The sequence below is a fragment of the Nicotiana sylvestris genome, chromosome 11, assembly GCF_000393655.2.
Source record: "Nicotiana sylvestris chromosome 11, ASM39365v2, whole genome shotgun sequence".
NCBI lineage: Eukaryota > Viridiplantae > Streptophyta > Magnoliopsida > Solanales > Solanaceae > Nicotiana > Nicotiana sylvestris.
Window position 1 is genome coordinate 6679919 of NC_091067.1, and position 72089 is coordinate 6752007.

The following is a 72089-nucleotide window of genomic DNA, read 5'->3' on the forward strand; positions in this document are numbered from 1 at the left end:
GACCAAGATCGCCCAAAATTTTTTCGGCCCATAAAAATAACCTAAGGAACAATAGTTATTGCCTTGCCATGAATGTTTCTCCTTTTTTTGGCGTTGTAGGTCGTAAATCTTTAATTTTGCCCGATTCTCAAATTTTTGTGTGCAATTGCCCATGATTTCTGCAAGGGTTTGGGCGAATGGACCCGCATGATCTAAAATTTTGCCACACCATTAGAAATGACCTAAAGAACAATAAACATCGCCTCACCATGAACGTTCCCCATTTTTTTGCGTTTTAGGACCATAAAGCGGGAATTCCGCCTAAATGAATGTCACGACCCTAAACCCAGACCCGGTCGTGATGTCGCCTCTCGTGAAGACAAGGCCAGCCGACGCACTCCCAATTCATTTTAAGCAATTAAAAATAATACAAATTAAGTCTTTAACATAATAATAATCCCAAAATAAGGTGAAACAGTACAATTGTGGAATAGACATAGCCCGACATCGGGGTGTCACCAGTCATGAGCATCTACTAACCTATTTGAAACAGAAAGAGTCTACATAGTCTATTATAGAACTAAAACAGGAGAAAATAAGACAGAGGGAGAAATACTGGGTTGCGAACGCCGAGCAGCTACCTAGTAAATCTCTGAATCTGCTGGAAGCTCTCAACCCTCTGTCACACCTCCTTTTTCGCCCGCGCTGCCTCAAAGGGGTGCGGAAGGGAGTTTTTTCCAATTAAAGGACAATCGAAACGGGATTTATTATTTAAGAATCAGAGTCGCCACTTGGGAGATTTATGGTGTCCCAAGTCACCGGTTTTAATCCCGAATCGAGGAAAATATTGACTCTGTTTAACAGTCTGCGCGCCAGAAATCCGGATAAGGAATTCTGTTAACCAAGGAGAAGGTTTTAGGCATTCCCGAGTTCCGTGATTCTAGCACGGTCGCTCAACTGTCATATTCGGCTTGATTATCTGATATCATACATGTTGAACATATGTGCGAATTTTAACTTTTAACCACTTTTATCATTATTATTATTTTTATCGAGAATTGCAACATCGTGAAAATATATCTCGAACCACGTCACAGTCAATGCACCCGTGGTCGTCGACACACTTCGACTCCATTGAGATTTGGATTTGGGTCACATAAATGTGCACCCGAGTTTAGGAAAATAACATTATTAAATAAGCGCCTAAAGACTAACACGTTGTTATTATTTTGGGTAGGGCCGTAGAATTTTCTAAATGGCCCGTCCCGGAATCTAAGTATTTTAAAACAAATAATTATTGAGGGCCCCGCAATTTTGTATTTATTTTGGCGAAGCACGCCTCATTTATTTTAAGGATATCCTAAAGTGACTACATTTCTATTAAATTCGTCTCTAAAATAAAAGAGAAAAAATCCTAATTAATTACATGCTTTTAAAAAAAGCGTAACATATTAAATGCTAGATTAAGACAAATGTTAACGGAAAGGAATATTACTAAAATTGAAATTATAAATAAAATACGGAATCGACAAATAATATATTCAAAAGAAACTAATTATCCTATAACTAAATTAAACTCGCATTGTTAGATGACTTGAACCGTTGGAATTAATTATTTACAACTATTTGAAACTAGAATCAATCTTAATTACTAATGCATATTCGAAAGTTTATTAAATTTAAACATTAACTCGTCTTGTTTGAACTCAAATCATGCCATAATGCCTAATTCGCGAAATTAATTTAAATTCATGCTTTAACTAAATTTAGCTACATGTTCATGATTAACCTAATGTTGACAATATTAAAACCTTCATAGCTAGTGAACTTAATCAGTTTTGCCAAGCCGATTCACTAAAGACCAACTTATGTTATTTTCCTCTTATTCCAATTATTAAACAGTTTGACAGTAATGAGCTTGCTTAAATATATACTGCCTAATAATCAAGTTAATGCAAAGTATTATTTAATACATCACTACAAGATGCCTAGTTATGCAGAGCGACAGAAATTTACAGAATAATAATACATGAAATAGCCTAAACACAATTAGTAAAAGAAACAAAGAAAAAGCCAAATTAAAACTTCAAAGTTCCATTCTTCATATGTAGTCATGCTTTCACATTTCAGCTTACAATATGCCAAAGTTACAGTTGTGTACCTGGTATTACCAATACAAGAAAAAGAAGGTCAGCAAAGTAGTAATGTAACACAACAGCCCGCAACCAGTAACAAACAGCAACGAGAAACCAGTGACAGATTTTAAAATCAAACAAAATCCAGCAATAACCAGTGAAGTAGTAGCAAATAACTAGCCAAACTCAAGAACAAATCAAATGAAAATCTAGAAACACCAACAACAATCAACGGGCAGAAACAAAGTGAATCTTTTTTAGATTGAAAGACCAGTTAATGTTTAACCCTTAAATTCTGACCCCTCTGTATATCCAGTGTATGCAGAGTGTATATCGGGTGTATACTACTCTCTCTTTCGAATTTCCTTCCAAATTTTTCCTCAATATTCAGCCATTTTTTTCTTATTTTTCTTCTTCTCTCTCGAATTCCCCCTTCCAATTCAGAAAACCTCCCCCCATTTATTTACAAACTTAAAGCATTTTAAACTAAAATCCCACTATCTTCTACCCATCACCCTTTAACTTCCCACTACCTAATGTTTTGTCCCCCACTATATTAACAATGTATTAATTCCCACTAACACATATCTTTCCCTTATTTAAATCACTTATTGCCCCACTACCGCATGTTTTTTCCCCCACTATATTAAACAATGTATTAATTCTCCACCATTATGTCTTGTCCCCCACTACGTATTATTTTAATATTATTTAAACATTATTTAATGCTTAGTGGACAGAGCACTCATTAATTATTTTTAAGACTCCTTTAAAATCCCGAAAATGCCCTTGAAAATACTACAATTTACCATTCTACCCCTGAAAATACTGCAATTTACCATTCTACCCCCATCAGCTGTAACCAATTCACCTAATCAATCTAACCAAAATACAGCAGCTATAACCAATTTCTAATCAAATTTCGTCAACAAATTTAAGCTAGAAACTCAATATTTTTGACTGAACAATATTTTTAACAACAAACATACTCTCAGATTCAATAACAGTAACAAATTGAACATAACAAACAAGTAGATTCAAATCTCTTAACTCCATAATCAATTGGACTTCAAATTAAATCTAACAACATTACCGCCACCAATTTCTATATTAAACTAAACAAGAACATAAAACCAACTGAAGAAATAATCAAAAATGATAAACAACAAACAAGAAAAGAATCAAACATATACTGATTTCAAATATGAGAATATCAAACAAAATACGGACATAAATGAAACTTAAACCAACTAACCGGAAATGAACAACGACGAACTCGAACGGAAACAAATCTGCCCCGTTTCCAGCTTCTTCTTTTTTTGTAATTTATTACTTCTAAAAATTAAGTCGAGTTGATCAGTTCTCACCTGGCCATCATGACTTTGACAAACTCCTCATAGTTGATCTGGCCATCACCATCCACATCAGCTTCACAAATCATCTCATCAACTTCTTCATCAGTAAGCTTCTCGCCTAGGTTTGTCATGATATGGCGCAGCTCAGCTGCAGAAATAAATCCGTTCTGATCCTTGTCGAACACTCTGAAAGCTTCCTTGAGCTCCTCCTCAGAATCAGTGTCTTTCATCTTGCGAGCCATCAGGTTAAGGAACTCCGAGAAATCAATGGTTCCATTTCCATCAGCATCTACTTCATTGATCATGTCTTGAAGCTCAACCTCAATTGGATTTTGTCCCAACGACCGCATCACTGTCCCAAGCTCCTTAGTGGTGATGCAACCATCTCCATCCTTATCGAAAAGGCTGAAAGCTTCTTTGAATTCAGAGATCTGATCATCTGTGAGCTGATCTGCCATTTCTTCTTCTTTTAGGATTTCAAAGGGAAGTTTGCAAAGTGGAAAATGAGAGAAAAATGGGACAAAGATGATTGAGAAGAAAAATGAATAAGTGCGTGTGTGTGTGTTGAGGTGAAGCAGCAACAGTGGCTGCTGGAGCTCGACGGGAGGGCAGCAACAATGGTGGTTTGGGTGGTGTTCATGGCTGGACAATGGTTAACGCTTCTGCATGGTGGACGACCTCGACGATGAGATGGAGCCGCTGCTGGTGGACGATGAGGCAGTGTGACTGGTTGATGCAGCAGCGCTGGAGGGGTCGTTTGGAGGGTGGTCGCCGGAGGTGAGGTGAATCAGATGCAGAAGGGAAGCCATGGGAGTCGGTTGGTTTCGAGAGGGACATGGTCGTGGGCTGCTGGACGTGGAGGAGCTAGCTGCTCTGACGAAGACGAAGCAGAAAAAAGGCAGCCATGGGAGCTTGAGGTGGAGGACGTTGATGAAGAAGATGAAGGAGCAACAGGTGAAGCTTGGGGGTCGACGCAGCTCGTCAATGGCGGACAGGGGGGGTCGACTAGTTTTTGGACTGGTTTGTTTGGCCGAAGAAGATGAAGAGAGGGGGGGTCGTGTGGTTAGATGGGGTGTGTTTAGGGTTTTTTAGGTAACAAAACAAAAAATGAGAGAAAGAGTGAGGGGGGGGGTGCTCGTGTGGTCAGATGGGGAGGGGGCAGTTGGGCTTAGGTCAAGGGTTTTGGGTTGGGTAGAGGTGTTTTGGGCCTAGGTTCAAAATTGAAGAAGAGGTCCAATTCCGATTTTCTTTATATTTTTTGCTCTCTTTTCTTTTACTTTCTAATTAATAAAACTAAAATTATAAATTAAGTTATAAACTAAATTAACTTATCAAAAATACTAATTAATTCCGAGCAACAATTATCATACATAATTAAACATCAATTAAAGCAAAATTGCACAATTTGACATTGAATGCTAAAAATGCAAACGATGCATATTTTTGTAATTTTCATCCTTGTAAAACAAACTTAATTACTTCTAATTGTAGAATTATATCCTAAATGCAACTGCGGCATATTTTGTATTTTTTATTAATTTACAAATAAACATGCATGGAAAAATACAAATAATTATCCAAAAATCCTCAAAATTGCACACAAATGGAAAATTTTTTTATTTTAAATTTTTGGGAGTAATTCTCATATAGGGCAAAAATCACGTGCTTACAGCTGCCCCTCTTTGTCCGGAAACACGAAGAGTTTTTCGTGCAAAGATAAAGTGAGCGATTTTTGCCCATCCGAGTACTCCGTGTGAAGCATTTTTTGAAAAAGATTTAACCGAATCTTTGCTTCAAAGATTTCCTACATATCCCTGGCTAAAAGGGAATCAGGTTAATGTAGTTCGGGAAGTTTTGGTAGCTGGAACTACCATGGGACTGCTTTTTGCTGTTACTGCTGTTGCATGCTGTTTTTACTGCTTGCTGACCTCCTTATTACACCATGCTGAAAGAAAACAAGAAGCTAGACTAGACCATAGTCTATGAATTACAAAATCTTATCTTGATCATGCTCTTGTGTCTCTTGTTTCTTTGATGTCTTGGCGACTCCTCTGGCATTTCTTTACTTCTGATTTGTCTTGTATTCTCCCTTGACTGCCGATCTCGAACTGCTTATGTCCTTCTCGGGAGCTTCGCATTATTTTCCATCGAGTCTTGGACTTCCTTCCTCTGCTGGGGATTCATGTTGTTTCCTGCTGGGGATTTCGGCTATATTCCTCTGCTTTACTGACTTGAAATGTATTCCTCTGTTATATGGGCGGGCTCCCAACTTCTTCAACTTAAATGTAAAGACTAAAATGTATTCCTCTGTTATATTGGCGGGCTCCCAACTTCAAAACTTTGAAAATAAATCGTCATTCTGTTCTTCAGGGGGGCTCCTGACCTCAATAACAACTTTGAAAATAAATCGCCATTCTGTTCTTCAGGGGGGCTCCTGACCTCGACAACAACTTTAAAAATAAATCGCCATTCCTTTCTTCAGGCGGGCGAGATTTCAACAACTTCGAAAAATAAATCGTCATTTTATTCTTCAGGGGGGCTCCTGACCTCGACAACAACTTTAAAAATAAATTGTCATTCTGTTCTTAAGGGGGGATCCTGACCTCAATAACAACTTCAAAAATAAATCGCCATTCTGTTCTTCAGGGGGGCTCCTGACCTCAACAACAACTGAACATTGATAATCTTAAGAAAACTAAAAAAAATGACTCCCTTTTTTTTCAAATTCAAACTTCTTCTTTTTCTTCAAATTATCCTAGGAGAAAATTCATCGGACTAGATTTTGATCCTAGGAGAAGATTCATCCGATTAAGACTTTGTTATATTATCTTGGGAGAAAAATTCCATCGGACCAAAATTTCTATCTTAGGAGAAAAATTCATCGGACTAAGATTTGATATCTTAGGAGAAAATTTTATCGGACTAAGATTTTGACTCTAGGAGATAAATCGTCAAACTAGGTCCATTTTGTTGTGATCTTAGGAGAAAGATTCATCGGACTAAAATTTCTATCTTAGGAGAAAAATTCATCGGACTAAGATTTTGACTCTAGGAGAAAAATTCATCGGACTAAGATTTTGACTCTAGGAGATAAATCGTCAAACTAGGTCCATTTTGTTGTGATCTTAGGAGAAAGATTTATCGGACTAAGATTTGATATCTTAGGAGAAAATTTCATCGGACTAAAATTTCTATCTTAGGAGAAAAATTCATCGGACTAAGATTTCTATCTTAGGAGAAAAATTCATCGGACTAAGATTTGATCGGGAGGGAAATCCATCAGACTAGGACTTTTTATCCTTAGAGAAAAATGTAAAGATCAAAGATTTGAGAAACTTACCTTTGTAACTTGTGCTGCTTTGTTCCTGTTTCAACTCTCAAACAAAGAAACATTTATCAGTTTTAAAATGGTGGCCGATTTGTGGACTTGCTGGGGATGATTTCCTCCTTTCAAAGCTGGTGTTGTCTTCCCACGAGCCTGCTGGGGATAATGATGTTGGGGAATTACTTACTTGCTTACTGGGGATAATACCACTGGGGGAGTCTCCTTTCTTCCCCTCCTTCAATTTTTTTTTTATTTTCTCTCAACACTGCTGGGGATAAAAGTGTTATCTTCTTGGGATAACGTTGTTGAAGATAACGCTGCTGGGGAATTTTATCCCTTTAAATCGATGCTTCATTCTTCTGGAAGCTGCTGGGGATGATAATGACTTTTGCTTTTTCTAAACACCAGTTTCATCTCTTTGTTCTGTCCGCTGGGGATACAACTCTTTTTATTAAAACTCGTTATTTTCTTTCTTTCAACACTACTAGGGATAACACCGGTTCAAAACCCACTTCCCATAAGACTGGTATTATCTTTCTTCCTCCCCATATGGATACATAACTTCCAGAAAATTTTCAAAATGAAAAGAAAATTTTCTGCCCCAGCTTGATAATCTTTTTTATGGCATGCATTTCCGCCATCAATGCCATTTCCTTTAAGATTCGACTGTGGTGGTTGGTTGTGATACTCCTACTGGGGATGGTTTTTCTCTTTCTCCTTCCCTGCTCTGCGTTCCAAAAAACTTGCTGGGGATGATATTATTTGCTGGGGATGATCCCTTTCTGCTGGGGATATCCCTCTTCTTTTGTGGCATAGCTCGGAAACTGGCATTTCCCCGACCTTTTAGTCTCATATGAATTTCCCAAATCATGCTCATTGCTCTCCGCGTTGTTCTTTCTTGATTTGTCCACGGGCCTTGGCCTTGAGGTTTATAACCTTTGATTTCGGCGAGGATATCCCTCTTGACACTCGTCAATCCTTTTGTCAATTCCCTCTTGCTGGGGATATCTTTCTTGACACTGGCCTCGCGCTTGTTCCTTACTGACTATACCACTTGGATGTACTAGTTAGATCTCGTCTTGCATAATTGGAAAGCTGATGGTAGATTTTGAAGTCATTTCTCATTTGTTATGACCAAACAGACTCTATTGGGGAATTTTTCTATGAAAGGAGAAAGATAAAAAGGAACAGAATAAAAGACAAAGGAAAGAGATGACTCTCTAATGAGGAAACTATAAAATAAAAACCTATCAAATGCGGATACCAACTCTAATGGTCATGACATGCACATATGGCCTGTCCTCCGTCGTTAATCGCCTTTCATAACCTTCGTCTGGTGATTTCCATCTGATTCTCATTCTTTATTCGACTCGTAGTGCCTGAAGGGTTTTCACTGTCAAGCCTCTCTCATTTTGGTTTTTCTCTCAGCTTTCATCGCCTTATGGTGCCCGTGAAGATTTTCACCGATAAGACTCTCTCATGTGTATTACTTTCCAGCTGGGGATTGGGGTGTTACCGCTAGACTCTCTCATATTTCTTTTCTGCTGGGATCGAAGTCTTTTCTGCTGGAGATCAGAGTGTTCACCGGTAAGACTCTCTTATTTGTCTAACTTGTCATTTTTTGAAGACTGATTAGAAGGTCTTTTTTTGGACTATAATGTAGGATTTTGGATAGGGCTAGAAAGAAAGGGTATTAGCGGCTCAAAAACGAATCAATTTTGGTTCAAAATTTACAACCTTCGGAACCAGATTTCTTTACATCAAACACAACTTCTGCCCCAGTTTCTTGCTTGAGGATTTTTATTTTTGTTATACTATGTTACACTATGCACACTATGCACACTATGACCGAGCCGTGAGGCGCCTACGTATCCTCTTTGTGGAATCAGGTCAAACGTAGTTCCCAATTCCTTTGTTTTCTTCTGACTTTCTTTTGTTTTTGTTATCATTTTTTTTCTCTTTTGTTGTTGTTTTTGTTGCTTTCTTTTCTTTTTTTTTTCTTTTTCTTTTTTTTCTTCCACGTTTGTGTTTCTAACCTTTGCTACTGATTCCGAACGAGGGGTATGAAAGAAAATAAATAAGGCTCAAAAGGGGTAACGAAGGATAAAGTGTTTAGGTAGCAGAACAAAATGCCTTCGTCATTCCAATCTTCAAAACATGCCAAGTGCAAACAACACAATTAAACAAAGATTTGTAGCCTTTTCTGATGGTGCTGGACTTGACAATTATATTCACACATTTGCTTTTTCATTTGTCATCTTTAAAGCACCGTTGGGCAACACTCTCACTCTCATTATCATGAACGACCCTCATGTCAATTTGGCGACTTGCCTTTAACGGTTTTCTTTATGTTTTACTTGCCCCAGTTCCACATGACTCGAGCTCCGAATAATCTCAAACCGTCCTTATTTCCTTTAAATGTTCCGATCACCTCTCCATGGTTTTATGATTAACTTTTAAGATTAGGCCCAAACTGTGTGCACATGTCATGTCACTAGAATCGGCGCTGAACAAGGACAAAACAAAAGGATAAAAGAACTAAACAAAGAATATGACTGGAAATAATAAAAGATCGGATTTTGCATTAGACTAACGGTGAAATGGTTTGAATCAAAACAAACAAAAACAAACCAGAATAAAATCCCGAAACAACCTGGACAAAACTAAACAAACCGCTATGACAAAATGGAAAGATAAGAAAGTTTCACACAAGACAATATCCGGATTACAACCCTAAGAATAATTCGGACAACGAAAATGACAACAAAATAAGCCACCAAAAGCTTCTCTCTTTCTAACCAAGGAACGGAGCGTCCTCCCACTTATCAAAATTGGCATTTTAGCCACTGAGCTTCGCATCAATATTGCCAAGACCATTACCAACTTCAATATCATCAACCTCAGTCAACAAGTTCCCAATAGGATTCGAGTGCTCCCTGTCATCAGGCCTCTTCCCCACAAAGTGTTCATCATGATGTGCAGGTAAAGGATTCTGCTCGATATTCTGGGTGTCACTATCTTGGATCACAATAAGATTTTCCTGGATCATCCTTTCTATTTCTCTTTTCAAATCCCGACAACTTTCAACATTGTGCCCCTGGGCATTAGAATGGTATTCACACCTTTAGAAGGGTCAAAGCTTCTTGCACGTGGGTCCACATGATTTGGAGGAATAGATGCAATCATGTCATGATGCTTTAACCTCTCAAATAAGCTTTCATAGGACTCTCCTATTGGTGTAAAATTATCTTTCAACCTTAGTTCCCCTTTATACCTCTGGCTTAGATGTGGGTTATAGGGAACCTGAAAGTTATGTGGAGGCTTTTGGAGATTTTGTGATGCTCGTGCTCGCCTTCTGGGGTGTTTTGGTGGCTGGGCAACATACTGAGGTGGAACAACAGAGTGTTGTGGGTTATGAGGTGGATAATAATGCACAGGGGATTCATGGAAAACTTGAGGAGGCTGCTCATACCTTCGAGATGTTCTCCTGGGACCTCTTCTTGACCCTGATGTCATCATGATTTCTTCAATCTTCTTATTTGTGTCGCTAAAATTATCAGACTCAACCCGGACAATGTGAGTTGCGGCTTTAAAAACTACTTGACTTATAATTTTGCCTGTCTTAAGACCATTCTCTATCATTTCTCCCATTTTGATTGCTTCCGAGAAGGATTTGCCGACTGCGGACATCATGTTTTGAAAGTAATCTGGCTCTTGCGCTTGAAGGAAGACAGTTATTAGATCGTGGTCATCCATGGGTGGCTTAACTCGAGCTGCTTGCTCTCTCCATTTAATGGCATATTCCCTGAAACTTTCACTTGGTTTCTTCTTCAGGTTTGAAAGGGAAATGCGGTCTGGGGCAATGTCGATGCTGTATTGGAACTGTTTGACAAAGGCCTGTGCCATGTCATCCCAGACATACCAGCGAGACGTGTCTTGATCCATAAACCATTCGGAGGCTACTCCCGTAAGGCTTTCCACAAAATAAGCCATCAACAATTCTTCATTTCTTCCCGCACCTCTCAGTTGATTGCAATACCTTTTCAGGTGGGCTATGGGATCTCCATGTCCATCGTACTTTTCAAATTTTGGAGTCTTGAAACCAGGCGGCAAGTGGACATCGGGGAACATACATAGATCTTTGAAGGCAACACTCTTTTGGCCTGCCAACCCTTGCATGTTTTCCAACCATTGTTCTAAGCTTTTCACTCTTTGGGTCATTTCTTCCTGTACCATCTTTCGGGCAGGCTTCTCAGTTTTTGCAGCAAGATCAAACGAGTACGAGTGGTACTCAGGAGAGTGGTACTGCTCTTGTTGTGTCGCAAATTGTGACTCATGACGAGGAACCTTCCTTGACCACTGGCCCATGCTTGACACACTTCGGTCATTTGCTGTTTCAGTATTCTATTTTTCTCCGGCACAGCAGACTCTTGTTGAACCCTCTGACCCTGAGTCTCTTGAGCACTTGTAACAACTTCGATGTCAATTATCATTTTCCTTGGATCTTGTGTTTCCATCTTACCACAAACCGACCACCTCAACTTTCTTCACAATGCAAAACAAAACATGTTAGAATGGACTCAGTCGGTCCTTATTACTAACAACATCTTTTTCCTTTTTTTCCGATTTTTCTTTTTCTTTTTTTTCTTTATTTGTTTTTTTATGTGGTCGAATCTTATGGAGATTGCCTACGTATCATGACTCGCATGAATCAGACCTTGCGTAGTTCGGACCAAAAAAGATAAACAACAATAAAATATTTTATTATTTTTTTTTTTGAATTTTCAATTTTCATAATAAAACAAACATGATTACAACGGTTTAAAAGCTGACCATACTAACAGATTTTGACGAAAAGACGAACTACAGACTTGAAAATCAAAACATACCACACCTTAATCAAAAGAATTACAAACTCAAAAACAAATGGCCAGATTCCTTTCCCTATTTGCTAATTTTAACCAAATGGTTGTTTTTACAAACGTGGCCCCTTCCTAATTTCACATGAATTTTGAGGCCGTGGAGGATTATTTTATGACACTACAAACTGGTCCGTTCTTTTACGAAAATAGCCTTTCGACAACTGAAAGATACTCTAAAGCTATTTCGGCAAGAACGGTTTAATACATCTCCGAAGCTGGGATGGCTTATTTTGACTAAAAATTTAAGCGGTATTTGCTTGACCACTGACTCCTTTTTTTCAAATTAAAATAAAAAGGCCAGGTTTTGCAAAGACGGCCTTTTAGCACCTTGGCGGCGAAGATTTTAAGGCTGTGTGGGTCAATTGGCCAAAATCTAAAAAAAATGACCCAAAGGTGGCTGTTTATGCAAAGTCAGCCTTTCGGCGCCTCTTTCGGGAACATTCGGCTATTTTTGACAAAAAACAGCATCACCCGGCTTATTTATGACTTTATTTTTTCAAAATAGAAGACCCAATATTGCAGACACTGCCTTTCAGCGTCTCGGGGACGAAGATTTTTAAGGCTGTGTGGGTCAACTGGACCAAATCTAAAAAAATGACCCAAAGGTGGCTGTTTATGCAAAGTCAGCCTTCCGGCCTCCCTTTCGGGAACATTCGACTATGTTTTGACAAAATAGCGTCACCCGACTTCTTTATGATGAAATTAAAATTTGACATATTTTTTGGCCATTTTAGCAAAAGGGGAGGTTGGACCCGATGAGGGTTGCCTACGTATCTCACATCCTGTGAGAATCAAACCGGCGTAGTTCGGGCCGATCAGGAATAAAGGAAATAAACTAACTTTTTTTTCCGAATAAAATACTTACAAAGAAGAGAGAAAATATTTTTGGATTTCAATTTGTTTTTTTTATTATTATTTTTTGAAAAGAAACGACGACTAAAGAAATTTTTTTTTTTGAATTTTAACTTCTTTTCCTTCTTTTTTTTTTTGGAAATTTCGAAAAATCTTCTAAAGAAAAAGGAAATATTTTGGACTATTAGTCTGAATTTATGAAAGAAATACTACAAAAGAAAAGAAAAATATTTTTGAATCTTGAATTTTTTTTGAATTTTTCAAACAAATATTTTTGGATTTTGAGAGCGATTAAAAGGAAATATTTTTGTATATATATATATATATATATATATATATATATATATATTTTAAAATTGAGGTCTAAAAGAAAGACTTTCTAAAGAAGCAAGTAATGAAAAATATTTTTTGGATATTTTGAATATGGTGGGCCGGAACCGAAGAGGTTTGCCTACGTATCTCACATCCGGTGAGAATCAGACCCGCGTAGTTCGGGAAACATAAACTAAACTTGTAAACAAGACTCCTTTCTTTTGTTTTTTTTTAAAAAAAATTAAAAATTTCGGCAGGGTTTTGACACTACTTGGACATTGGTTTTGTTTTTCGAAAAATAAATAGTTATCTCCCTACACTGCTATTTTTTTTCTTTTTTCTTTTTTCCAATAAGTATTTTCAAAAGCCGGTCAACATGCAAGTTTACAGCAAATAAATGTGCAAAACAAACAGGATGCAGCAGGATGGTCTTTTTTCATTTCAGGTTGCTTGTCCTAGACGGACTCAACCCCTGTGTTGAGACCCCTAAGTCAAATGCAACATGATGCAAATAAGCGTTCCTACTAGGGATCCGACATGAGGTTTTGTTATACTAGGTTTATCCTGGGTATATGTTCTAGACTGTGTACCCGAGTGGACAACTCGAGTCGAGGAGGGGGCTACGTACCGGGAACCAAAAGGCCATCCGGCTTAGTAACTTGTCCGACCTCTTTCTTATTTCGGGTATTGACACTAACAGAATAGGGAGTCTCGACCAGCAAGCACATCCCCGGAGGTAAGAAGAGAGGGGTTTCGGCACAGTTTATATACAGTTCAGATAATATCAAAGCGGTAAAAAACGGCATTTAGCACATTAGGCTCAAACATGCAATAAAATCAGATAATAAATAAAGCCAATTATAACAATTATTCTAAGCTCGAATTCTTGAACCCTGAACCAGAAGTTTTGGGTTTTATCCCCAGCAGAGTCGTCAGAGCTGTCGCACCTCCTTTTTCGCCCGCGCCGCCTCAAAGGGGCACGGAAGGGAGTTTTTTCCAATTAAAGGACAATCGAAACTAGATTTATTATTTAAGAATCAGAGTCGCCACTTGGAAGATTTATAGTGTCCCAAGTCACCGGTTTTAATCCCGAATCGAGGAAAATATTGACTTTGTTTAACAGTCTGCGCGCCAGAAATCCGGATAAGGAATTCTGTTAACCCAGGAGAAGGTGTTAGGCATTCCCGAGTTCCGTGGTTCTAGCACGGTCGCTCAACTATCATATTCGGCTTGATTATCTGATATCATACATGTTGAACATATGTGCGAATTTTAACTTTTAACCGCTTTTATCATTATTATTATTTTTATCGAGAATTGCAACATCGTGAAAATATATCTCGAACCACGTCACAGTCAATGTACCTGTGGTCGTCGACACACTTCGACTCCATTGAGATTTGGATTTGGGTCACATAAATGTGCACCCGAGTTTAGGAAAATAACATTATTAAATATGCGCCTACTGACTAACGCGTTGTTATTATTTTGGGTAGGGCCATGGAATTTGCTAAACGGCCCGTCCCGGAATCTAAGTATTTTAAAACAAATAATTATTGAGGGCCCCACAATTTTGTATTTATTTTGGCGAAGCACGCCTCATTTATTTTAAGGATATCCTAAAGTGACTACATTTCTATTAAATTCGTCTCTAAAATAAAAGAGAAAAAATCCTAATTAATTACATACTTTTTTAAAAAAGCGTAACATATTAAATGCTAGATTAAGACAAATGTTAACGGAAAGGAATATTACTAAAATTGAAATTATAAATAAAATACGGAATCGACAAATAATATATTCAAAAGAATCTAATTATCCTATAACTAAATTAAACTCGCATTGTTAGATGACTTGAACCGTTGGAATTAATTATTTACAACTATTTGAAACTAGAATCAATCTTAATTACTAATGCATATTCGAAAGTTTATTAAATTAAACATTAACTCGTCTTGTTTGAACTCAAATCATGCCATAATGCCTAATTCGCGAAATTAATATAAATTCATGCTTTAACTAAATTTAGCTACATGTTCATGATTAACCTAATGTTGACAATATTAAAACCTTCATAGCTAGTGAACTTAATCAGTTTTACCAAGCCGATTCACTAAAGACCAACTTATGTTATTTTCCTCTTATTCCAATTATTAAACAGTTTGATAGTAATGAGCATGCTTAAATATATACTGCCTAATAATCAAGTTAAAGCAAAGTATTATTTAATACATCACTACAAGATGCCTAGTTATGCAAAGCGACAGAAATTTACAGAATAATAATACATGAGATAGCCTAAACACAATTAGTAAAAGAAACAAAGAAAAAGCTAAATTAAAACTTCAAAGTTCCATTCTTCATATGTATTCATGCTTTCACATTTCAGCTTACAATATGCCAAAGTTACAGTTGTGTACCTGGTATTGCCAATACAAAAAAAAGAAGGTCAGCAAAGTAGTAATGTAACATAGCAACAGCCCGCAACCAGTAACAAACAGCAACGAGAAACCAATGACAAATTTTAAAATCAAACAAAATCCAGCAATAACCAGTGAAGTAGTAGCAAATAACCAGCCAAACTCAAGAACAAATCAGATGAAAATCTAGAAACACCAACAACAATCAACGGACAGAAACAAAGTGAATCTTTTTTAGATTGAAAGACCAGTTAATGTTTAACCCTTAAATTCTGACCCCTCTGTATATCCAGTGTATGCAGCGTGTATATCGGGTGTATACTACTCTCTCTTTCGAATTTCCTTCCAAATTTTTCCTCAATATTCAGCCAATTTTTTCTTATTTTTCTTCTTCTCTCTCGAATTCCCCTTTCCAATTCAGAAAACCTCCCCCCATTTATTTACAATCTTAAAGCATTTTAAACTAAAATCCCACTATCTTCTACCCATCCCCCTTTAACTTCCCACTACCTAATGTTTTGTCCCCCACTATATTAAACAATGTATTAATTCCCACTAACACATATCTTTCCCTTATTTAAATCACTTATTGCCCCACTACCGCATATTTTATCCCCCACTATATTAAACAATGTATTAATTCCCCACCATTATGTCTTGTCCCCCACTACGTATTATTTTAATATTATTTAATTCTTAGTGGACAGAGCACTCATTAATTATTTTTAAGACTCCTTTAAAATCTCGAAAATGCCCTTGAAAATACTGCAATTTACCATTCTACCCCCATCAGCTGTAACCAATTCACCTAATCAATCTAACCAAAATACAACAGCTATAACCAATTTCTAATCAAATTTCGTCAACAAATTTAAGCTAGAAACTCAATATTTTTGACTGAACAATATTTTTAACAACAAACATACTCTCAGATTCAATAACAGTAACAAATTGAACGGAAACAAATCTGCCCCGTTTCCAGCTTCTTCTTCTTTTGTAATTTTTTACTTCTAAGAATTAAGTCGAGTTGATCAGTTCTCACCTGGCCATCATGACTTTGACGAACTCCTCATAGTTGATCTGGCCATCACCATCCACATCAGCTTCACGAATCATCTCATCAACTTCTTCATCAGTAAGCTTCTCGCCTAGGTTTGTCATGACATGGCGCAGCTCAGCTGCAGAAATAAATCCGTTCCGATCCTTGTCGAACACTCTGAAAGCTTCCTTGAGCTCCTCCTTAGAATCAGTGTCTTTCATCTTGCGAGCCATCAGGTTAAGGAACTCCGGGAAATCAATGGTTCCATTTCCATCAGCATCTACTTCATTGATCATGTCTTGAAGCTCAACCTCAGTTAGATTTTGTCCCAACGACCGCATCACTGTCCCAAGCTCCTTAGTGGTGATGCAACCATCTCCATCTTTATCGAAAAGGCTGAAAGCTTCTTTGAATTCAGAGATCTAATCATCTATGTGCTGATCTGCCATTTCTTCTTCTTTTAGGATTTCAAAGGGAAGTTTGCAAGGTGGAAAATGAGAGAAAAATGGGACAAAGATGATTGAGAAGAAAAATGAATAAGTGCGTGTGTGTGTGTTGAGGTGAAACAGCAGCAGTGGCTACTGGAGCTCGACGGGAGGGCAGCAACAATGGTGGTTTGGGTGGTGTTCATGGCCAGACAATGGTTAACGCTGCTGCATGGTGGACGACCTCGAAGATGAGATGGAGCCGCTGCTGGTGGACGATGAGGCAGCGTGACTGGTTGACGCAGCAGCGCTGGAGGGGTCGTTTGGAGGGTGGTCGCCGGAGGTGAGGTGAAGTAGATGCATAAGAGAAGCCATGGGAGTCGGTTGGTTTCGAGAGGGACATGGTCGTGGGCTGTTGGACGTGGAGGAGCTGGCTGCACCGACGAAGACGAAGGCGAAGCAGAAAAAAGGCAGCCATGGGAGCTTGAGGTGGAGGACGTTGATGAAGAAGATGAAGGAGCAACAGGTGAAGCTTGTGGGTCGACACAGCTCGTCAATGGCGGACAGAGGGGGGGGGTCGACTGGTTTTTGGACTGGTTTGTTTGGACGAAGAAGATGAAGAGAGGGGGGTCGTGTGGTTAGATGGGGTGTGTTTAGGGTTTTTTTAGGTAACAAAACAAAAAATGAGAGAAAGAGTGAGGGGGGGCTCATGTGGTCAGATAGGGGGGGCGGTTGGGCTTGGGTCAAGGGTTTTGGGTTGGGTAGAGGTGTTTTGGGCCTAGGTTCAAAATTGAAGAAGAGGCCCAATTCCGATTTTCTTTATATATTTTGCTCTCTTTTCTTTTACTTTCTAATTAATAAAACTAAAATTATAAATTAAGTTATAAACTAAATTAACTTATCAAAAATACTAATTAATTCCTAACAATAATTATCATACATAATTAAACATCAATTAAAACAAAATTGCACAATTTGACATTGAATGCTAAAAATGCAAACGATGCATATTTTTGTAATTTTCATCCTTGTAAAACAAACTTAATTACTTCTAATTGTAGAATTATATCCTAAATGCAAATGCGGCATATTTTTGTATTTTTTATTAATTTACAAATAAACATGCATGGACAAATACAAATAATTATCCAAAAATCCTCAAAAATTGCACACAAAAGGAAAATTATTTTATTTTGAATTTTTGGGAGTAATTCTCATATAGGGCAAAAATCACGTGCTTACACCCTCGCAAGCAGGACTGAAGCGCCTAAATCTGCACACGAGGTGCAGGGAGTAAAGTGAGTACTCCAGCTCAGTGAGTAATTGTAGTAAATGAAGACTGGGCGATAAGAAATCACGTAAAGGCACATCAACATGCTATAAAGAAGCAATTTAAAGCTAGTAAAAGCAATGACACAGTGAAAACATATAAAGTCACCTTAGTTAAATTTAAGCTTCTTTAACATACCTTTTTAACAGTTAAGCAAGTAAATGACATGCAGCTAGAAAAGATAAACACATAAAGAACCGCCCCTCGGGCATAATACCAACCGAATCAGCCCCTCGGGCAACACATGGAATAACACCAGCCCCTCGGGTTATATCTCATATCACAATGGGTACCCGCGCCCACTAGGGGTGTGCAGACTCCGGGAGGGGCCTCTTACGGCCCAAGCACAATATCAAGCCATTTCGTGGCATAATCAATAGGCTATCAGCCTCATATCAAGCCACTTCGTGGCATACAACTCAGGCTCTCGGCCTCATAATCATAAATCAGTGTATTCTCACAACACAGGCCCTCGGCCTTACTCAGTCAGAATCTCATAAGCCACTCGGACAACAGTAAAACATGATGCTTAGCCCAATTTATCATTTAAAATATCATTTAATGTATTAAAACAGAGTAAACATGGTTGAGTTATGAAAACAGTAGAATATAGCATGACTGAGTACAAGTATAAAGTCAAAACAGTAAGGAAATATCAGTAAAAATCCCCTAAGGGTCCAAATAGTTGGCACGAGGCCCACATATTGCATTCCGCCCAAAACATGATGATAGCAAATGCTTTTCAATCAAATACATAGTAAAACAGTCATTCGAGGCGGAGTAAGTCACGTTCCCCAACAGTGCACGACCCCACGCTCATCATCTAGCGTGTGTGTCACCTCAATATAGCACAACGATGTGTAATCCGGGGTTTCATACCCTCAGGACAACATTTAAAATCATTACTCACCTCAATCTGGTCCAAACTCTAGCCCGCGATGCCTTTTCCCCTTGAATCGGCCTTAACTCGCGTCGAATCTATCCAAAATTAGAATCACAACGTCAAAATATGCTAAGGGAACGAAGCCCATGCAAAAGTAATCATTTTACAACATAAATTCCGAAATTAACCAAAACCCGACCCTGGGCCCACGTCTCGGAATTTGATAAAATTTGCATTAATAGATTCCTTATCTCCCCGCGAGTTCATGCATATCAAAAGTCCCAAAATCCGACCACAAATGGCCCCTCAAATCCTCAAGTCTAGGTCTCCACTACCAAGCCCTAGTTTCCCCCAATTTCCAAATTATTTTCCATAATTATAGCTCTAATCTATGAAATAATACCATAGAAACGCATTTTAGGTTCAACAATCTTACCTCCAGACGTTATCCCTTGAATCCCTCTTCAAAATCTTCCAAAAAGCTCCAAAACCGACTTAGAAATGGTGGAATAACCCAAAAATTCGCGTAGGAAATATTTTATACCTTCTGGTCCAGGCTTTTCGCACATGCAGACCATATCTCGTTCCTGCGAAATCGTTTCTGCGGTCCGAGCATCGCTTCTATGGTCGCTACTTAAAATTCTAGGCGCCGCATCTGCGAAGAAATTCCCGCACCTGCGCTACTTAAAATGCATGAACACTGCTGGGGCATTGGTCAGCCCAAAATACATTACCAAGAAATCATAATTACCATATCGGGTCCTGAAAGCCGTCTTAAGATTATCCGAGTCCCTGATCTTCAACTGGTGATGACCTGAACGAAGATCAATCTTGGAGAACACTCTCGCTCCCTGAAACTGGTCGAATAAATCATCAATGTGAGGCAAAGGATACTTGTTCTTAATTGTTACTTTGTTCAACTGCCTATAATCAATGCACATCCTCATTGTGCCATCCTTCTTCTTCACAAATAGAACCGGCGCACCCCAAGGAGACACACTAGGCCGAGTGAACCCCTTATCAAGGAGTTCCTGAAGCTGCTCCTTTAACTCCTTCAACTCCGCTGGTGCCATACGATATGGTGGAATAGAAATGGGCTGAGTGCCCGGCACCAGGTCAATACCAAAATCAATATCCCTGTCTGACGACATGCCCGATAGGTCTGCAGGAATCATATCGGGAAAATCCCTCACAACTGGAATAGAATCAATACTGGGAGTCTCTGCATCGACATCCTTCACAAAGGCTAGATACGAAAGACAACTCTTCCCAACCATACGATGGGTCTTCATGAATGAAATTACCCTACTAGGAACATAATCAGTCAAACCTCGCCACTCAATCCGTGGCACACCTGGTATAGCCAATGTCATTGCCTTAGCATGACAGTCCAGAATAGCACGACACAGAGATAGCCAATCCATGCCCAAAATAACATCGAAGTCTACCATACATAATAACAACGGATCCACTCAAGTCTCCAGACCCCCAATAGTCACCACACACGACCGGTACACACTGTCTACAACAATAGTATCGCCCATCGGAGTAGATACATGAACAGGTGAAACAAGAGACTCACGAGGCGTATCCAAATAACGATCAAAGTATGATGACACATAATAAAAGGTGGAACCGGGATCAAATAATACAGAAGCATCTCTGTGGCAAACTGAGACAATACCTGTAATAACAACATCGGAAGCAATAACATCGGGTCTAGCTGAAAGTGCATAGAAACGGGTCTGACCGCCATTTGATCGACCTCCCCCTCTAAGGTGACCCCTAGCTGACTGACCTCCGCCCCTAGCTGGGTGGGTGGTGGTGAAGTAACCGGCGCTGAAGCCGATGGTTGACTTCTCTACTGAGACAAACCCGTAAGACGACGAGGACACTGCCTCTATATATGAACCATCTTTCCACACTCATAGCAATTCCCGGGTGTTAGAGACGGAGACTGAAGGGAACCCCTAGCACCGAAATGACTAGCAGATGCACCTGGCATAGAAGAGCCCTGTAGTGATGGAGCACAGGACGAACTCTAAGCTGGAAGCGCACTAAGTGATGACTGGCCCTGATGAGAACTGTGTGAACCATGACACGACGACGCCCCACGATAACCTGGGTGAGCTGACTGAGCATGCCTGAATGGACGACCTCTACCATGCTGAAACTGACCTCTCGAAGGAGCACCACCATAACTACCAAATCCTCGAGGCCTCTTGGCCTCCCTCTCGCTCCTGGCGATGAACTGACTCAATCTCACGAGCAATGTCTATAACCTCCTCAAAAGTAGCACCAGTCACCCTCTCTTTGGTCATGAGAATACGAAGCTGATAAGTGAGGTCATCAACAAACCTCCTAATCCTCTCTCTATCTATCGAAACCAACCAAATTGCATGACGAGCTAACTCGGAGAACCTCATCTCATACTGCATCACAGTCATCTCTCCCTGACGCAACCACTCAAACTGCCTGCGCAGCTCCTCTCAGCGAGACTGCGATACATACTTCTCCAAAAAGAGAACACATAACTGCTGCCAGGTAAGAAGTGCTGCACCAATATGCCTACGCCTCTCAGAAGACTCCCACCAAGTAAAGGCAGCTCTAGAAAACTGAAAAGTAGTGAAAGCGACCTCGCTGGTCTCTAGAATACCCGTTGTATGAAGCATCCTCTGACACTTATCCAAGAAACCCTGGGTATCCTCGCCCTCTACACCACTGAAAGTCGGAGGCTGAAGTCTACCAAACCTCTCCAACCTGCGCTGCTCATCCTCTGGCATGGCAGGAGCTACATAGTCCTGAGTAGCTGCAACCTGCTAGGCTGGATGTGCCCCCGATGTCTGAAGTCCCTGCACGACCTACTCAGGTGTGTGAGCGACGTGAGTCTAATTGCCTCCCCCTGCCTGAGAAGTAGCTGCGGCTGTAGTAACTGAGACCGCCTGATCTAGGCCAGTGCATACTGATAGAATCTGAGCCAAGGCCTCCTAAAGACCCGGAATCACAATGGGCACAGCTGATGCCTGAGCTGGTGCTGCTGGAGCTTCCACAACTTGGATCTGATCCTGAACTGGGGTGTCTAGTAGATCTGCAGGTGCTGCCCTAGCTATTGTGCGGGCCACACCCCTGCCCCTACTGCGACCCCGACCGCGTCCTCGGAATCTAGTGACCATAGCTGGTGGTACTGGTGGTTGTCTATCCTGACCGGTAGCGCGTGTCCTCACCATCTGTGAGATAATAGAATAACAGAAATTTAGTACTCGGATCAACAGATTCGCACGACAAGAATTTCAAGAATATGAAGTTTTTCCTAAAGGTTTTGTAGCATCTCGAGGATAAATACAGACGTCTCTGTACCGATTCGCGAGACTCTACTAAACCTGCTCATGACTCGGGAAACCTATTGATACCAACTTGTCACGACCCTAAACCCAGACCTGATCGTGATGGTGTCTCTCGTGAAGACAAGGCCAGCCGACACACTCCCAATTCATTTTAAGAAATTAAAAATAATACAAATTAAGTCTTTAACATAATAATAATCCCAAAATAAGGTGAAACAGTACAATTGCGGAATAGACATAGCCCGGCATCGGGGTGTCACCAGTCATGAGCATCTACTAACCTATTTGAAACAAAAAGAGTTTACATAGTCTATTATAGAACTAAAACAGGAGAAAATAAGATAGAGGGAGAAGTACTGGGCTGCGAACGCCGAGCAGCTACCTAGTAAATCTCTGAAACTGCTGGAAGCTCTCAACCCTCGCAAGCAGGACTAAAGCGCCTGAATCTGCACACGAGGTGCAGGGAGTAAAGTGAGTACTCCAGTTTAGTGAGTAATAATAATAAATGAAGACTGGGTGATAAGAGATCACGTAAAGGCACATCAACATGCTATAAAGAAGCAATTTAAAGCTAGTAAAAGCAATGACACAGTGAAAACATATAAAGTCGCCTTAGTCCAGTTTAAGCTTCTTTAACATACCCTTTTAACACTTAAGCAAGTAAATGACAGGCAGCCAGAAAAGATAAACACATAAAGAACCGCCCCTCGGGCATAATACCAACCAAATCATCCCCTCGGGCAATACATGGAACAACACCAGCCCCTCGGGCTATATCTCATATCACAATGGGTACCCGCGCCCACTAGGGGTGTGCAGACTCCGGGAGGGGCCTTTTATGGACCAAGCGCAATATCAAGCCATATCATGGCATAATCAATACGTTATCGGCCTCACATCAAGCCACCTCGTGGCGTACAACTCAGGCTCTCGGCCTCATAATCATAAATCAGTGTATCCTCACAACACAGGCCCTCGGCCTTACTCAGTCAAAATCTCATAAGCCACTCGGACAACAGTAAAACATGATCCTCAACCCAAATTATCATTTAAAATATCATTTAATGTATTAAAACAGAGTAAACATAGTTGAGTTATGAAAACAGTAGAATATAGCATGACTGAGTACAAGTATAAAGTCAAAACAATAAGGAAATATTAGTAAAAATCCCCTAAGGATCCATATAATTGGCACGAGGCCCACATATTGCATTCCGCCCAAAACATGATAATAGCAAACGGTTTTCAATCAAATACGTGGTAAAACAGTCATTCAGGACGGACTAAGTCACGATCCCCAACGGTGCACGATCCCACGCTCGTCATCTAGCATGTGTGTCACCTCAATATAGCACAACGATGTGTAATCCGGGGTTTCATACCCTCAGGACGAAATTTAAAATCATTACTCACCTCAATCTGGCCCAAACTCTAGCCCGCGATGCCTTTGCCCCTCGAATCGGCCTCAACTCGCGTCGAATCTATCCAAAATCAGAATCACGACGTCAAAATATGCTAAGGGAACGAAGCCCATGCAAAATTAATCATTTTACAACATAAATCCTGAAATTAACCAAAACCCGACCCCGGGCCCACATCTCAGAATTCGATAAAATTTGCATCAATAGATTCCTTATCTCCCCATGAGTTCATGCATATCAAAAGTCCCAAAATCCGACCACAAATGGCCCCTCAAATCCTCAAGTCTAGGTCTCCAATACCAAGCCCTAGTTTCCCCCAAATTCCAACCCTTAATTTCCATAATTACAGCTCTAATCCGTGAAATAATACCATAGAAACAAGTTTTAAGTTCAACAATCTTACCTCCAGATGTTATCCCTTGAATCCCTCTTCAAAATCTTCCAAAAAGCTCCAAAACCGACTTAGAAATGGTGGAATAACCCAAAAGTTCGCGAAGGAAATATTTTATACCTTTTGGCCCAGGATTTTTGCACATGCGGACCATATCTCACTCCTGCAAAACCGCTTTTGCGGTCCGGGCACCGCTTCTGCGGTCGCCACTTAAAATTCCAGGCGCCGCATCTGTGAAGAAATTCCCGCACCTACGCTACCGCAGGTGCGCCTACCTAGCCGCTTCTGCGGATCCAGCTCTCATTATCCCCCTTCCGCTTCTGCGTCTCTTTTCCGCATCTGCGAGGGTCGCACCTACGGCCTCCCAACCGCAGATGTGGCTATGACAGCAGTTCCAACACTTCAACTGCCAAACCAACTTCCAAACTTTCCGCCAAGCATCCGAAATCACCCCGAGGCCTCTGGGACCTTAACCAAAAGCACAAACACATCATTTACCACTACTCAAACTTGTAACACTCCTCAAAACACCTCAAACAACATCGAATTACCAAAAACACATCGAATTCTAGCCTAAGGTTCCAAAATCTTCTGAATTACGCTTTTAATCGAAAAGTCTACCTAACCACATCCGAATGACCTAAATTTCTAACAAACACCCCAAAAGACACAACATAACTACTACAACTCCCAGAATTTCATTCTGACCCCTATATCAAAATCTCACCTATCAACTGGAAAACGCTAAAATTCAAATTTCGCCAATTCAAGCCTAAATCTACTCCGGACCTCCAAAACACATTCCGATCACGCTCCTAAGTCCCAAATCACCTCTCGAAGCTATCCGAACCATCGAAACTCCCATCTGAGCCCTCTAACACATAAGTCAACATCCAGTTCATATTTTCCAACTTAAGCTTCCTACAAAGAGACTAAGTGTCTCGAACCTTACCAAAACATTTCTGAACTCGAGCCAACCAACCGGATCATGCATAGAACCAATAAAAAAAGTAATAAGAAGCAAAAATGGGGGAAATAGAGAGGTAACTCATGAGACGACTGGCCGAGACGTCACAATAAATGTTTTTAAATATTTTACTACTTATTTTATACTCCCTCCATTTCAATTTATGTGAACCTATTTCCTTTTTAGTCTGTGCCAAAAAGAATGACCTCTTTACCTATTTGGAAATAATTTACTTTTATGCAATGATTTATAGCCACACAAAATATATGTGCTTCATTTTACACCACAAGTTCAAAAGTTTTCTATCTTTTCTTAAACTCCGTGCCCAGTCAAATAGGTTCACATAAATTGAAATGGAGGGAGTAATTATATTTGCATTTTTAGGGCTAATTGCATATTTTTGCAATAATAGCCCATATTCATGTATAATTACATTATTTATGCAAACAATAACTTTTTATATTTTTATAATGTTGAGTAGTCATTTTTAATCATTTTAGTGCACAAATAATATCTTTGTTATTTATTAATTACTTTTATAAATTGTTTTTTGTTAACTATTGGGTATTTAAAAATTATCCTGAATTGTACCTATTTTCGGACCAAGCAATGGCCCAAAACCTAATACACTAGCCCAAACCAAATTAACCCAACCTCATAACCCGATCGCAACCCGTCCAAACAAACCAGACCCAGCTCCCTTCGAATCGTGGTCGCTGATCTCTGAGATCAACGGCCCACATCAAACCACCCCCTTTAACTACAAACCCCCTAACCTTAACCTCATTCTCACTGTGCGCCGCCCTCATATCCTCACCTCCCTTCCCCTTACTAAGAACCCTAGCCGTCGCCCCCCTAAAATCTCCCATAATCCCACCTAATATGGGATTCCATGGTTATTCTTTGCCATATACGGCCTCTCCCTGGTACTGGTTACTCTTCTATACTACTTACCTAAACATGGAAAGCAGATCTCCTCAAGATCGAACCAAAATCAGTTCAAATCCTTGATCTTTCTGCTATTCTATCTATATTCATACTTTGTTCTATTATGGGTACGAATCTCTGTATATTTTCTGTTGATCCTTACTTACCCTAAAACTAGGGTTTTCAGATCTCTTTAGATCGAACTAAAATTGGTTCGATTCTTCAATTTTAAGTGCTATTATGTCTATATTCATACTGTATTACTATTTTCTTGTATATTCTGGTAATATTTGTTTTTCCTAAAAACTAGGGTTTGCTTGAATTCTCCTAAATTAATTCTGAATCAATTTCACATTCTATTCTTTCCTTTTTTTAAGATTGATTGGTTGTTTTTTCTTGTTTGTATGTTTAATTTTGCTACTATAAAAATTCATTCCCCTTACCCTTTCTGGACAGAACTTCAATCACTATTTTTCACCAAAAGTTAAGGTTTCTATTTTGTATTTGCTTACTACTCTGTTCTATTTGGCTCTTGGCCGGCTGAAAGCCAAGGCCATCAGATTTCTACTTTTCTCGACCTCTCTTGGGAGTGAGCACTGCCCTGGGTTCTTGAAACTCTTGGAACTTAACACATTCGAGACTCTGGATCCTTACTGCTGTTCTTTTCTTGTTTATTGAACAATCACTGGTTAGTTTCTAACCTTCGCAATGTTTATTACGTTCTAATTAGCATGTTCTCTGAATTGCATGATCTAATATGTTCTCCTGACTCTTTTCCTGTTTAATTCTGCCTATAATTGCTAGCTTAATGATGTCTTTGCACCTAACTTAGTTAATTTAGACAGAATAAAGCATGCTTAGTTAGTGTTATTTTGATTACATGGTTTAATCCATGTTCCTTTGCCTAATTATGAATTTCTAGTGGTTAATTGATGTTATTGACCTGCCCCACCTTGTTTAAGACCTTTGCTCTAAATGTTGTATACTCTTATTACTATTGTTGCCACTCTATGTGTCCTTGCCATGACCAATCTATATCTCTAATAACTTGTGATCTTTTTGAAACTAATCTTCTTTGACTAATGCCCTCTATGATACCTGGTCCTGTTTGTATTATACTGTTTAATCTTGAGTTTGGTATAATCCGATCCTTTAAGTTCTAAATTAGTGTCATCACTTGGTTTTATTAGCCAAATGCCCTTGCCTATTAACTTTGCAATCCTAGACTCTTTATCTGTTGTCATATAGGTACTCTGCCTAATATGCTAGTTCATGTTCATTATGCGATTGTCTTATAAGTTTGCAAATGCTTTTCCAAACCTATTACTTTATTATTATTTTCGTTGGTTGTTTCTTGTCATGAGTTTAATTCTGGGGCTGGCTGAAAGCCAAAGCCTTCCTCCCTAAGTCTCCTCTATCAACCTCCCTAGTGTGAGCACTACCCTGGGTTCTTGAAGCCTTTGGGAACTCTGACGTACTAGGGTCCAAGGCTCTTTGCCACTTTTCCTAATTGCTCAATTTTGCACCCATTTTCACCTACTAGATAAACTAGTTGGTTTTTGAAAGTGGCTATTGATTAACTTTTGCTACTGGGTTTTGGCTATGAAGATTGTTTCTGGATTATGTTGAAGCCTGTTGGATATGATATCGAAGGCCTGGCCAGGTTGGGTATACTTTGGGCCCGTTTTAGGCCCACTATAGCTATTTTGTAATTTATTTCGCTCATTGGGTCTATAATGATTTTGTAATAACAATTGGGTGTTAGTAAAATTGAAAAAATGAGTTTATTCTAATTTTTACATGAGTGGGTTGAAATCCAGCCTATAGGTGTATAATTTGCTCGAACATGTTCTGCTACTATGTGTGTAGATAACTTGCCTATAGGACTTGAGTGCTTAATTCATTTAACATATTCTGTTTCTACATGTTTGTTATATATCATGCCTATAGGAAATAAAATGACCAATGTTTCAATTTGCATTACAACATATTCATTAGATACTATGACCATAGGGTTATGTTAGTTTATGTTCTACAAATCTGCATTTTAGGAATCATGCATATATGGTTTTAATTGGTTAATGTGTTGTTGTTATAATTATTCACTTACGAGACATGTCTATAGGAGCTAAAACCAGTTCAATCGCTAATTGTAGAAATCCTGCCTATAGGGTAATCCCACTCGCTTTTTAAGTGCTAATGTTATAATGCCAACACTTTCTCATTGCTTAGCTCTGTTACTATTAGAAAGCATGCCTATTGGATCAAACTGAGTAATTCTAAGTATTTCCAATAGCCGTCACTGCCAACTGCTGTGTAAATCATCTAAAAATCATGTCTATAGGCTGAATTACTTATAATCTGTAATCAGCATGCAATATCAGATTCCCTAAAGTGTGTAGTTGTTTAGAAATCACGTCTATAAGATTGCACCTTGCATATGATCCTGCCTGCATGAGGTCACATAGAAATCATGTCTATAGGGCTTAGCGGCTTTAAGTTGGCTCAATTTTGAAATTGTCCAACGCTTAATGCCCAATTTGTTTGCGTGCATTTGTTGTCTAAGTGTGGAGGCTAACTTTAGCCCTTAATTGCTTTTACATGAAGTCCAACTTATTTTGTATGTCGCCTAGTTTTCTCCTTTTGAGCAACCTAAGTTAAGTCTAGAACCACCAAAATAGAGGTCCAAATGCCTTCTGGACCATAGGCATGAGACGGGTAGTGCACACATAAGGCATGGTTTAGAATCAACTAGTACGCTTTAGGTAACAAATTAAAGATAGTAATCGGGTAGCAGGAGATGATAGTCTGTGTCCGCTGAATAATACGAGTAACACCCTATCTTGAAGGAGTTACGAAGTATTATTTATGTTGCACGGGGTGATCCTTTAGGCTAAAAAACTTAGGAACCCCCCTCCGTCTTTTCTTTAAATCAATTATTTGTGTTTAATAAAACTTCCCAAACTTCTTGATTTCTTTGTTTTCGTTTGTATGACTAATTTATATAATTTGAGTTCGGTTGGGACCCACAGTTGTGGACCTTGAAGAGTGCCTAACACCTTTTATTCGAGGTAATTTGAGCCCTTACCCGATCTTTGATGATGCAAACTGGTTAAACCAGAGTTATTTGCAAATAGGTGTCCTAACGCACCTCAAATCCATTAGGTGACGACTCTCTCTTTTTACACCTTCCTTAAAAGAGTTGTCACGTATCGAAACCCAATTTCGCAAGAAAAAGGAAAAGCGACAATGAGCCCGGGAGACCAGATTGGGATTGCCTAAAATTTTGCTGGCCATTCAAAAATGACTCAAAGAATAATAGTTAGCGCCTTGCCATGATCGTTCCTCGTTTTTAGCATTTTAGGGACATAAAATCGGAATTTCATCCGATTTTTAGATTTTCGTGTCCACAACCCACGCCATCTATATAGTTCCGGATGACTTGACCTAGATCAGCTAAAATTTTGCTGGCCCATAAAAATGACCTAAGGAACAATAGTCATCGTTTCTCAATGACCGTTACTCATTTTTTGGTGTTTTAGAGCACTTGATTCTTAGATTTTTGTGTGCTATAGCTCACGCCATCTGTCTGGATCCGGCGATGGGACCCTGATCACGGAAAAAATTTTCGACCCACGAAAATGACCTAAGGAAATATAGTCATCGCCTTCCCATGACTGTTCCTCGTTTTTTGGTGTTTTATGGCCATAAAACATGAATTTCGCTTGATTTCTATATTTTGGTATGATATAGCCCACATCATCTGACATGGTTTGGGCGACTGGACCCGAATTGCCTAAACTTTTGTTAGCCAATCAAACACAACCTACTAAAAAATAGTCATCGCCTCGCCTTAACTGTTTCTCATATTTTTTGTGTGTTTTAGGGCTATATAACTGAAATTTTGCCCGATTATAAGATTTTCGTGTGCTATAGCCTAGGCCAATTGTATTGGCCCAGGCGATCAGATCTGAATTGCGAAACATTTTGTCGGCCCATGAAAAATGTCCTAAGGAACAATAGTCATCTCCTTGCCATGACTATTTCTAATATTTTGGCCTTTTAGAAGCATAAAATTAGAATTTCGCTTGATTCCCATATTTTCGTGTGATATAGCCCATGCCATTCACATGAGTCCGGACGATCGGACTTGGATTGCCTAATATTTTACTAACTCATTAAAAATGACCTAAGGAACAATAGTCATCCCTTCGCCATGATCGTTTCTCATTTTTTGGCATTTAGGGCCATAAAACTAGAATACCGACCGATTTTCACATTTTAATGAGCTGCCCACGCTATTTGCATAGGTCCGGGCGACCGGACACGGACCGTCTATAATTTTATCGGCCCATAAAAAATGACCTAAGGAACAATATTCATCGGCTTGCCTTGTTTGTTACTCATGCTTTCTTGTTTTTAGGCCATACAACTAGAATTCCACCCGATTCTCGTATTTTCGTGCGCTATAACCCATGCCATATGTATGGGTCTGGCGATCGAAACCGGATCACCTAAAATTTAGTTGGCTTAGCAAAAATGACTTAAGGAACCATAGTAATCCCTTTTCCATGACCATTCCTCATTTTTTGGCTTTTTAGGGCCATAAAACTAGAATTTCTCTTGATTCCCTGATTTTCGTGTACACAGCCCATGCCATCCACATGAGTCCGAGTGATCGGACCTGGATCACCTAAAATTTTGCTAGCCCATAAAAAATGACCTAAGGAATAATAGTTATCACCTCTCCATAAACGTTTCTCCTTTTTTTTGGTGTTGTCGGCCGTAAAACTGGAATTCCGCCCGATTCCCAAATTTTCGTGTGCTATAGACCTCACCATCTGCATGAGTTCGGACGACCAGACCCGGATCGCCTAAAATATTGTCGGCCCATACAAAACAACCTAAGAAATAATAGTCATCACTTAGCCATGGTCGTTCCTCATTTTTTGACATTTTAGGATCATAAAACTGAAATTTCGCCCGATTTTCAATTTTCGTGTACTATAGCACAAGTCATCTGCGTGCATCCGAATGGCCAGACTCCGGTCTTCTAAAAGTTTTTTGACTCATTAAAAACGACCTAAGGAGAAATCTTCATCGCTTCGCCATAATCGTCTCTCATTTTTTTGCGCTTTAGGGCCATAAAATTGGAATTCCGCCTGATTCCGAGATTTCCATGTGCTATAGCCACCACCATCTACATGCATCCGGATGACCAGACCTGAATTGCCTAAAATTTTACTGGCCCATCCAAAATGACCTAAGGAATAATAGTCATCGCTTTGCCATGATCGTTCCTCGTTTTTTGGCGTTTTAGCACCATAAAATTAAAATTTCGTCTGATTCCGAGATTTTCGTATGCTATAGCCTACACCATTTTCATGCATCCGGACGACCAGACCCAAGTTGATTAAAATTTTGCCAGCCCTTCAAAATTTACCTAAGTAACAATAGTCATCACTTCGCAATGACTAGTTTTCGTTTCTTGGCATTTTAGGGCCATAAAATTTGAATTTCGCCCGATTCCCAGATTTTCGTATGCTATAGTCCACGCCTTCTGCATGCATCCGGGCGACCGGCTGTGAATCGCCTAAAATTTTGTGGGCCTATCAAAAACGACCTAATGAACAATAGTCATTGATTCGCCATGATTGTTGCTTATAATTTGGCGTTTTAGGGCCAAACTATTGGTTATCTGTTGTCCATATGACACATATCAAACACTATTAAAAATCAATGGGCAAAATAGTACCGGAGGGGATCCAATCCCATTAAAGTAAACCACATTAAATGAAAATAAATTATCGCCCAAATCCCTTGAATTATGAGCAAACGAAAGGTATAAAGCAAAGTCATGTACTTTGGAATATGACATTAGATTTAAATATGGTGCACAAAAGGATTCCATTATCAATCTAAATCTCCTTTCTCCTATAAGACTGTTGGGAATCAATTCTTTTCTTTTCATGACCTTATCTCTTCAAAATAAATCTATACTCTTTTAATTATGTCCTCGATTTAGAAATCACCAATTTTATTAATTTGTTAAGAATAAAACTGTTAAAACATAAACAAATAATTGACTACCTACTTTTTTTAATTTAAGGATCGACTAATTTATGTGATATTATTTTTTTAGTTCGTATATAATGGAATAACGTATTTTTATATTTAAAATAATTTAACTTTAATCATCTTATTTATTCTTAGTGACATGATTTTATAGTCACATAAATATTATAGTATATTTAAGACTATAAATTTCAAATGTCACATAAACTGAAAAGGATGGGGTATTTGATAATTCCATTAAATAACTAGTAAATATCTTTTAAATTTCTTGATTAACAATTTTAATGACTAGGACAATTTGATTTGTAAATGAGAATTAGATTCTCAAAAATTGCCCTATTATGCTTTTAGTTCCACCATACACGTGTAGGAATGAGGAATAACATTTCTGTTTAGCTACTTTTTAAATAGTATTTTGATTCATTTTTTATATCACTTTTTTTTTTTTTTGCATTTTCAAAAGCTGCGCCTAAATTTAATTCAAAATCTAATTGATTTTCATTGTTCCATTAGTGTTTTCCTAGCTAGCACATTGGCTGCACTTAGAAAAATTCTTTTGCCAAACTTTTAAAGATTCTTTGGACACTTAAATACAAATCTTTATAAATAGCCCTTAAAATCCTTTACTAACTCTTAGGTAGAACTAATTTTACAAAAATAGCCATGAAGGTTCTTGTATTAGTTTCATGGCTTTGCCTCATTATATTCTTGCAAATTTTGCCATACTCCACTTGCAAATTCACCCCAAAATCCACAAATCATGAACTTATCTTCCCTAATGAAAACAAAGAAAAGAGTAAGTTCTTCTTCTTTTTAATTTGTTTTTTAGAATTTTGATTAGTAACCACTAATGCTTGCATTATGGTAGGTTGTCTACATTACACCCTTTGAGGTGTTGTCCTTCCCCGTACGGTCGTACCCTACGTGAATGTGGGATGCTTTGTGCATCGGTCTGGTATTTTTTATTATCATACATGAAAATATTTTCAACTAATACTAATGTATGTCTTCAAAATAATTTTTTGGAACATGATTATTTAATAATAACTGCCTATTAAGTAACCATAATCAATATTAAATCGAAACAAACTATGTCCTTATAAATAAACATCATTTTGATTCAAGATCTTCTCTAAAAGAGTAGCTTCATGTTTCATCATTTGGTTAATTCTTGAATTTTTCTTGGCTTTCCCATATTTAATACTAGTGTAAATTACTTATAATTAACTAAATGAATTGTTTGCAGTTGCAAATAATGAAAGAAAGGATGTGCATAAAGTTGTTCATCAGAGAAGAGGAGTATATGGTGGAGCAGACCTTCTTCGCAAAGGACCTAAAAAGAATGGAGCCAATTATATATTTGAAAAGCCAATTTTAGTGTCTTCTTTCTTCTTGTTTCTTTTTGTTGCCTTCACTCTCTAAGATTTGCTGTAGTTATGATAGTTGGAAAAGATTGGTTTCTCTCTCTTGCCCTTTTTAGATATATTCTCATTTTTTTTATTGAGGTTATAGTTTTTTTTTTTGTGAACTTTCAATCAAATAATTCTCTAATTCATAAACATTTGTATGAGAAAACATTTTTTTATGACGGAGAAATCCGTCTGGAGCCGACCAGAGCATTTGAAACTCAGAGATGATAGGGCCACCCCTCTACCTTCCTTCAGTTAACTACCAGAGTTAATTCACGTTGGCACACAACTCGAAACTGTGACTTATGACACAATTACCTCAACCTTTGCCAATTGAGGAATTTGTCTTCTTAGACTATATTCAAATATATCACAAGAACATAATACAAGGATAAATTAGATTATTCCAAAGTGCAAGAACTATAAAGAGATGACACAGAAGCTACACTTGTCAAACAATAAAGAGGAACTAAATGAATCTCGAGCAGTGGCGGAGGCAAAATTTTCGCTAAAAGGATTCAAAATCTTTGTGAGGTTGCTGGTCCAACCCATCGACCAGTAAGTTATGCTTTTAGGCTATGACAAAGGGATTCAAAATATAATATATAAGGGCACAAAACAAATTTTGCTTTATATATATAATGTAATTTTTCGACGAAGGGGGTTCGGTGCTTCCGCCCCACTAAATCCTCCCTCAAGTCTTCGTGCAGCAAAAAGGGAAGTAGATAGTGCATTAAAAGTAAAATTAAATCCTCCTCCCTTAGTTTCATTTTGTTTTTCACTACTCTCTCCGTCCCAATTTATGTAATATTCTTTCCTTTTTAGTAATCGAGTTTCATGCCATCATGTCTTTCTGCCCGATACATGATTGGTTAATGACGATTCTCAACAGCATCTGTAAGATCTCGAGGCTTACTAGACGGAATTCGATCAAAAATGAAAACTTTGGATATTTTTCTTTTTTAGTTAGTCAGAAAAAGAATGACACGTTTCTTCCTTAAATTTTGTGGCAAGTCAAACTATGCCAAACTAGGCCCCGAATGCATCTTAATGTATGAGTATCTCTATTAATTGTTAAAAATTGTTTACAATTGACTTTTGAGATATTTCTTAAAAGTGATGACTTTTGTTAATATTAAGAATGGATTGATTCACAAATAGCCGGCCGGATTTAATATTTACTCTTTCTAGTCAGTATAATTAGATTATACATTGATTATACACAGTAATACATATATTTTATATGAATACATACATACATATATATACATATATACATACATACATATATATATATATATATATATATATATATACATACATACATATATATATATATATATATATATATATATATATATATATATCACATCTATCGGTTATTTTTAGTTTAAGAGATCACGCTGGGGCTATTTGGGTTAATTCTTCTTTTAAGAATTGATGGATGAAATAGTGATATTTTAAGAATTCAAAGACCATTATTTTCTAAGTATTTCATGAAAAATTAGGAAGTAGAATATTTGATCAAGACTGGATTTAAGAGACTTGAGAGGATTACAAGCAACGAAAAATTAACATAAACATATATAAGGAGCTAAAATAGTTTATATTATAGCACTTAACAAATTTGTAAAAATTCTATACGGTTTTTATGGTCTAGAGACGAATGGCCATAACAATAATAGCACTACAATATTGTTCCAACGAAAAACTAGCTTGTTGTAGCTTCTCATCTTCAACCACTGAATGTTCAAAAAAGCTACCATCACATGTCAATAAATCACCAATTGAACGACTCATAAAATGGACAACTTGTCCACATTTTTTGGCCTCGAAAAAACCCTCAGCATTTTCCCTACTTAGTTCTACAAATGCATATTGGTCAATACACTTTGAGTATACTCCTTTTAGTGTTGCGTTCGTTGCGTTATCGCGAAGAGAAATTACCAGAGCGGATGTTGAGTCGATAAGTTTGGATGTCAAGTTGAATGTGATGGCGCCTAGGGTTTCAAGATCTGCGGTTTTAGAACGAGGATCTGATCTTATAAGTGTCTCGCAAAGAGTAGCATTGGGTGTTTTGGCGCAAATATCACTAACTAAATCTCCCTTCACGGTTGATGATGTGAAGAGAATGGACAGAAGAAAAGATACAAGAAATGAGGTAATAATGAAAGAAGCCATTTAATTTCTTTGCTTAATTTGCAAAGGTTATGATGTAGTGACCCCTATTTATATTGGAAAAAAAGATACTGTGAATTTAATACACGCCTATCTTATAATCAGATTAATTTAGATCTTTGAATTGCAAATGCAGGTTTTGATCATCTATGAATAAATGTTGTAAGAAGAGAAAGACAAAAATAAATTGTCAAATTTCAAATGGTCAACAAAACATTTAATATAGTCTGTTGAGCAAATGTTACTGCTTCCGGTACAAATATTAAATTAAATTGAAACACAAGACCGAAGGAAGAATATATATATAGAGAAAATATTAAGGCTTTCAATTTTCAAACAAATTAATTTTAAGCTACACATATATAAAATAAAATCCCCTCGTTTGAGGCATCTATCAGTGAACCAAGGACCACCAAGAACTGTGGTGAGATGAATAGGATTCTGTTAGGTTTGAAACCAAAAAATAAAAAAGATCCTGGTAAGTTTAAAGGGTCTTACGCTTTAGGAATTCAGATTAGTCGGACATCATTACAGGTACCAAAAAGGATAACCAAGAAAATAATTTTTGACACGATCAATGTTGCGGAAGCCAAATGTATATAGTGTGAATAAATCACAACTACTATACCAAAAATTATGACAGCCACCAAATAATAAATAAGACAATAAAGCAACAATAAAAGGAACACCAGAATTTACGAGGTTCGGCTAATTTTGCCTACTCCTCGGACACAACCAATATTTTATTTCACTCCAAAAATACAAGTGAAATAATACTAAAGAGAGAAGATACAAATGCCTTAAACAGATGAGAAGGCAAATGAGAGGTGTGTTTCAATCCTAAACATTAGGCCTTCTTTTATAGGGGAAAAATCTCCCCCAAACTTAACTCCCAACCAATGTGGGACTTTGGCATTTTGCCAAACTTCAACAAATCTCCACCTTGGCAAAATTCCACATTTTCAATTCTCTCTCAATAACAAATTTTGGTTGTGTCTTCATCTTCAATCTTCAGTGTTCAACAATGTTGATCAAATCCAAACAATGTTGAAACTTGATCGCAGTCACCACCTTAGTTAGCATATCAGCAGGATTCTCCGTAGTATGAATTTTCTTCACTGTGACTCCTCCTTCTTCTATGATTTCTCGTACGAAATGATACCGAACATCAATATGCTTCGTCCTTGCATGATAAACTTGGTTCTTCGCTAATTGAATAGCACTTTGACTATCACAAAAAATTGTGATACCTTTTTGTTCAACACCAAGCTCCTTTAGCAATCCTTGAAGCCAAATTGCCTCCTTCACAGCCTCTGTAATAGCCATGTACTCTGCCTCTGTTGTAGACAAAGCAACTGTTGACTGCAAAGTAGACTTCCAACTAACTGGTGCTTTTGCAAAAGTAAACACATAACCAGTAGTTGATCTTCGTTTGTCCAGATCACCCGCAAAATCTGAGTCACAATATCCAACTACAGACTGATTGTATTCCTGCTCAAAAACTAACCCGACATCTACAGTATTATGAATATACCGTAGAATCCACTTCACAGCTTGCCAATGCTCCTTCCCTGGATTGTGCATATATCTGCTAATAACTCCAACAGCTTGTGAAATGTCAGGCCTTGTGCAAACCATTGCATACATCAAGCTACCAACAGCATTTGCGTATGGTACCTTTGACATATACTTTCGTTCAGCTTCATCCATTGGCGACATAGTAGTACTTAGCTTAAAATGGGAAGCAAGTGGAGTACTAACTGGCTTAGTCTTGTCATCTATGCCAAAACGTTGAAGTACTCTCTTCAAATATTCCTTTTGAGATAAACAGAGTTTCTTTGAACGTCTATCTCTAATTATCTCCATGCCAAGAATTTTCTTTGCCTCACCCAAATCCTTCATCTCGAACTCCTTCTTCAGTTGAATCTTCAACTTATCAATTTCTTCCAAATTCTTGGAAGCTATCAACATATCATCAACATATAGGAGAAGATATACAAAGGAACCATCTTTAAGCTTGTGCAAATACACACAATGATCGTATTTGCTTCTCTTGTACCCTTGCCGCAACATAAACTCGTCAAATCGCTTGTACCATTGTCTAGAAGATTGTTTCAATCCGTACAACGATTTTTCAAGTTTGCACACCATATTTTCTTTTCCAGCAACTTTGAATCCTTCTGGCTGAGTCATGTAGATTTCCTCCTCCAAGTTTCCATGTAAAAACGCAGTTTTTACATCCATCTGAACTAGTTCCAAATCCAATTGTGCTACCAAAGCCAACATAATTCTAATGGAGGAATGTTTTACAACTGGAGAAAATACTTCATTGTAATCAATTCCCTCCTTTTGAGCATATCCTTTGGCCACCAATCTTGCTTTGTAGCGAACATCTACTTGGTTAGGAAATCCTTCCTTCTTTGCAAATACCCATTTGCACCCAATTGCTTTCTTTCCCTTCGGGAGATTGGCCAATCTCCATGTATGATTCTGATGAAGGGACTGTATTTCATCATTCATGGCAATCCTCCACTTATCTTCTTCTGAACTTTGGACTGCGTCTTTATAAGTGGTAGGAACATCATCAGCTACAATTGAGGTTGCACAAGCAACCGTCTCTATGAGACGAACAGGTTTCGTTATTGTTCTTTTTGGCCTGCTGGTTGCTATTGATTCAAGTTGTTGTTGAGGTTCCTGAGTTGGAATCTCCTCTACTGGCTCTCCTTCCAGAGGGTAATCTTCATTTGTTTCCTCCTCTGCTTCTTGTGTAGGAAAAATAAATTTTCCCTCAAACTCCACCTGCTTAGAAGCACCTTTATTTTGTTTGGTATCTTCTGTTACCTTATTTACCATAGATTCATCAAAGGTAACATCCCTGCTGAATATTACTTTCTTTGTCATAGGACACCATAAGCGATATCCTTTGACTCCAGAAGTAATTCCCATAAAAATAGTCTTCTTTGCCCTTGGATCCAATTTTGACTCCGTCACATGATAATATGCAGTTGAGCCAAACACGTGCAAAGAGTTATAATCTACAACAGGTTTTCCATACCATTTTTCAAATGGTGTCTTGCCATCAATAGCAGCAGATGGTAGACGATTAATGAGGTGGCATGCATATGTAATTGCCTCAGCCCAAAATTCTTTGCCCAAGCCAGCATTGGACAACATACACCGTACCTTCTCCAGCAAGGTCCGGTTCATACGTTCTGCCACTCCATTCTGTTGTGGTGTATGTCTAACAGTGAAGTGTCGGACGATGCCATCATTTTCACAGACCTTATTGAAATGATCATTTTTGTATTCACCTCCATTGTCTGTGCGAATACACTTGATCCTCCTGCCTGTTTGATTCTCCACCATCGTCTTCCATTTGAGAAAAATTCCCAGCACTTCATCTTTGTTTTTCATTGTATACACCCACACTCTTCGAGAAAAATCATCAACAAAGGTTACAAAATAGTGCTTCCCACCCAATGAAGGTGTTTTGGAAGGACCCCAAACATCAGAGTGTACATAATCCAAAATGCCTTTAGTATTATGGATCGCTGTACCAAATTTAACCCTTGTCTGTTTCCCTTTGACACAATGCTCACAAAACTCCAAGTTGCAAGCCTTTACTCCTTTTAACAATCCTTGATCTGATAGAGTTTTCAAGGATTTTCCTCCAGCATGTCCCAAGCGCATGTGCCATAGCTTGGTTGCTTCTGCCTCTTTGTCGTCACTGGATGTCACTGTCACTGTCCCAATAACTGTACTGCCACGATAGCGGTACATATTATTATTCTTCCGATTAGCCTTCATTACCACTAGTGCACCGGAGCATACTCTCATCACTCCATTTTCTGCAATGATTTTGAACCCTTTTGATTCTAGGGCTCCCACAGAGATGAGATTCTTCTTCAAATCCGGTACATATCGAACATCTGTTAATGTTCTGATCATTCCATCATGGTTCCTTAATCGTATTGAACCAATGCCATATGAGGTAAGAGGGCTGTTATCCGCTGTGTGGACGACTCCATATTCTCCTTCTTTGAAATTCCACGAACCAGTCCCTGTTGGGACACATATGATAGCTACAAGCCGAGTCCATCAACCATATGTCTGATGATGTTGATGACTCTGTTGTAACTAATGAGAAATCTGAATCATCACAATCAGCTACATTTGAATCCATAATGGCCTTTCCATTGTTATGTTTGGCCTTATTCTTCAACTTCGGACAGTCTTTCTTCCAGTGCCCTTTTTCTCGACAAAAGGCACATTCATCTTTGCTGGGTCTGGATCTTGACTTGGATCTTCCCTTCTTTGTCCTCGTTTGATTTTGAGGACGACCCCTCACAAATAGTGCTTCTCCTTCTCCGCCCTTCTGTTTTTCTCGCTTTCTTTGTTCATAGCTGTACAAAGCCGAACAAACTTCTCTGAGAGAAATTTCGTCATTTCCATGGAGTAGAGTAGTTTCAAGGTGCTCGTACTCATCAGGAAGTGACGCCAACAACATTAAGGCCAAGTCACCATCATCATAAGTTGTATCCATATTTTGCAAATCTGTGACCAACTTATTGAAACTGGTGATATGTTCATTCATCGTGGTACCAGGAACATAGGTGAAGTGAAACAGTCTCTTCTTCATGTACAATTTATTTTGACTATTTTTCTTCAAAAATTTATCCTCCAGTGCTTTCCATAATTTACTTGCAGAAGTTTCCTTTGTGTATGGATATTTCTGCTCTCTAGCAAGGTAGGATCGAATGGTACCGCAAGCAACACGGTTGAGAATCTTCCAATCTTCTTCTCCAATAACATCTGGTTTCTTTTCTTCAATGGCCAGATCTAGCCCTTGTTGAAAAAGGACATCTAGAACCTCGCCTTGCCACATCCCAAAATGTCCGGACCTGTCAAAAATTTCTACCGCAAATTTCGCATTTGACACAATTCTTGTCATAAGCGAAGATGCCAATGATGACGTATTGTTCAATGAGCACCTCGATTTCTCGATGAGGCAAACGGAGTAGGACACGAGCGTAAGAAATCGGAATCAACACCAAGATCCTCTCGTATCAGACCCGAGCGAGACACCTAACCTCTGAGCCATCAGGACCACGTCCCCCAGGTCCGGTTCGAGTCCCAAGACTTTGGAGAGCGTTGCCAAAATGATCGGACATGACTAACAAAAGATCCATGATATTCGTGCCCAACCGGATATCACGGCGTGAATCTCGGACCGTATCAAAAGAAAATTAGTGATTAGCGAAATTGAAGGTTTTTACCGTTCTTACAATTGTACCTAGGGTAAGACTCTCCTACTATATAAAGGGAAAGTTTATTACTCATTAGGGATACTGTAACACACATACCAAGGCAATATACTTCTGTTTCTGAAAGTTATTCAAAGTTCTTGCTTTTGTTCATAAGTTCTTCATAAGTGCAAGCTCGAAACTGAAGGCAGGTTCCCCTTGCTCGGACTCATTTTTATCATTGGTTTGGCAATTTATTACGTTTTTTATTTGCTTAATCTAACGTCATTGATCACTTGTATTAAATTAATCCACATATTCTTAAAATTGCGTATAAATTCAATTGTTATCCGTTTTTAAAGGTAAACAATCTTACTATAGTTATTGATTGACTATAGAAATATCTATATCTATATATTATTAAAAGGAGAGGGAGAATCCCTCTCCTTAAGCCAAATGGTAGCCTTATAATTAGCCACACGTAACGATGAGGATGAGGATGCTAACGGCATCGAGCAACCGTATAATGATGTACTGGTAATATCTATACTCATAAATAAATCTTGAGTTAAGCGTGTGTTGATTGATCCAAGTAGCTCGGCCAATATCATCAGATTGAGGGTTGTAGAGCAATTGGGTCTACAAGACCAAATAGTGTTTGCAGTCCGGATTTTAAACGGATTCAAAATGGCATGCGAAACTACTAAGGGGGATATAACCCTACCGGTGAAAACTGTCGGGACCATTCAGGAAATAAAGTTCTATGTGATTGAAGGAGATATGAGATATAATGCTCTATTCATAAGCCATGGACTCACAACATGAGGGCAATACCCTCGACACTACACTAGGCACTGAAGTTCCCCACACAGGGAGGGATTAAAACGGTTTACGGAGAGCAACAGGCCACAAAAGAAATGTTCACGGTCGATGAGGTGATCCCGATGTTCGCACTCTCGACTTCAAAGAACCCGGAGCTGGTTAGGAAAGAAGAACTAAATAGCAATCACTGACACTAGCCCCGATCAAATCGAAGAAGCAAGAGGCAGGCAAGGATGATGATTATGGAGTTCCTAGGCCGTTCATCACCCCTGACGATTCCAACGCCACCAAATTGACAGTCGAGGAGCTGGAGCAAGTCATATTAATCGAATACTTGCCCAATTGAAAGGTATACCTAGCCACGGGGCCCGAGCTCAGGAAAGAACTCATTAAATTCGTTATAGCTAACGTAAATTGTTTCGCTTGGTCCCATCTAGATATGGCAGGGATCCCGCCAGAATCTTGGATCCGAAGTTCCACCCGGTTAAACAGAAGAGGAGGCCTCAGTTCGAAGTCAAGCATGTATTCATCAAAGATGAGTATCCAAACGCCTTATAATAGGTTCTATTCGGGATGTTAAGTACCTGGAATGGTTGGCAAACGTAGTAGTAGTACCTAAAAAGTAAAGTAATTAAGAATATGCGTAGATTACAAACACTTGAACAAGGCATTCCCTAAGGACTATTTTCCTTTGCCTAACATCGATCGCATGATCGACGCAATGACCGGGAATGAGATACATGCTTGACAAATGAGATACATTCTTAGATTGCTTTCTGGACGCCTATTCTGGATACTACCAAATCCAGAAGGACCCGGGAGATCAAGAAAAAACTTCCTTTATCACTAAATTCGGCACCTATTATTATAACGTAATGTCGTTTGGACTAAAAAATACAGGTGCCACTTATCAATGCCTAGTAAACCGGATGTTCGAAGAACAAATACGAAAATCAATGGAGGTTTACATTCACGACATGTTAGTTAAGTACCTACGAGCAAATGACCATATCTAGTCATAGGGATTACCAGTAATAGTTCATACAAACTCGAAGTAGGAAATGGTGAACAACTACCGAACAATTGGAATGTGATGCACTTAAGGCAGTGCTACTGCTAAAGTACGATCTCATTCACTTTTTTATAATACTATGAATCGGATTAAACTTTGCAGGCAACAACTAAAGGAGAATGAACTATTAGGTCTGAAAGCACGCGTTGCACTCTTTTTCCCTTGAATCGGTTTTGTTCCAAATGGGCTTTTTAGCAAGGTTTTAAATGAGGCAACAATAATAGTTCTAACTTAGGATCGAAGACCGATTATAAATAGGAGTCAATGGTCTCGTCAATAGTATTCGAGCCCTCTCAAGATCAACCTCGAATAGTGGGGGCCATCCGCCTTAAGTCAAGCTTCTTAGCAAGGAAAGAAGGAAAATTTATGCTTATACAGTCTAGGCTCGGTGGTTAGGATTTATTCTAAGGGCCAAACAGTAAACTGAATCGTGCCCGCATAGGCCACCCTAGTCATAATACAAGTTTTTGCACACTTTCAATCGTGTATGTTACACATAGATTGAAAGGAAGTTTCTTCCTTGCTATTACATACTTTTGCTTCTTAAAGCATCGAGCCTAAGGGCTATTCCTACCCGAGGACTATCAAGCCCAAGGGCCACCCTTATCAGAGCCCAAAGGGCTAACCCCACTCAGGGACTGGGGATTGCAACAAGTTTGGATGGCTCGGGTCGTCAAAACCCGGAGGCACAAAACCTATTAGGAAGTGCCTAAACCTAAAAGGCTACGACCACCCTAAAAAATAGTTCGGAGACGTCTGAAGCACGTATTCAAAACATAAGGCCTTCAAAAAACCTCCTAAAAGGTTACTCTCGGCAAATGAATCATATAAAACACTTAAACATCTTGGGAAAATTTTTGGTCACTCCGAGTTTTTAAAAGTTTCATGCAAAATTTGCATTGAGGTCGGGTTCTGTTCGGACCTCCAAAAAATAAATGACTTATTACTATGTTTGATTATGTGCTAAGGTATTAAAAATATTTGCAATTATAAGAAGATGTTAAGATAGTAGAGACATTAAATTGCCAAAAGGGGGAAATTTTATTCCAGAATATCTTTATAAAGGCCCAACAAAAACGGCCTCGAATTGAACAAAAAAATGTACAAAATACAAAAACAAAAAAAACTCCTAAGGCATTCATGCCTGGTCTTCACCGAAGCTCGATTTGTCACTAGAGCCATCAGGGTCTTCGGATTCATCAGAGCCCTCGGAACCCTCCACACTTTCGGGCTCGAATAGCTTTTTTGCCTCTACCTCAAGTCTTTTACCTCCTCGATCTCGGATGATAGGTCGAAGCCTCTAGCATGGATCTCTTCGAGAACTTCCCTTCGAGACAGCCACTTCACATACATGGCATTGGTCTTCAAGCGGGCATCAACTGCTTCAACGTCAACCTTGTATTGAGCCACTATCTTGTCAGTATCGTCTGAGGTTATCTCCAACTTGGAACTCGTTATTTCTAGATCTTTACCAAGGGCATCTTAATTAGAGATGGGCGAGCCCAGTTGTATTTGGAAATCCTCATTTTGTTGAGCCCGTGTATCAGCTTTCTCCTTCGCTACCCGAAGTTGAACTTCTACCGAAGACATCTTGGCCTTGGGAGGTCTCCTTCTCTGAGGCCAGCAGGTCCATCTTGCTTTTCCACCCGTCAGCCATTACTTGGATCTCGTCCATCTCCTTTCGAAGTTGGTCGACCTGGTCGAACTTCTGTTGGACTTGTGAGGTATTGTCATTAGCCTACAATCGGATCCTTATTTCTAACTTCAAAAACTTTTACCTTTTCAACCAAGTCGGCGTGCTCCTGCCTTAAGACCGATGCTTCTTTCTGAGCTCCATCTAGCTTGGCCTGGAGGTTCTTAACAACCCCTTCTTGTTGCTCACTAAGAAGCTTGTACATGTCCCTTTTTCTAGGCAAGCTCCTTGATCTCAAGCTCAAGTTGATTGACCTCAACTCGATATCGAAGGAAGCTCTCATGATGGAGTAATAAGGCCTGCAAAAATATGAAAAACCTGAGAAACATCAAAACCTAAATAAAGATCGATGGAAGTAATGATGTCTTACTCAGTTCAACGCCTACTAGGACTCATTAAAAAGGCATGATACATTCACCTCATTCATTTTTGCCTGGTCGTCCTCGGCCACCAGGCATCAGAGGTAGCTAGCTATCCCCACAGGAGCAGACAAAACCCGGGCATCCTCCGGGATGGTCAAAATAAGTGATCTCTAGCGACCGGGTCCACACTTGGAGCGAGGAGTTGGTTGATTAATTTTGGATTCGAGCTCAGCCCACCAGCTGCCGAGGATGTGTCCTTCTTCAAAACTTCCATGTCACCCATCCTGGAGAAGTTTTCCAAAGCGGACGAGTCCACACCATCGAAAAAAGAGTAAAGGGGATCGTCCACACAATGAACCCCCTCATTTGGACTTCTCCTTTCTCTCTTGGGCCTCCTTGAGCATGGACTCAGTGTAGGTGTCCCCAAAATCTCTATTATGTCGGGCGCCTCCTTCAGAGCGGATCCAGTATCCTAGAGAGTCCCATCCTAGGTCTCCCCATCGATCTCTTGAGTCTGAAAAGGGCCGACCTCACGAGTCTCCCCCTCGGATTCCTCCTGCTCCTTAGGAAAAGCCGTCCTATGGGTAACAAAAATAAGCTCATCCTCCGGCTCGTCCCTAAGTCGGAGGAGAGAGTCAGAACCTGGCATCTGGGAGCTAGAGTTCCTCCTGGACTTGTGGACCACCCTCTTCTTTTGTTTCTTCACCTCAGAGCCCGAAGGTTTTCTCTTCCTTTTCTTCTTTTCCTCTGTGGTAGCCCCGGGCTGCCCCATATCAGAGGGATCAGTGGATGGGGACACGTCCTCGTCCCTTTTAGAAGGCTTGATTTTAGAGATCTTAGGCGAACCTGCAATAACAAAGGGGAAGAGAAGTCAGTATGATGGGAGATAGAAAAATGGTATTAACTATTTAGAAAGAGGCCTTACCATGATAACGGGCCTCCTATCGGCCCTTCGAGAGTCTGCTCCATGTATGCTCGGAGTACGGTATCTGAGTACAGATTCCCTTGATCCATTCCTTTAGCCGGGGAACCGCATTCGGAACCCGGGCAACCGTTGCACTACCACAATTATGAATGAGAAGGAAGAAACTCAAGAAAAAAAGAATTTTGACGCTTAAAACAGGATTGAACTTACGAGATGCATTCCACTTCTCAAGAAATAGCATATATTTGAGGGGGAATCAAATCCTCGATCTTCACCTAGACAAAGCGTCCCTACCAGCCCCGATCTCGGTCTCGGCCTTCGTCAATACTTGAAAATGGGGCCTTGCTGGCCCAGCGAGTAAGATTGATCAGTCCCCCTCAAAACATTCGGGGACTGTATAATCGAAGTAGATTATCGATCAAGAACTGACATGACAGATAAGTATCAGAATCCCTTAATAACAATGGATGGATTTGCCTGAGGCACACCTCATACCTCTTGCAAAAGTCCAAAACAACCAGGTCCACCAGGCCAAGCGTGAAGGAGTAAGTGTAAACACTTAAGTACCCCTCCATGTGGGTAGTAAAGGCATCCTAGGGCTCGGGGACTACTACATCCTTGCCTTCCAGATTGCACTCCTTTCGAACTATGGGAAAAACGTCTTCGGTCACAGAGCATATGCACCTTGACGCTCTTTCACCCCGGTCTTCTTTGCGTGAGGGTTTCTCGACCTTAAAGTCATTTGCAATTGAGAAGCCTCCGGGGATGAACACTTTCAAAGGAGGCTTGGGGCCCGTTCTTCAGCATCCACCTCGGGATACGCCTTTTCGAGGGTAACTATTTCATGAGAAACTACCTCAGTACCGGCGGTCGGTTGGGAAGATGAAGAGGCAACTTGTTGAGGAACATATTTGGATGTTTTTTCCATTGTTATCTGGGGAGATTTGAAAATTTGAATAACTAATACCAAGTTTTGAAAGAACAAGTTTTGAAAATACGGAAGAGAGTATGAAGGTTTGAAGGAGATTTGGGTAAAAACCCGGGAATCACTATGAAAATTGAAGAACAAGGATGAAGATATGAAGGTTTGAGAGCGGTTTGATGATGGCTGGAAAGCTCGAAGGTAATAGCTTGGTTAAAAAGTAGAAAAATAACAAAAGGTGGAAGCTTTTACAGGGAAACATCGACGTTTCACATTCGGGGGAAACCAGGTGATGAGCGACACGTGTTCGAAGTCAGAATGACACGACTGATGGGATATTTTGGCTCCTTCATTATGGTGTAAGAAGGAAAGAACTAGAGAACCTATGACGTTTCCCATCATTCATGCAAACCTACTCTTTGAGAAATGAGGAGACTATCTGTATAAGGGTGAAAATGAGTTCAATGAGCACCCCACTTTCCCGGTGAGGCAAATGGAGCAAGGACACGACCGTAATAAATCAGAATCAAAACCAGAAGCCTCTCTTATCAGAGCCCGAACGAGACAGCTAACATCAAAGTTATCGGGACCACATCCCTCAAGTACTGTTCGAGTCCCAAGACTTTGAGATCATAGCCAAACAATATCACATAACTAACAAAGGACCGTGATATCTATGCCCAACTGGATATCATGACGTAAATCTCGACCCGTATTGGCAAAAAATCAGTGATTAGCAAAAATGAAGATTTTTAACTTTCTTAAAACTGTACCTAGGGTAAGACTCTCCTACTATATAAAGGAAAAGTTTATTACTCATTAGGGACATTGTAACACACATACCAAGGCAATATACTTCTGTTTCTGAAAGTTATTCAAAGTTCTTGCTTTTGTTCATAAGTTCTTCATAAGTGCAAGCTCGAAACTGAAGGCAGGTTCCCCTTAAATCATTAACCGAGCTCGGACTCATTTCTATCATTGGTTTGGCAATTTATTACGTCTATTATTTGTTTAATCTAACGTCATTGATCACTTGTATTGAATTAAACTACATATTTTTAAAATTACGTATAAATTCAATTGTTATCCGTTTTTAAGGGTAAACAGTCTTACTATAGTTATTGATTGACTATAGAAATATCTATATCTATATATTATTAAAAGGAGAGGGAAAAGCCCTCTCCTTGAGCCAAATGATAGCCTTATAATTAGCCACACGTAACGTATTAACTAATAACTAATTCAGCCATACGGCATAACCAGAAAAGTCACATATAACTTATTTCCTAATTAATTAATAATTAATAACAAAATTACATATTAGAAATTTTACTATATAATATTTAAATTATTATTAATAACTTAAATAATTTCATAATTTCGAGTGTTATTTTAAAATAAAATAAATATTTATATCAAGATTAAAAAATCACACATTGATATGTATTATATTATAGGACATATATGGATAATGATATTAAATAAAGAGAAAAGTTAATGAAGGTAACATAATAGCAATAATTAAAAATTTAAAAATATTTAATAATAGAAATAGAAGAGAAAGATGAACTAAACTTGAAATTAGATTAAAATTATCATAAAATGCTCAAATTATGGATAGGTCCACAAATTAAAGTTTTATTAGATAAATGTGCATGTTTTAGAACCTAATTCTGTGTTTTGAAGCCATAAATACCTCATCTTAGCCCTCCTCAATTTGCGTGCGTAGTCCGGGTATTTTTCCCGAAAGCTTTTATGTTAAAAAATGATAAAAGTATGAAATTTTTGCTTTGAAATCTATTTGAGTTGACTTAGGTCAATATTTTGAGCAAACGGACCCGAATTCGAATTTTGGCGGTCCCGGTGGGTCCATATCGTGATTTGGGACTTAGGCGCATGCCTGGAATCGAATTCGGAAGTCCCTAGCCCGAGTTATCGCACTTTGTTGAAATTTGAAATTTTAAAAGCTTAATGACTTTAAAAGTTTGATCAATATTTGACTTTATGGATATCGGGTCCGTATTTTGGTTCCAAAATCCGGTATACGAGCTAGGTAAGCCAATTAACAACTAACCAATTCCAATAACAATTTATAAGGCAATTAAGTAAAGAAATATCTAAATCTGATACATTTCCCAAGGACTGGTAGTACAAATCATGAGCTTCTAAATAGAGTTTACAAAGCTGGTATGAAGTAAATACATCATCTATTTGAAAAGTATATAAATAGAGTTTTATGAATTTAAGGTTACCATGAACAAGAGGCGGCTACAACCGGAACGCAGGTACATCTTTCAATCCAGCTCCCATCGAACACATCAACATCAGTAGCCAACATCTACACACAAGGTCCAGAAGTGTAGTATGAGTACAACCGACCCCATGTACTCAATAAGTAACAAATATAACCTTAGGTTGAAAGTAGTGACGAGCTGAAATAAAGGTCGGGTCCAACATCCAATAGCCAACAACAGTTCATTGCAACGCAAAGAAAGTAATAATAGAAGTAACTCAGAGATAAAATGCTTAGCTTTTTCATAATTTTTCGAAAATAGTTCCACTTTTCAAGAATATTAATAAAAACCCAAGTCCTTTACCGAAATCGTCGAAAATATGAATAAGTTTGAAATCTGTAAATTTTTCCAAAAAATCCTTTCCATAATAAATAAGATGTTTCATTTTTTTTCGAGGTAGCAAGTGTGAAATACATCTCTATGCCCATATATCAATATGTGTGAGAAGTCATAAATGACGTGCCGTACATTATGAGGAAAATGCATCTCTATGCCTGTATGTCATGTGTGCATGTCAATGCCATGTATCTCAGAGATGAACTCATGTACTCACACTCTTAGATTACTCAATCTCAGTATCTCACACTTTTCGCTCATCATGCCAATAACTGAGTAACGTATATGGCCAATCCGGCCAAGGAAAGATCCATCCCAGATTATATACATCAACTAGCCAAAAGTCACTCTGTACTGAGTAGGCCAAATCCAGCCCGTGGGGAAGATCCATCCCTAGGTATATAAATGCTTCGCACAAGATCCATGTCCAGGGAAGATCCATCTCTCAATATAATCAACCGCGCTCACTGGGGGTGTGTGCAGACTCCGAAGGCACTCCTTCAGCCCAAACACTATCATAAATCAGTATAATCTCTGCGGCGTGCAGCCCGATTGTCACGACCCCAACCACAATCATGATGGCGCCCAACACACTGCTAGGCAAGCTTGACCAATTAACAACCTCAACCCATTTCTTATATAGTTCATTATTAGCTAACACAGTTAAATTATCATAACACCATATTAAAAGTCTGAAACCAGAGTTAAATAGGCAGAGTTTCAAATGATAAAACTGCTACTACATAGCCCATATAGATCCGGTGTCACAAGTCTGAGCCTCTAATACCAGTTTATCACTCTAATACAAATCAATCTAGGGAATGCGGATAAAACAAAAGGATGGAAAGCAGAGATCAGGGCTGCAAACGCCATGCAGCTATCTCGATGCTCCCGGATATGCGCTGCTCAACTGAAAATCCTCACTCAGCCTCAGATGCACCTGGATCTGCACGCAAGGTGCAGGAAATAATGTGAGTACTCCGACCCAGTGAGTAATAAGCATAAATAATGATTGAGAATAAGAAATCACGGAGAAACAAAGAGTAATCTATAATGTGGCATTTTAAACAAGTACTATGAAAGAAATAAACCAATGAAAACGAAATATGGAAATGCTACAACAAAGCAGTTAAGTGACAGACATATAAAGAAAATCAACACATAGAACGGTACCCTATAGTACCCGTTGCGGCATGCAGCCCAATCCATATATTTATCATCAACGGCGCTCACCGAGGGTGTGCAGACTCCGAGAGGGGCCCCTTACAGCCCAAGCGCAATACCAATCCATCTCGTAGCATCAAATCTTAGCCATCGGCCTCATATCAATATCAGTATAACATTGCTACGGCGTGGTAGCCCGATCCCATAGTATCCTCACATCTAGCCTTTAGCCGTACTTAGTCCAGAAATCATATAAGCCCCTCGGGCATTAGTAAAACAGTAGTTCTCAGCCCAAAACATCAGATATATTATTTTAGTTTCAACACCGAGTAAAAAGTGGATGAGTTGTAAAATAGTAGAAAACGGTACAACTGAGTTCAAGTAGTAAGTCAAAACAGTGAGGAAATAGTGATAAAACTCCCCAAAGGGTTCAAATAATTGGCATGAAGCACAAATATGGCAGTCAGTTCAAACATTGATGAGAACAAATAAGTTTCACTCAAATATACAGTAAAAATCATCAATCGGGACGGACCAAGTCACAATCTCCAATAGTAAACGACCCCACACTCATCATCAAGCGCGTGTCTCACCTCAATATAGCACTACGATGTGCAAATCCGGGGTTTCAAAACCTCAGGACATCATTTACATTCATTACTCACCTCGAACCGGCTAAATCTGTATCTCGTGACACCTTTGCCCCTCGAATCGGCCTCCACGCACGTCGAATCTATCCAAAATCATAACGAATACATCACAATAGGCTAAGGGAACAAAGCCCAAGCAAAAACAATCGAATTACCACAAAATTTTAGAATTTGGTCAAACCCGATCCCCGGGCCTGCACCTTGGAATTTGACAAAATTCACAAAACTCGAATCCTTATACTCTCACGAGTCTAACCATATGAAAATTATCCAATTCCGATACCATTTGGTCCTTCAAATAATCATTTTACATTTTTGAAAGATTTCACAATTTTCTTCCCAAATTCTATCCCAAATCACTTAAATGATGAATTCAATAATAGATTTATGTACTCTAGTCAAATCTGAGTTAGAATCACTTACCCCGATGAATTTCTTGAAAAACCTTCGAAAATCGCCAAAATCCGAGCTCTGTAGGTCAAAATATCAAATAAAACCCAAAACCTCGTATTTATAGAGTACCCCTCAGATCTCAGCCTCCGCGGTCCGCACAGAACCACCTCGGTCCGCCCAAAAGCACCGCGGTCCGCCCAAAAGCACCGCGGTCCGCACAAAACCACCGCGGCCCGCACAAAACCACCGCAGTCGCACTTCATTTTGTGCGGTCCGCACAACATATACTGCGGTCGTACTTCCTTTTGTGTGGTCCGCGCGGGTGGGTTCCGAGGCCTGCAACTCTTCTGGACTGCTACAGCTATAATTTTTGGCCTAAAACATCCCGGAACTCCTGGAATTCCAAACCAATTGCACCAACACATCCCATGACATCGTTCAAACTTGTTCAAAACCTCGGGACGCTCACAACAACATCAAATCACTAATTTAACAGGGGATTCAAGCCTAAGAACTCCAAGAACTCTTAAATTAAGTTTTCGATCAAAAAGTCTATCAAATCTCATTCGAATGACCTAAAATTTTGCACACACATCCCAAATGACACAACGAAGCTACTGTCACTCTCGGAATTCCATTCCGACCCCTATATCAAAATCTTGCCTATCAACCAGAACTGCCAAAATATCAACTTCGCCAATTTAAGCCTAAATCTTCTCTACAATTCCAAAACCCATTCTGATCGCGCTCCTAAGTCACAAATCACCTCCCGAAGCTAACCGAACCATCGGAACTCACTTCCGAACCTTCTAACACATAAGTCAACATTTGGTTGACTTTTCCAACGTAAGCCTTCTTAAAAGAGACTAAGTGTCTCATTTCTTACCAAATCCTCTCCGAACTCGAACTAATCAACCTGATCACATAAAATACGGATAACGAATCGTAAAGAAGCTAAAATAGGGAAAAATGGAGAGGTAGCTGATGAGACGACTGGTCGGATCGTCACATCCTCCCCAACTTAAACAAACGTTCGTCCTCGAACGAGTCAAGAAACATACCTGAAGCCTCAAACATGTGAGGATATATGCTCCATATCTCCCGCTCGGTCTCCCAGATAGCCTCCTTCACGGGCCGACCTCTCCACTGCACTTTCACGGAAGCTATATCCTTTGACCTCAGCTTTCGAACCTGACGACCCAAAATTGCTACTGGCTCCACATCATAGGTCAAATCATCATCCAACTGAACCGTGCTAAAGTCCAAAACATGAGACGGATCCCCAATATACTTCCGGAGCATAGAAACATGAAATACCGGATGCACGCTCGACAAGCTAGGTGGCAAAGCAAGCTCATAAGCCACCTCCCCAATCCTCCGAAGCACCTCAAAAGGCCTAATGAACCGCGAACTCAACTTACCTTTCTTCCCAAACCTCATAACACCCTTCATGGGCGAAACCTTCAGAAAGACCTTCTCACCGACCATGTAGGACACATCTTGAACCTTCCGGTCCGCATAACTCTTCTGACGTGACTACACTGTACGAAACCTCTCCTGAATCACCTTCACCTTCTCTAAGGCATCCTAAACCAAATCTGTCCCCAATAGTCTAGCCTCGCCAGGCTCGAACCAACCAACTGGAGATCTACACTGCCTCCCGTACAAAGCCTCATACGGAGCCATCTGAATACTCGACTGGTAGCTGTTGTTGTAAGCAAACTCTGCAAGCGGTAGAAACTCATCCCACAAACCTCCAAAGTCAATAACACAAGCATGCAATATGTCCTCCAATATCTGAATCGTACGCTCGGACAATCCGTCCGTCTAAGGATGAAAAGCTGTGCTCAACTCCACCTGAGTATCCAACTCTCGCTAAATAGATTTCCAAAACTGGGAAGTAAACTGAGTACCTCTATCTGAGATGATAGAAACCGGAACACCATGCAACCGAACAATCTACTGAATATAAATCCCTGCCAACCGATCTGAAGAATAGGTAGTACACACAGGAAGTGCGCGGACTTAGTCAGCCGATCCACAATCACCCAAATAGCATCAAACTTCTTCAAAGTCCGAGGAAGTCCAATCACAAAGTCCATAGTGATCCTCTCCCACTTCCACTCGGGAATAACCATCTGCTGAAGCAAGCCACCCAGTCTCTAATGCTCATATTTTACCTGCTGATAGTTGAGACACCGAGCTACAAATCCCACAATATCTTTCTTCATTCTTCTCCACCAATAGTGCTACCTCAAATCCTGGTACATCTTCGCGGTACCCGGATGGATAGAATACCGCGAGCTATGGGCCTCCTCCAGAATCAACTCTCTAAGCCCATCTACATTGGGCACACAAATTCGGCCCTGCATCCTCAACACACCATCGTCACCGATAGTCACATCTCTGGCATCATTATGCTGAACCCTGTCCTTAAGGACTAGAAAATGCGGATCATCATACTGGCGCTCTCTAATGCGATCATATAAGGAAGACCGAGAATCCACATATGCCAATACCCGATTGAACTCCAAAATATCCAACCTCACGAACCGATTGGCCAAGGCCTAAATATCAACTGCAAGAAGTCTTTCCCAACTGGAATATATGCCAAACTCCCCATACTCACTGTGAGCACGTGATTTTTGCCCTATGTATGAATAATTCCCAAAATTCCAACAAAATAATTTTTCTTTATTTTTACAATTCTTGTGAATTTTGGTGTCATTTTGTTTCAATTATCGGCATCTTATTTGTGCATGTTAATTCATATAAAAACACAAGGAGTATGCATTTGCATTTAGGTTTGAATTTTTATATTTAGTATCAATTAAGGGATAATTTGTTTAGAGCAAAGCATGAAAATCACAAAAATAGTTCACTTTTGCATTTTAATGATTTTACTGTGAATTTGTCATGAAATAGTTTTTGAACAATTTTAGGAATTAATTAGTCTTTGTTTTGAAAAATTAGGATTTCATGTTATTTTTACATCTTTATAAAAATTATAAAAAATTATTACAAAAATTGTAAAAGCAAGAAAAGAAAATAAAAAGAAAAGAAGAGTAGAAAAGTGGTCTTATTAAAAACCAAAATTTGGGCCAAATGCATTGGAACTTCTCAGGCCCAAACGCCTCAAAATCATTGAAATTCAGTCCAGCCCAAGTCCCTACCCGGTCTGCCCCCCTTGCTAAACGAAACGGTGTCATTTCGAGGCCTATGAATCAGGACCGTTGGATCTCATCAATCCAACGGTCCGGAACTAACAAGGTTCTGAATATAAAAGAGTCTGAACCTTTCCCCTACCCCCATTTGCATCGTCTTCCTTACCCCACCCTTCCCCTCAACAAACCCTAGCCCGCGCCGCCATCAAACCCCTCACCGGTGGTGAACACAAGCTACGCCGTTCACTCCGAGGTTAACACCACAGATCCACCTCACTCTCCTTTTTCCATTGCACCCACTGGTGTACCTCGAACAAGGCCGGAACTCGTCGAATCTTGGTTTGAAGTTTTCCGGCCAAGTGACAAGTTCATCCAAATCAGTCCAAAATCACACCCCACAACCTCCGGCCCTTCCTCAACACTAATCCATGGCTATTTTCTTTCAAATCACCGTGAAACGTCCTAAATCTTAGATCTAAGAATTTCGGTCCAAACCCTAAAAACAAATCCTTTTGATTTCAAACCGTAGTATCCTTAACCATGTGTTCTCTTGTAAGAACACATGGTTAGGGATGTTACGCGTTAAAAATCTGAAAGGATTCAGATGTTTCTGACTGGCCGGAGTCCCTTAGGCCTTTGTGAGTTTTTTTTACTGCTTCTTTTTACTCGCATGTTTGAAGTGTTATTTACAGTTGTTGTTTCGTTAATTGTTCTGTTAATTTTATGGTTTAATTGTATTAGTTTAAGTTCTGTTAATTACTGATTGATTCTGAGTTTGATATTTGGTTGAATGTTTGTAAGTTCATGGTTTAAGAATTAGTTTAAAGTTCACTTAATATTAATCAGGGTAGCTTAAGCTCAGTTTAATTTCGTTTAGCCTGTTTGAGTTGGTATAATTGAACAGAATTGGTTTTGGTCAGTCTGATTAGTTAGTTTCTGAATACTAATTAATTAATTTCAGTTAGTTTTTGATTTAAATTAGGGTATTGGTTGTAGCTTTTAAGGATGAGGGTAAGTTCAGTAACTTTGAGGGTTTTTTTAGGGGTAATCTGGGTATGGAAAAGGGTAGTTCTGATGAGAATAGTAATATCAAGACATAGGGAAGGGCAGTATAGGTATTGTATGGGTAGAGGAATACCCTAGGGCCTTCTAGAATTGGGTACAAGTGTAGATTTTAATAAATGTAAGGCATTTACTTGTTTAGCAAGTTAGGAATAGAGGGACCAAACTGAAAATAGGGAGGGGCTGATTGGAAAATCAGAACCTGATTTATTCTCTTTGGGGTTGCCTATAAAATGGCATGAAATGCCTTGGAAAAGGGGCTTCTCTCTTCTTCTGCCTTCAGCCCTAAGTTTCCATTTGAGCTTTCATTCCGGCTTTTAAATTTCAGTTAGCATTTCAATTCTAGGATTATTCAGAAAACAAAAACATCAAAAAATGGAGAAATTCGAAACAACTTCACAGTTTCATCACTAGTCTTGGATTTCAATTTTGGGTTTTGGGTTTAGCCCTCTTACAGAGGTGCTTAGGTGCAGCTATAAGGGTCGGGAGTATATTGGAAGCATGTTAAACTGATCTGTGGGAGTCTACTTATATATCTGGTTTTCAAAGCAATCTGCCTGTATTTCTGTGGTGTAACATTGCTGAGTTTGTTGCTGTTGCTGTTGAAAGTAGCTGATTCCTCTCCCTTTTCTCTATTCTCATTTCAATTTCCAGGTACTGGTTTTGTAACTCTCAAGTTTATGGAATTGAAGTAAACATGCTGTTTGAAGTTGATCTCTGATTTTTTTTATGTTGTTTTTGTCTAATTTAATGTATGAAACAATTAGCTTACCCATGTCATTTAGGTACTGTACTAGTCTTGGTTTGTATGAATTGGACTGATAAACTGTCGAGTAGGAGTTAGTTCATGTCGATTAGTAAGTGGATATTTGGGTATTTAGATTCATGTATGTAATCCAGGTTGTGGACTGTTTAAATTGTGCATTTCATGTTTATGCAATTGTCATTTTCAATTTGTTTAAGTTTCATAGTATGCTGAAGTTAAATCTGCAAAGTTGTAGTTGATTTGGAGTGCCATACGCATGGCTGCTTGTAAGTTTGGTCTAGTATGAATTGCATAGTTAACAGCTTCATATTGGGCCAGTTTTGGGCCTGGCGTATTAACAGTTGGCCCAGACTTTGGCTAGGTGATAATTGAATTAGGGCCTAGGTGCATCAAGGTTTAAGAATTAGATAAATCAAAAGGTGCCCAAGGATTCGATCCCTAGGCTGTACAACTGCAAGCCAAAATTTGGGCCTGCTTTATACCTAACGCCTAGCGCTCTAAGGGCTTGTGCCTGCAGCATGTGCAATGGCAGGAGCTGGGCCTTATGGGTTCAGAGCCCATTTGCTCGGCATTTCTACCCGGATGTTCAAATTCGAATTCAACAAAGTACTGGCTTTAATCAATTAGAATCCTTAAGCGCTTAGTAGCATAATTATCTCGCCATTTAGATTTGGAAAGGTTGTTTAGTGAATTTCGCCACCTCCCCCAAAACAACAATACGTTAGAATCTGTAAGCGCGACTTGCTTAAAGTACCTTCTTAAACTCGGGTGCGCATTGATGCGACCCAAATCCAAATCTCAACAAAGTCAAAATGTGTTGACAATCACGGGTGCATTGATTGTGACGTGTTTCAAAACATGTTTCCATGACGTCGTAATTCCTAAAAATAAATAAGAATAGAAAAGAGGTCCACAAATTGAGACGAGCCTCACCACACAAATAAATAAATGTGGGGCCCTCAATAAATAATTATCAAAATAATTAGTATTTGGGATGGCCACTTAGCAAACTTCATGGTTTTCCCCCAAAATAATACTACGTTAGCTTCTTAGGCACGATTTAATTAAATTACTTTCTTAAATTCGGGTGCGCATTGATGCGACCCAAATCCAAATCTCGATGAAGTCGAAATGTGTCGACAACCACGGGCGCATTGATTGCGACGGGGTTCAAAACGCGTTTTCACGACATCGTAATTCTTATAAAATAAATAATGATAAAAGCGGTTTAAAAATAGAAGGCACATAAGCTAGCGTGTATTAAAATCAGATAAAATCAAATACAACAGTTAAGCGACCGTGCTAGAACCACGGAACCCGGGAATGCCTAACACCTTCTCCCGGGTTAACAGAATTCCTTACTCGGATTTCTGGTATGCGTACTGTTAACAGAGTCATAAATTTCCTCAGTTCGGGATTCAACCGGTGACTTGGGACACCATTAGTCTCTCAAGTGGCGACTCTGAATAATTAATAATTAAATTCCGTTCCGATTGTCCTTTAAATGGAAAAACTCCTTTACGCCCTTTACGGGGTGTAGGTAGTGAAAAGGAGGTGTGACAGCTCTGGCAACTCTGTTGGGGATCGAACCCAGAATCTCTGGTTCAGGGTTCAGAATTCAAGCTTAGAAAAATTGTTGTATTTAATTATATCTGATTTTCATACATACTTTGTGCTGAATGTGCTAAATGTTACCGCTTTGATATTATCTGAACTGTATATAAACTGTGCCGACACCCTTCTCTCTTCACCTTCGGGGATGTGCTTACTGGTTGAGACTCCCTATTCTGTTAGTGTCATACCTTGAAATAAGAAAGAGGCCGGACAAGTTACGAAGCCGGATGGCCTTTTGGTTCCCGGTAAGTTGCCCCCTCCTCGATTCGAGTTGTCCGCTCGGGTACACAGTCTAGAACACTGACCCAGGTTTTGAACATAGAATAACATGACTTTATGCCGGATCCCTAGTAGGAACGCTTATTTGCATCACGTTGCATTTTGATTTAGGGGACTCAACACAGGGGTTGGGTCCGTCTAAGACTAGCAACCTGAAATGAAAAGACCATCCTGATGCATTCTCTTGTGCTGTGCATTTATTTGCTCCGAACCTGCATGTTGACCGGTTTCTGAATCTCGGGTATTGGAAAATTGGAAAAAAGGAGAGAATGAAATAAATAGCAGTTGAAGAGTTAATTGATTATTTTAGAAATAAGAAATCAATAACCAATTACGGGCGAAACTATGCCTAAATTTTCGAAAAAGGGGAATTATTTATAGGCAAAAGAGTCTTTATTTTGGAAAGCATCAGTTGTTTCATTATTTTGTTGAGAAATAATAAAAATGAGAGTCCGTTTTTTTAAACTAGGAAATAAGTTGTTTTAGTTGTTGAAAAAAAAAAGTTTGTTTGAAAGGCCATGTTTGAAAGTCAAGTTCTTCGCTTGATAATATATAGGTAATTTTGAGTCGCAAATATAGACAGCTTATTTTTGTGTCAAAACAAGAGTTTTCCTTTGCTTAAAACGCTTTAATAAATGTGCAGGATGAGCACGATGGTGAATGAGCCTTTTTCAATAATGACCAAAATCCCTTTTGAGCTGCAATTATGGTGGAATGATTTAGGCAAAGAAGGGCAAGACGAAGTGAGGAAATATTTGAAAGACCTTCTGGATTTATTAAACATTCAGCCTCGGGGGGATATTATCAGGGCATTGGTCGCCCATTGGGATTCGATACATAATGTATTTCATTTTTCAGACTTTGAACTCATCCCAACATTGGAAGAAATAGCGGGGTACATTGGAAGTGATCAAGCTCCATTGCGATTCAAATACTTGATTGCTCCTAGGGCCATTACCATACACCGATTCTTGGATTCCTTGAAAATACCCCGAACAGTTCACCATCCAGATTTTGCAAAGGGTTTCTGCAGTTTCCGCTTCATGTATGATAGATATGGCCATGTGGGCGGGTTCAATAATTTAGACTTTAAGCTTTGCAGCAGAAATAGCCGACAAAAATGGGAGGAACACAGACGAGTGGCATTTATGATAGCTTTTTTGGGCCTCGTAATATTCCCAAGGAAAGATGGTAATATTGATTTGAAAGTAGCGGGCGTCGTCAGTACTTTGCAAACCATGGGGAAAAGAACTTTAGCACCTATGATTATGGCTGATATCTTCAGATCTCTCACTGCGTGCAAAGCTGGGGGCAAATTTTTTGAGGGATGTAACTTGTTGTTACAAATGTGGATGACTGAGCATTTGTGCCCTCGCTCTCAGTTATGGAGTTATGGTTCGGTTGAGAAGACTTGTATAGGTGAATTTTACACAAGAATCAAAGGGGTTAGTCTACCTGAAGGAGTCGCGACCTAGGCATTATTATTTCGGAACCTCAATGTCAGCCAGATACAGTGGGTGTTTGGATGGTTGCCTGTCGAAGAAGTCGTATATATGCCAGCAGCCCACCCGCATTTTCTGTTGATGGGACTCAAAAGCATTCAGCCCTATGCACCATATCGGGTTCTTAGGCAACTCGGTAGATATCAAGTAGTACCGAGAGACGAAGATTTGAGTACCCAAGTGGTCGAAATCAGTCCTGACGGTCGATTCCCCGAGGAAGAAGTTCGCCAAATTTGGAGCGAGTGTCAACATTTGATGGCAAACACTTGCGTATTAGATAGGGTCAAAGGGGAAGTTGCCCCAGGGTATCACGAGTGGTTCAAAGGCGACGTGGCATGTGGGAGACCGGCTAAAAGACCTCACCTTGAAGATTTCGCCAAGTCATCCCAAGAGCAGTGGGACTGGTTAGCAAAAGAACAAAGCTATCGAGTTGAGATTGGTAAACTAAAGCAGCAAGTTGAAAGTTTAAAATTTGAAAACAGTGTACAGGTTGCCGCGGATCAAGGAGAAAAGAATAGACTAGCCCGAGAAAATGAAGCACTTAGGGCCCAAATCCGACAGTTGAAGATAACCATCGATAAGCAACCGAGGAGCCGATCCGATGAACAATTGGTAAAAAGATTGGAAAGCGAAGTCAGAGAATGGCGGGATGAGTTAGAAAAATCTGAAAATGTCATGGCAGAACTTATAGCACAGTGGACGACAAGAATCGAAGAGCGTCACCAATACTTGAATCAGTTGAAAAGAGACCATGAGAAAATTGTTGCCAATTTAAAGAGAAAAGTGGTTGCCCTTGAGGGTAAAGTGGTTAGGCAGGCTAGAGATTTTGAAACTGAAAGCGGACATTGTTACAACTTGTTGGCCCAAATGGAGGCAGAAGTACAGCTGCAAGACCAGCACTTGCAAGACTCCCGAGCTTTAAAGACGTGCAGCGATCAGATAAGACGTTTGCTCATAGAAAAGAAGCAAACAAAAGACAGGATTAGAGCCATTGCTCATGCTATTGTCAGGAGATGCTGGGTTTGTAAAGACATGACCTGTACTACTTTTATCTCAGCAGTGATGATCTATGTGAAGCGAACCATGAATGAGTTAGAGCAGCTTGAAAGGGATTTGGATCCTAGACCTGCGACGAGGCCGAACGATGCCCCGCGGACACCTAAGTTTGAAGCATTAGAATATGCATAGTCCGTGTCTGTAAGTTTCTACCATTTCGAGTCAGTCTTTTGTACGTCCGTTATCTTTTTGGTTTGCTTTCAGGTTGCGTTTGTTAGTTTCTTTCCAAAACAAAAGATGTCGAGTTTGTAAGAGTTTGTTTTATTAATGAAAGTTGAGCATTTTATTTCCACCTTTATTTTTGCATTTATCTTCACAAACTACGCTTGGTCTGATTTGTGCGGGGTCACGATACATAGGCAATCTTCATAGGATTCGACCATAATAGTAAGAAAAATAGAAGGAAGAAAAGGAAAATAGAAGGAAAACTGAGAAAGAGAGAAAGAAAGAAAAGAGCGGAAAAATAGAGAAAGAAAGAAAAGCACAGAGAGGGATAAGGTGAAAGAATGGTAAAAAGAAAAAAGGAACAAAATGCCGGGATGATGCATGCAATCGAGCGAACGCATAATAGAAACGAATAATTGTATAAGTGCATTCATGCCAACGTGCGGTTATTAAAATCTGATAAGACCTAATCGCTAACAAAGTGGTTGTCTAAATGTGTGAGTCCAGGCAGGTGGTTAGTTGATTGGCAATTCTGGCAACTCACCCGTACAACACCCGGTCGAAAGATCAAGAAAAAATGACAGGGCAGGATTCGGAAATTAGCATCGTAGACCCTTCGAATGAGGTTGAGGTAACCGATGTGGGTGCTATGAAAGAAGAGATGAGGAAATTAAAAGCACAAATGGCTGAAATGCATCGGGCATGGTCGCAGGGACATCCGGCACCACTATATCCTGCTAACCCATCTTACATCCCACCCCTGGCTCAAGCTCACGAGCCTACCACCCCCCACGCGTCTTCAGCTTTCCCTTATCAGGCCCAGGGTTATGGTACCACATCATACGCTCCCCCAGCACCCTCTAAACAAAACCCTCCACCACCCATGGTTCCCGTCTTTGTGGCACCTCCCCCAGCCCCACTACATAGATCATCCAGTGAGCCGCTATTCCAAGCTCACGACACCCAATATTACCCTCCCGAACCCACTTTCAAAGCACCTGAGCCATATACCTATTCTCCTCATTTCGAAATCCCGGGAGAAGTTGAGAAACCGGTTAAGAATGCAGAACAAGAGGAAGTGATTCGTAAAGTCAAAAGCCTGGAGCAATCCTCCAGGAACATGCATGGTTTAGGTAACCAAGTTAGCATCGCATACAAAGATTTGTGCCTTTTTCCTGATGTCCAGTTGCCTGTGGGGTTTAAAATGCCAAAGTTTGACTTATATGAGGGGCGCGGTGACCCAGTAGCCCATTTGCGTGGTTTCTGTAGCAAAATGAGAGGTGCTGGGGGAAAGGATGAATTGTTGATAGCATATTTCGGTCAAAGCCTGAGCGGGTCAGCGCTAGAATGGTACACGAGGCAAGACCCCGATCGATGGTATACATGGGATGATTTGGCACAAGCATTCATTGGCCATTTTCAATATAACCTCGAGATAGTCCCCGATCGTCTGTCATTGTTGAAACTTGAGAAGAAACCTGGGGAAAATTTTAGAGAGTTTGGTTTCCGATGGAGGGAACAAGTTGCAAGGGTTGATCCTCCCATGAGGGAGAGTGAGATAGTAGATTACTTCTTGCAAACATTGGAACCTACCTATTTTGGTCATCTAGTAACATCTGTCGGAAAGTCGTTTAATGAAGTGGTAAAGATGGGAGCCATGATTGAAAAAGGATTAAAATCTAACAAGATATTGAGCTACTCGGCGTTGAAAGCAACCACCCAGGCCATCCAAAGCGGTACTGGTGGTGTGCTTGGGAAGAAGAAGAAAGAAGAAGTTGCTGCAGTTGAAGTTAGTGCTTGGTCCAGGCCCAATAACCCTCCACTCTACTACAACCAACCCAGACCCCACCACCCAAACTACCAATATACCCCATATGGCCCACCGCAACACTATTATCCACTACCAGAACCACACTTTTCTATCCACCACGCCCAGACCTACACTCAACCCCCAGCGCACTCGCAATGGCGTACACCAAGTCCCCAAAATACACAGCCATACCCACAAAACACCTATCCACCTCCCAGGGCTAACAGACTAGGAACCAACTTCCGCCCGAACCAAGCTTTTAGAAGTGAGAAGGCCCCAAACAGAAAAACATTTACTCCACTAGGAGAATCTTACACTGCTCTCTTCCACAGATTGAAACAGTTGGGAATGCTAACCCCAGTTGAATCCAAAGCACCAAAACCTCTTCCCAGAAACCTGGACCACTCTGTTAGCTGCGAGTATTACTCAGGGATGCCGGGGCATGATACTGAAAAATGCTGGAAGTTGAAAAACGCGATACAAGAGCTCATTGATAATTGCCGTATTGAAGTACAGGCCCCAGAATCCCCAAACATCAATCAAAATCCATTACCAGCGCATTACGAGGCCAACATGATCGAACTGATACATAAGGGGGAAGAGCTTAAGAAACCGTCTCAGGTGGTTATGGTGATTCGTTCTACGAAGCCAAAGAAGAGACAGTGAGTGCAAGGCCAGCGGTTCAGTTAAAAGCAATAAAAGACAAGCCAGTGGTGGTAATGGGAAAGGGACCATTTGCGGTTGCAAAAAAGCCTGAGCCAGTCAAGTTAATGGTACCAGGGTCGTCATATGCACCCGTAGTGGTGGTAAAAGAAGCTTATGTAGAACCGATTGTCATAAAACCGGTAGTCTAGTTACCCATGGTTGACAGCAAAGCCGTACCGTGGAGATATGACAAGGTAGTGGTGACATACAAAGGAAAGGAAATTGAGGAAGAGAGTTGTGAAGCACAAGGACTAACCCGGTCGGGACGTTGTTTCGCTCCCGAAGAGTTAAGAAAGGCTAAGGGCGGTAAAGACAATCCAGTGCCAGTCAAAAAAGCTACGACGGAAGAAGAGGCAGAAGAGTTTCTGAAGAAGATGAAAGTACAAGATTATTCCATTGTTGAACAACTGAGAAAAACACCGACTCAAATCTCGTTGTTGTCATTACTGATTCACTCTGATGAGCATTGCCGAGCTTTGATGAAGATATTGAATGAGGCTCATGTGCCCGACAAAATTTCAGTGAACCATCTAGAGACAATTGCCAACAAGATCTTTGAAGTGAACAGGGTAGCATTTTCTGATGATGAATTGCCTTTGGAAGGCACAGAACATAACAAGGCTCTCTATTTGACAGTCAAATGTGAAGGATCAATGGTTACTCGGGCACTAATCGATAACGGGTCGAGCGCTAATATTTGCACGTTGTCCACATTGAACAAGTTAAAGATCGATGAGGACAGAATCCGAAAAAATAGCATTTGTGTTCGAGGGTTCGACGGAGGGGGAACAAACACGGTAGGGGATATTGTACTCTAATTGACTATTGGCCCAGTCGAGTTTACGATGGAATTTCAGGTGTTGGATGCTGCAGTATCCTATAATCTTTTGCTGGGTCGACCATGGATTCATGCGGCCAAAGCCGTGCCCTCCACGCTGCACCAAATGGTCAAATTCGAGTGGGACAGAAAAGAAATTGTGTTACATGGGGAAGATCCCACATGCGCCATGAATGATGCCATTGTACCCTTTATAGAGACTGAAGATGATAGGGACCATGGGTTTATCAGGTCTTTGACACGGTTCCGGTGAGCAGAGTGCCCGAGGGTAAAAGCATGCCATGTCCTAGGGTGCCAGCTGCGACCGTCATGGTAGTGTCAGAAATGCTGAATAACGGGTTCATGCCCGGGAAAGGTTTGGGGGTTGAACTTCAGGGCATTACTCAACATGTGTCTTTGCCCAAAAATCTGGACACCTTCGGGTTAGGGTTCAAACCAACAACGACAGATGTCAAAAGGGCCCGTAAATTGAAGAAGAAAGCTTGGGTGCTGCTTAAACCAATTCCTCGATTGTCCAGGTCCTTCGTCAGGCCGGGTATCAAGAAATAGTCATTGGCAAAGATGTCAGGTTCGTTAATTGGGGCAGAGGGGAATTTGGATAAGGTGTTTGAGAAAGTATTTGTTGAAGTAAACATGGTTGAGGTCGGGGAAGGATCAAGCAGAGCAGACATACAGTACATCGGACCACATGCTAACATCAACAATTGGGAAGCTACTCCTCTTCCAGTTCGGAGGGAGTCATGGTAGTGGGTTTTGTTTTCCTTTTTGTCACCTGGATTATTCCAGGGTTGTAATCCAGTTTCTATGTTCCGTCCGTTTGGATGAGTTAAAACCTTGTTGTCTTTACATTTAATGAAATGCAATTTTCTTCATCCCTAATTCTCTTTCCATTTTCTTTTCTTTTCTTTCTTTGTACAGTTCTTTTTATGCTGATATCAGTGATATGACATGCATGAGGAACCTTCGGCCCAGTTTTAAAAGCCAATCTAGCTTAGAAGTAGTAATACAAGAGATCGAGTGTGATGATGGGGTGGATTGTAACGATGATGAAGCTTATGAGGAAATTAGTAAAGAATTAAGTCATTTTGAAGAAAAACCCAAACCTAACCTAAATGACACAGAAGCGGTTAATCTATGAGACCAAGACAATGTGCGGGAAACTAAAGTAAGTGTTCATCTAGAGCCACAACTCAAGGAGGAGATAATTAAAGTATTGCATGAGTACAAAGATGTTTTTGCATGGTCATATGATGATATACCAGGTCTAAGCACCAATTTGGTGGTTCATAAATTACCCACTGATCCGGCACTCCTTCCTATCAACCAGAAGTTGAGAAAGTTCAAAACAGACATAAGTGTGAAGATCAAAGAAGAGATTACCAAGCAGTTTGAGGCAAAGGTCATTCAGGTTACACGGTACCCCACTTGGTTAGCTAATGTCGTGCCTGAGCCGAAGAAAGATGGTAAAACCAGGGTGTGCGTCGATTATCGAGACCTTAACAAGGCAAGCCCAAAAGATAATTTCCCATTGCCCAACATCCATATACTGATCGACAATTGTGCCAAACATGATATTGGTTCTTTTGTGGATTGTTATGCGGGTTATCATCAGATTCTAATGGACAAAGAGGATGTAGAAAAGACGGCATTCATCACGCCGTGGGGAACATATTGTTATCGGGTCATGCCGTTTGGTTTGAAAAATGCTGGGGCAACTTATATGAGGGTCATGACAACCATCTTCCATGATATGATACATAAGGAAATCGAGGTATACGTGGATGATATGATCGTGAAGTCTAGACAACAATCCGACCATGTCAGAGATTTGAGAAAGTTCTTTCAAAGGCTTCGTAGGTACAATCTGAAGCTCAATCCTGCAAAGTGTGCTTTCGGGGTGCCATCCGGGAAGTTGTTGGGGTTTATAGTCAGCCGGCGGGGTATTGAATTAGACCCGTCAAAGATCAAAGCTATTCAGGAGTTGCCACCTCCAAGAAACAAAACCGAGGTGATGAGTTTGTTGGGAAGATTGAACTATATCAGCAGGTTCATTGCTCAGCTCACGGCAACATGTGAACCAATTTTCAAGTTGTTGAAGAAAGATGTCGCGGTTAATTGGACTAATGAATGTCAAGAGGCTTTTGATAAGATAAAGGGGTATTTGTCAAACCCACCCGTGTTGGTTCCGCCAGAACCAGGGAGGCCTTTGAATTTATATCTGACAGTTGTGGACAGTTCATTTGGCTGTGTACTGGGGCAGCACGATGTTACGGGCCGAAAGGAGCAGGCTATCTATTATCTCAGCAAGAAGTTCACATCTTACGAGGTTAAGTATACTCATCTGGAAAGGACATGTTGCGCCCTAACTTGGGTGGCACAGAAGTTGAAACATTATTTGTCATCTTACACTACTTACCTTATATCTCGCTTGGACCCGTTGAAGTATATTTTTAGAAACCCATGCCCACAGGAAGGCTTGCAAAGTGGCAGATCTTGCTTACAGAATTTGACATTATATACGTGACGCGGACTGCCATGAAAGCACAGGCATTAGCCGATCATTTGGCTGAGAACCCCGTCGATGAAGATTATGAGCCTTTGAAAACCTATTTCCCTGATGAAGAGGTGATGCACATTGAGGAATTGGAACAAGCAGAGAAGTCGGGATGGAAACTTTTCTTTGATGGGGCTGCAAATATGAAAGGCGTGGGAATAGGAGCAGTACTTATTTTGGAAACAGGTCAGCATTACCCTGTTATGGCTCGGCTTCGTTTCTACTGTACAAACAACATGGCAGAATATGAGGCATGTATATTGGGATTGAGATTAGCTGTGGATATGGGTGTACGGGAAATCTTGGTCATGGGTGACTCAGACTTACTGGTACACCAGATTCAAGGAGAATGGGAAACACGGGATTTGAAGCTTATACCGTATCGGTAGTGTCTGCAAGAGCTTTGCCAGCATTTTCAGGCCATAGAATTCAGGCACATTCCAAGGATTAATAATGAGGTTGCTAACGCTTTGGCGACTTTGGCGTCAATGTTGCACCATCCAGATAAGGCTTATGTTGATCCATTGCAGATTCAGGTCCGTGATCAACATGCTTACTGTAATATGATAGAAGAGGAAACTGATGGAGAGCCATGGTTCCATGATATCAAAGAGTACATTAGAACAGGAGTATATCCAATACAGGCCACCGGTGATCAGAAAAGAACGATTCGGCGATTGGCAAGCGGGTTTTTCCTTAGTGGAGGAGTGCTGTACAAAAGAACTCCAGATCTCGGGTTGTTGAGATGTATAGATGCAAGGCAGGCCACAACTATCATGACTGAGGTACATTCCGTAGTTTGTGGACCGCATATGAGTGGGTATGTTCTAGCAAAAAAGATTCTCCGAGCGGGTTATTATTGGCTCACGATGGAGCGGGACTGTATCAGTTTTGTGCGTAAGTTTCATACCAAGTACATGGAGATTTGATTCATTCTCCACCATCAGAATTACATACGATGTCCGCACCATGGCCTTTTGTTGCGTGGGGCATGGATGTTATTGGGCCAATTGATCCAGCAACATCAAATGGGCACAGGTTTATCTTGGTAGCTATAGATTATTTTACAAAATGGGTGGAAGCTAAGACGTTCAAGTCTGTGACTAAGAAAGCTGTAGTCGATTTCGTGCATTCAAATATCATCTGTCGGTTTGGTATTCCAAAGGTAATCATCACAGATAATGGGGCTAATCTTAATAGTCATTTGATGAAGGAGACATGTGAGCAGTTTAAGATTACTCACAGGCATTCTACTCCGTACCGTCCCAAGGCAAATGGTGCGGTCGAAGCAGCCAATAAGAATATAAAGAAAATACTCTGGAAGATGGTTGAAGGATCTAGACAGTGGCACGAGAAATTTCCTTTTGCGTTGCTAGGATATCGCACCACCGTTCGTACCTCGGTGGGGGCGACTCCTTACTCATTAGTATACGGTACCGAGGCAGTAATACCCGCAGAAGTGGAAATCCCATCCCTGCGAATCATTGAGAGGCTGAGATCGATGATGATGAACGGGTGAAAAGCCGTCTCGAGCAGTTGAGTTTGATTGATGAGAAGAGATTGGCATCGGTGTGTCATGGCCAACTGTACCAGCGAAGAATGGCAAGAGCTTACAACAAGAAAGTACGTCCAAGGAAATTTGAAGTCGGGCAATTAGTACTGAGGCGGATCTTGCCTCATTGGGCTGAAGCAAAAGGAAAGTTTGCCCCAAACTGGCAGGGACCATTTGTAATAACCAGAGTGTTGTCTAATGGAGCATTGTATTTGACATATGTGGAAGGAAAATGTATAGAAATGGCCATCAATTCTGATGCGGTCAAGAGATACTATGTATGATTTTTTTATTTTCTGGATGTACCTGTTTGTATTTGGCATATCTTAAAGATTGAAAATGATGAAGGCATTTTGTCCTACTATCCAACACTCTTATCCCTTGTTATCCCCTTCGAGCCTTACTTATTTTTCATACCCCTCTTTCGGAATCAACGGCACTATCAGGGAACACAGGTGCCGAATATAAAGGAAAGAAGAGAAAGACAAAAGGAAAAGAAAGAAGAGAAAAACAAAAAGAAAAGAAAGAGAGAAGAAGAAAAAGAAAAGAAAGAAAAGAAAAAGAAAAGGAGAAAAGAAAAAGAAAATAAAGAAAAGAAAAAGAAAAGAAAGAAAAGAAAGAAAATAAAAGAAAAGAAGAAAAGGAAAGGAAAGAAAAACGAAAGAAAAGGAAAGAAAGAAAATCACAACAACAAAGGTTAAATATAGTGAATTACGTTTGACTTGATCCCGAAAGGGTACGTAGGCAGCCTTACTCCGAGGTTCAGTCATACCAAAATAGAAATCCAAAAATCTCCAAGCAAGAAACTGGGGCAGAAGGTGTGATTTTTGTGAAAATTGGATTCCGAAAGTTGTAATTTAAACCCATTCGAATTGTTTTGAGCCTTTTATACCTTTCTTTTTAACCCAATCCAAAAGCCTACATTACGGTCCAAAGAAAGACCTTTTGATCAATTTCTAAGAAATGCCAGGTCGAGCAGGTGACGGTAATTCGTATCAATAGCAACACTCCGGTTCAAGCAAGAAAAAACAAAAGTAAAATGAGAGAGTCTTATTGGTGAAAACCTTCACGGGCACCGTAAGGCGACGGGAGCTGAGAGAAAATAAATGAGAGAGTCTTATTGGTGAAAACCCTCGCGGGCACCTTGAGGCGAAAGTGAGTTGGAAAATGTTTGAATGGAAAAAGGTATGTGGGTGGAAAATGTTTCGAGGTACCGTAGTAAAGCAAAGTTAAGATCTGGGTAATCCAAACAAGTTCGGAAGTTTTGGGCAACAAAGTATGGCGATTGAAAGCCGGTTATTTGGACAGATTGGGACGATCAATTCGAAATGCATGTCATAACCATTGGTACCAGCTGGCTCGCTCAAATAAGTTTCTTTTCCTTCTCTTTTTGAAATAACCATCTGGTTTTGGATTCTCCTTATCCTTGACTCAAAAATCATCGCATTTCATTTTCTTTTGAGGGTTTTATCTAGTTGAGATGTGTCTTGGTCAATGCAAGCAGAAAGGACTTCAAATCTCACTACCGGTTTCTAGAATTATAAAACACAACGTGGTCAGATCATGTCAAAAACAACTTGATGTCAAGTGGAACACGGGGAATTAACGGAAGTTTCATCGGTGAAATGATTGGGGAATGTCGGGGGAAAGGCAAAAGCTCAAACAAAAGGTCAGAAAATGAAATAACAGCATGGGTGTAAAACATTTAGGTCACCGGATGTTGGGAAATTTAAAAGTTGGTCAGAAAGTCAAGCGGTTCAGGGACAGTGCGTGGAAGGCAGTCAACACAAAGCAAGCCAGTGGAAGGATTTTTCAGCAAGAAGGCCATCAACTAACCACCATTTTAAACTGACGAAATTTTCTTTGATTGTAACAAGGGCAAAAAGTTAGCCGTTGAAAAGGAATTCTCCAAGAAGGAAAACAAGCAGTAATCAGGTTTGATCGCAAAGTGCGGCTTGATTAAATACGAGATAGTCTTGAAGTGCATAAGGGGAATGGAATTTGATTGCAAAGCTGGCATGATTAGAATAAGTGCAAGTTGTCGGACCTTCCTGGATAATAGGACGTAATTCATATACCCGAAAGTCAGGAGTCCGCCTGGAAAATAGAGACATATCATTCAGATTTTAAGCAGTCAGGGGCCCGCCTGAAGAACGGAGGTGATATAATTCAAGTTTTTAGCTTCCCTTCAATCTCTTTGTTCGTCTAGTAATCAGGAATCCGCCTGGAGAATAGAGACATACAATTTAATTTTGGTAATCAGGAGTCCGCCTGGAGAATAGAGACATACAATTTAATTTTAGCAATCAATAGCCCGCCTGGATAATGGAGGAGTAGTTTTAATTTTAGGTTCAAAAGTCAGGAGCCCGCCTGAAAAATGGAGGTGTTAAATATTTTAGCAGTCGAAATCAGGAGCCCGCCTGGAGAACAGAGGTGATATAATTCAATTTTAGCTTTCAATCAATCTCTTTGTTTATTTTGAAGACAGGAGCTCGCCTGAAGAATAGAGGCATACGATTCAAGTTTCAGAAGTCAGGAGCCCGCCTGTATAACAGAGGAATACGTAGAGTTCAAGTTTCAGAAGTTAGGAGCCCGCCTGAAGAATAGAGGCAAGCGATTCAAGTTTCAGAAGTCAGGAGCCCGCCTGTATAACAGAAGAATACATACAGTTCAAGGTTCGGAAGTTAGGAGTCCGCCTAAGGGAATGGCAATATGGATTTTTATCGAGAAAGCACAAGACAATGAGGCAACAAGGAAACACAAGACAACAAGGCAACAAGGAAGTACAAGAGCAAGTTTGAAGAATTTAGATAGGATTTTTGGTAATTCATAGAGCATAGTTGGTTTAGTTTCTTTTATCTTTGACATGATGTAATAGGGGAGGTCAGCAAGCAGTAACAATAGCAAGCGCAGTGCAATCACAGTTCCTGGTAGTCCCAACTACCAGACACTCCCGAACTACACTGACCTGATTCCTGTTTAGCCCAGGATATGTAGGCAACCTCCGAAGCAGGACGCGGTCAAACTTTTCAAAATGCTTCGCACGGAATTTTCAAACAGGCAAAAATCGCTCGTATTTACTCACTTGTCTATGCCCGAAAACCTTTCGCGTTTTCGAGCAAAGAAGGGCAGCTGTGAGCACGTGATTTTTGCCCTATGTATGAATAATTCCCAAAATTCCAACAAAATAATTTTTCTTTATTTTTACAATTCTTGTGAATTTTGGTGGCATTTTGTTTCAATTATCGGCATCTTATTTGTGCATGTTAATTCATATAAAAACACAAGGAGTATGCATTTGCATTTAGGTTTGAATTTTTATATTTAGTATCAATTAAGGGATAATTTGTTTAAAGCAAAGCATGAAAATCACAAAAATAGTTCACTTTTGCATTTTAATGATTTTACTGTGAATTTGTCATGAAATAGTTTTTGAACAATTTTAGGAATTAATTAG

At 39.8% G+C, this 72089-nt stretch overlaps 2 protein-coding genes, 1 long non-coding RNA gene and 1 pseudogene across 3 annotated transcripts in view; 2 read left to right on the forward strand and 2 right to left on the reverse strand.

Moving 5' to 3' along the window:
* Positions 1–3477: 3477 nt before the first annotated feature.
* On the reverse strand, positions 3478–4020 carry LOC104214251 (calmodulin-2-like). Its single transcript, XM_009763907.2, has one exon. It carries the CDS (start codon positions 3925–3927, stop codon positions 3478–3480), a length of 450 nt encoding a protein of 149 aa, XP_009762209.1. The 5' UTR covers positions 3928–4020.
* Positions 4021–16338: 12318 nt separating this feature from the next.
* LOC104246731 (calmodulin-7-like) lies at positions 16339–16874 on the reverse strand (annotated as a pseudogene).
* Positions 16875–32737: 15863 nt separating this feature from the next.
* LOC104246730 (uncharacterized) lies at positions 32738–33581 on the forward strand. The gene is made up of 2 exons (XR_716043.2): positions 32738–32898; positions 33349–33581. It is a non-coding gene; the product is annotated as an uncharacterized lncRNA (long non-coding RNA).
* A 33405-nt stretch (positions 33582–66986) lies between these two features.
* LOC138880697 (uncharacterized) overlaps positions 66987–72089 on the forward strand; it is a 7095-nt gene continuing 1992 nt past the window's right edge. Inside the window, exons 1-2 of the mRNA XM_070160873.1 lie at positions 66987–67247; positions 67500–67792. Of these exons, the coding sequence (XP_070016974.1) occupies positions 66987–67247; positions 67500–67792 (554 nt within the window). The remainder of the gene's footprint in view (positions 67248–67499; positions 67793–72089) is intronic.

Coding starts and splice junctions, on each gene's coding strand:
- LOC104214251 (XM_009763907.2), bottom strand. CDS start 3,927: ATGGCAGATCAGCTCACAGATGATCAGATCTCTGAATTCAAAGAAGCT.